General features: G+C 40.5%; 9 protein-coding genes across 13 annotated transcripts in view; 6 read left to right on the top strand and 3 right to left on the bottom strand.

Annotated features, from left to right (window-relative positions):
• LOC134187353 (uncharacterized) overlaps nt 1–810 on the top strand; it is a 2772-nt gene extending 1962 nt beyond the window's left edge. Inside the window, exon 3 of the mRNA XM_062655471.1 lies at nt 388–810. Coding sequence (XP_062511455.1) covers nt 388–731 — 344 coding nt within the window. The 3' untranslated portion in view covers nt 732–810. The remainder of the gene's footprint in view (nt 1–387) is intronic.
• A 3146-nt stretch (nt 811–3956) lies between these two features.
• Nucleotides 3957–4862, top strand: LOC134186508 (uncharacterized). The gene has a single exon (XM_062654494.1). It carries the CDS (start codon nt 3957–3959, stop codon nt 4860–4862), a length of 906 nt encoding a protein of 301 aa, XP_062510478.1.
• Nucleotides 4863–10588: 5726 nt separating this feature from the next.
• On the top strand, nt 10589–12997 carry LOC134187002 (uncharacterized). The gene is made up of 6 exons (XM_062655112.1): nt 10589–11197; nt 11257–11412; nt 11993–12088; nt 12161–12304; nt 12375–12440; nt 12502–12997. Exons 1-6 carry the CDS (start codon nt 10855–10857, stop codon nt 12753–12755), a joined length of 1059 nt encoding a protein of 352 aa, XP_062511096.1. The 5' UTR covers nt 10589–10854; the 3' UTR covers nt 12756–12997.
• Nucleotides 12998–13885: 888 nt separating this feature from the next.
• LOC134186662 (ubiquitin carboxyl-terminal hydrolase 47-like) lies at nt 13886–29693 on the top strand. Of its 3 annotated transcripts, none has more exons than XM_062654674.1 (18): nt 13886–14241; nt 14300–14426; nt 15174–15270; nt 15533–15611; nt 15787–16080; nt 16399–16452; nt 16537–16578; nt 16647–16744; nt 17251–17330; nt 17394–17467; nt 17591–17670; nt 17737–17788; nt 17949–18063; nt 18555–18679; nt 19997–20114; nt 20654–20745; nt 21164–21215; nt 29274–29693. In XM_062654674.1, exons 1-18 carry the CDS (start codon nt 13888–13890, stop codon nt 29609–29611), a joined length of 2271 nt encoding a protein of 756 aa, XP_062510658.1. In that variant the 5' UTR covers nt 13886–13887; the 3' UTR covers nt 29612–29693. The 3 variants fall into 3 exon arrangements, with proteins under 3 accessions (XP_062510658.1, XP_062510657.1, XP_062510659.1); XM_062654673.1 differs by having other exon boundaries at nt 17391–17467; XM_062654675.1 differs by lacking the exons at nt 13886–14241; nt 14300–14426; nt 15174–15270 and adding an exon at nt 15423–15481 and having other exon boundaries at nt 17391–17467.
• A 2488-nt stretch (nt 29694–32181) lies between these two features.
• On the top strand, nt 32182–36579 carry LOC134187337 (transaldolase-like). The gene is made up of 5 exons (XM_062655450.1): nt 32182–32282; nt 32392–32515; nt 32576–32615; nt 33080–33279; nt 35864–36579. Exons 1-5 carry the CDS (start codon nt 32186–32188, stop codon nt 36402–36404), a joined length of 1002 nt encoding a protein of 333 aa, XP_062511434.1. The 5' UTR covers nt 32182–32185; the 3' UTR covers nt 36405–36579.
• On the bottom strand, nt 36500–38162 carry LOC134187335 (interaptin-like). The gene is made up of 3 exons (XM_062655448.1): nt 37963–38162; nt 36813–37898; nt 36500–36748 (listed from the first exon to the last, which is right to left on the bottom strand). The coding sequence occupies exons 1-3, from the start codon at nt 38090–38092 to the stop codon at nt 36594–36596; spliced, it is 1371 nt and encodes a 456-aa protein (XP_062511432.1). The 5' UTR covers nt 38093–38162; the 3' UTR covers nt 36500–36593.
• Nucleotides 38145–45164, top strand: LOC134187336 (protein NEL-like). The gene is made up of 7 exons (XM_062655449.1): nt 38145–38266; nt 38419–38915; nt 39589–39694; nt 43268–43534; nt 43606–43682; nt 43744–43804; nt 44727–45164. Exons 1-7 carry the CDS (start codon nt 38209–38211, stop codon nt 44936–44938), a joined length of 1278 nt encoding a protein of 425 aa, XP_062511433.1. The 5' UTR covers nt 38145–38208; the 3' UTR covers nt 44939–45164.
• Nucleotides 45165–45847: 683 nt separating this feature from the next.
• On the bottom strand, nt 45848–55223 carry LOC134187338 (MOB-like protein phocein). Of its 2 annotated transcripts, none has more exons than XM_062655451.1 (7): nt 55149–55223; nt 50834–50896; nt 48297–48397; nt 48102–48231; nt 46776–46855; nt 46593–46704; nt 45848–46430 (listed from the first exon to the last, which is right to left on the bottom strand). In XM_062655451.1, exons 1-7 carry the CDS (start codon nt 55194–55196, stop codon nt 46311–46313), a joined length of 654 nt encoding a protein of 217 aa, XP_062511435.1. In that variant the 5' UTR covers nt 55197–55223; the 3' UTR covers nt 45848–46310. The 2 variants fall into 2 exon arrangements, with proteins under 2 accessions (XP_062511435.1, XP_062511437.1); XM_062655453.1 differs by lacking the exon at nt 55149–55223 and adding an exon at nt 52491–52557.
• Nucleotides 55224–56483: 1260 nt separating this feature from the next.
• LOC134186756 (adhesion G-protein coupled receptor D1-like) lies at nt 56484–60345 on the bottom strand. 2 transcript variants are annotated; one of them, XM_062654809.1, is made up of 20 exons: nt 60295–60345; nt 60025–60225; nt 59891–59959; nt 59712–59823; nt 59498–59644; nt 59320–59431; nt 59128–59251; nt 59021–59061; nt 58839–58968; nt 58676–58767; nt 58517–58622; nt 58297–58450; nt 58030–58096; nt 57825–57891; nt 57679–57767; nt 57349–57475; nt 57232–57273; nt 57101–57160; nt 56837–56917; nt 56484–56780 (listed from the first exon to the last, which is right to left on the bottom strand). In XM_062654809.1, exons 4-19 carry the CDS (start codon nt 59791–59793, stop codon nt 56876–56878), a joined length of 1482 nt encoding a protein of 493 aa, XP_062510793.1. In that variant the 5' UTR covers nt 59794–59823; nt 59891–59959; nt 60025–60225; nt 60295–60345; the 3' UTR covers nt 56484–56780; nt 56837–56875. The 2 variants fall into 2 exon arrangements, with proteins under 2 accessions (XP_062510793.1, XP_062510794.1); XM_062654810.1 differs by having other exon boundaries at nt 59134–59251.
• Between the last annotated feature and the right edge of the window lie 8976 nt (nt 60346–69321).

Genomic DNA, 69321 nt, shown 5'->3' with positions numbered 1-69321 from the left:
GCTTTTGGACTCAAGCAAGTCTTGAGACGTTGAGAGCGATTGCAGCCAAAACTACGACCTATAATGGCATCAATTTACAGCAAGTGTTCTCCAACCTTTTGCAACAGCTCTCTGTTCGATTGTGGCAGCACAATGCCAGAATGATAATTTGTAGATATTCACTAGAAACTGAATTTAACATGTGAGATTTGACTACATATGTAGAATAATTGGGTTTGGTTTGGTTGGGGGTGGTGCTTGTTGGTTGGTTGGATGTAAGATATATATATATATATATATATATATATATATATATATATATATATAGTATACTATATATATAGTATACTATATATATATATCATTATATATATAGTATACTGATATTTATATTTTCTGTTTAATCAGAAACCACAGTAGAAGTGTCACTATCTCATTCTGCAAATGAAACACCGACTGCAAGACAGTTAACTGACGTTGCTCGCTCAGCAGCCGTGACTAAAAGAAGAACTGAATTTGTTGCTCTCCTAGATTCGGAAATGTTTTCCGTATCGACCATCAAAGTGATACAAGAAGAACACAGTGAACCATTTCAGCATACTCGAGCCATGCTGGAGAAGTGGTGCAACGAGATGGACAGACAGGCAACTCGCCGTAAAATAATTGAAGCATTGTTACAAATGGGACTAACGAGACCTGCGCGTAAAGTATTTGGAAAAGAGTTAGTAGAGTTTGTTAGGAAAACTAAGTGATTATGTAGACTCTAGAGCTCACCTTAGTTAGACTAAGTTTATGCTTGACATTCAAAAACTAGCTAGAAATCGATGTATGCATGACTCAACACTCGATATACCATCTGTATCCCAACATGCAATACTATACGAGCAATGTACCTTGAACTAAACTCAGTAACTCGTAGTTTGTTGCAGTGTCTACTAAAAATGACGACAGAGTACGTGGTAAAATAGACAATATATTACTGACAGTAGTAGAAAGTGTACTAGCTTTCTTTCTATTAGACAGAAGTAGGATTTAGATGCTGACTAGATGCACTTGTAGCTAAAATTGTAAATTGCTAGAATCGTGTTACAATTATTGAATTTTGACAAAGGAGCAGATGGACAAACAGACAGACAGACAGGCAGCCAGCCAGCCAACAAGCCAGCCAGCCAGCCAGCCAGTCAACAAGCCAGCCAGCCAGCCAGCCAGCCAGCCAGCCAGCCAGCCAGCCAAACAGACAGAATCAAGTTTATTGTCAACAATCTTCACTACTACAAACAGTTATTGTTAAAATGAAATGTTCTACTTGTAGTCCGAGACTATTGCTAATGAGTAAAACACTGAATGTCTCTATCTACTCCCAAAACACTGTCATCTCCTAATGAGCGCACAGAAAGCCTTGACAGCTTCCGCAAAATCACTCTGCTGTTGCATTTTTGAAGAGTAATAGACAGTCTTTTCCAGACAGACAGACAGACAGACAGACAGACAGACAGATAGACAGACAGACAGACAGACAGATATAATTTATTCTCATACAGATTCTACTTGTACATATGCTAGGATTTTTAAAATACAAATCAGCTCTGCAAACAAAAAGTCATTAACTAATGGACTTGACTTTGAATGTCAAAATCAAATAATCTATCTAAGTCACCATGATTAGGTGACAGCTTTGAAAGTTTTCTAAGGATGACTTTGGCATTTCATCTTTGCAGAATTGTAGAAAATCTTTTTCTCCAATACAACATGAACATAGAAGCATTAAAATTGGCTTCTGGATTTGCTGACTGTTGTGACAAATTTGCTGACAGACAGACAAACAGACAGACAGACACTTTATTGTTATATAGACTCTACTTGTACAAAAGCAAACTAGTCCTTGCAAATAACAAAGTCATAGATTAACTAATGACATTGGCCTTGAACTTCAAAGTCAAATAATGTATTTAACCATGATTAGGTGACAGTTTTGACAGACAGACAGGCAGACAGACAGACAGACAGATCTTATCCGGTTATTCTCAGCTCTCAAGAAGATGTGCACCAGGGAGACCCACTTGGTTCTGCTTTGTTCTCAATTGCAATGCAATCCATTTTGAAAGATCTACAGTCTCACAACAAAGAAGTAACAATTCTGGCTTACCTGGATGACGTTTATCTCCTTGGCAGCCCTGATCGAGTGTTTCATGTCTTTGAAAGGCTGAGATCTGCTTTCAGCGGCATTAATTTCATGATTGAGGAGAAGAAGTGTGAGATATATTGTTCCTCATCACCGTTACTTAGCACCATCTCTCAGTCAACTTCCATACCAGCCACAAGTCAAGGATGTAGAATTCTGGGCACACCTATAGGAAGCTCATCGTGCATCATCGAATCTTGCTCTGATGTTGCACAATTAGGATCTAATTTGTGTGGTGAGCTGGTGCAGTTGCAAGATCCCCAGTGGGGCATGCTCTTGCTGAGACACTGTCATGTTATTCGAATGAACTTCGTATCACGAACTGTTCCACCTAGACTTTAGAGTCCGCTACAGCCATCCATGACACACTGACAAGATCACAGTTCACCAATCTCTTGGGTAGAGGTAATCTAACAGACACGCAGTGGCTTCAAGCAACTTTACCCATACGACATGGAGGATTTGGTCTCACAGCTTTAACATCTACAGCACCATTTGCATTTCTGTGTAGTTGGGTTTCAATCCTGCATACAATAGCAAAATGAATTCCTGATGCTGAGAGATTGCTTGATGAAGTTCAGAATTCACATCATTCAAATAGTTCCATCATCAGAGATTTGTTCAATGTTTTGCCTCAAAACAAACTCTCGTAGAAGTTATCAACAACAGGAAGCAACTACAACACAGGCTGACTGAGGAGTACATGAAATCTCTGTCAAATTGTGTTATTCAGAATTCATCTTCGACTAGAGACCAATCTCGAATGAAGTCCTTGCAAGGCAAAGGTGCAGGAGCGTGGCTCTTGACAGTACCATCATCATCATATGGCATGCATTATCTCCGTGCGATTTCCGCTTGGTATCCTTGATGAGACTGGGCTGCCAAATGCCTTTGGCTTCTTGTCAGTGCGACTGTGGGAAAGAATTAGACTCAGATGGATACCACCTAATAACATGTAAGACTGGGGCGGCCCGGTAATCAGCCAAAACAACATGGTTTCGGCATGGTCAGACTGTTTGAGTCAACTGCAATTACATCACGTAAAAGAACCAAGAGGAAGGTATGTCAATTCTGAAGACAGATCAGACATATAGTCGTATTCGATTAGGCATCGGGGGTGGATCTTGAAATGGATATTGCTCTAGCACATCCCTGGAGTAATGAAATAGAAGGTTTATCAGCTACAACTCAGAGAGCAGCGGCAACCAGAAGAGAAAATCTGAAGATCGAAAAGTACGACCAGGAGCTCTTGCCTGGACGTTTTTTCGACCAACATTTGTGCCTATAGTTTTGGAACATTTTGGCCTGTTGGGGAGAGAAAGCTGAAGACTATTTGAAGATCGAAACTGTCACAGCTATCAAGAGACGAAGACGGAAAGCCAAATGCATCAACCTTCAAGACATACTGGAGATCTGTGTTTTCTGTGCGTCTACAACGATCAAATGCTAGAGTGATTGACAGAAAAATAGAGAAGATTGTTTCAAGAGACAGCCACATAAACAAAATAGTTGTAGGTAGAACCAAGCCCTATTGGCTTGGGTAGTATCTATTTGCTTTGCTTAGATGGTGTATAATGGTTCAATGTTTGATAATATATGTATTGACAGACAGACAGACAGACAGACAGACAGACAGACAGACAGACAGACAGACAGACAGACAGACAGACAGACAGACAGACAGACAGTGTCCTCAGCACGGCTGATTGCTTTGCCCAAAGCCTCAGGATACGTTCGACCAATAGCTATTGGATAAGTTTTCAGAAGAGTTACTGCAAAATGTATTTGTGCACAGATGAAAAGTGAATTTTCGAATTTCTTTTCTCCTCTGCAGCATGGAGTGTCGACAGAGGTAGGAACAGATCTTCTCTTACACCATATCCAGATTCTACTAGAAGCCAACAGTGACTGGATTGCTTTGAAGACTGATGCTAAAAATGCCTTTACTTCAATCCACCGCTCCCATTTGCCGCAACAAGTGATGAAATCTTTTCATATCTTGACAAATCATGTCATGCAAATGTATTCTGGGTTTTGTTCTCTGGTCTTCCTACAGTACAACGTCCCAGTTATTTTGTCATCTAAAGAAGGCATCCATCAGGGAGATCCTCTAGGACCAGTTCTGTTTTCTTTAGGCATACAGCAAACCCTGGTTGATTTGCAAAGCAATTTCCAAGCAGTAAGAGTGCTAGCTTATCTTGATGATGTTTTCTTAGTTGGACCAGCAAAACATGTCCTTGATGCCTTTTCCACTCTTCAACCTGAATTTTTCAAAATAGGATTGGAAATACAGGAAGCAAAATGTGAAATATACTGTTCACACGACAAAGAAGACACCTCTTCTGAATATACCATACATGTTTCAAGTGAAGGCATTATGATACTAGGAACACCAATTGGGAAACGTGAATATGTTGCACGAGCATGTTCCACTATTGCAGAAAAAATGAATGATCTTTGTAGACAGCTTGTCGACTTGGATAATGTGCAAGCATCCATGTTGCTTCTTAGATACTGTCATACCACACGGCTAAATCACTTAGCAAGAGGAACAAGTCCAGAAACACTGGAACAGGCAGCTACTATCCACGACAAGCAAACAAAGTCTATGTTCTCTCGTTTGCTAGGAAATGTTAACATCAGTGGAAATATGTGGAACCAAGCAATATGTTGCCAGCAAGACCAGGAGGATTTGGTATGACTTTCCTAAACGAAGTGGCACCCTTTGCTTTTGTTGCCGGCTGGGCACATTCTCTTAAGCTGTTGCCTGATCGCTTTCCTGTTCTTCAAGATCAAGTCAACTCTCTAGTGACATCATCTAATCATGCGAGTGATATTGGGCTAACTTTTGAACACCATCTCAAAGATATTTCCAAGTTGTCGCATTTGTTGTCTAACACAAAAAAGTTGCAACATCGTCTAACAACAGAATATGTACAATCAAAAGCAGATAAGTTGATTGAAACTGATTCTAACTGAGATGCAGCATGATTGCGTTCAATTGGAGGCAAAGGAGCAGGAGCATGGTTAGATTCCATTCCATCTTCAGAGAAGTTTGCACTTTCATCTGGCAATTTTGTCTTGGCGGCTTCTCTCAGATTCGGTCTACCTTTGTCTATACCACCTTGGGCCACTACATGTAAATGTGGAAAGTCACTAGATGTTGAAGGGTACCATTTATTAACATGCAATATGGTGGAAGCCCAGTTTGGTTTCACAATTCTGCTGTTTTGTGCTGGTCTGAATGCCTGAGCAGTCTACAATGCCAACATTAAATCGAACAAAAAGATAGATATACCACATCCAACAATAGAGCAGACATTGTTGTGTTGGACTCAACATGTGGGGGAAATGTTGAGCTTGATGTGGCCCTTGCGCACCCCTGGAGCCAGGACATTCTGCGAAGTGCAGCAACTATGGATGGAGCTGCAGCAAGAAGGAGAGAAGACATCAAACATAGCAAATATTCTAAAGCGCAGTTGCCGGGAGAGTACACTCCTACCCTTATTCCACTAGTTTTCGAGAAATTTGGTGGGTGGGGAGAGGAAGCATCAACGTTCCTCAATAAACTTTCCAAACTATATAGAGATGAAGAAGGAAGAAAAAATCCCTCAGATTTTAGGACACATTGGAGAAGACGTTTGTCAGTACAACTTCAGCGTTGCAATGCCTTGGTGTTGGCTAGAAAGATGATCAGAGTAACATATGGACAGAAAGCTGGCCATAGTCAAGATGTTGTTCACTTTCAATTCATTAAACTAAATTTTGGTTTTTAGGCTCCGTAGGGGAGCTTTCTAATGCTACTTGTTATTTGTGTAATTGTAATTGCAGTCGTGACGCTTGTTGTTCATTAGCTGTTACTTTAGTTTCACCTGTATTAGCTTTGATGTATAAAATATATGAAAATTTGACAGACAGACAGACAGACAGACAGACAGACAGACAGATAGACAGGCAGACAAAATTCTTATCAAAATCGGCAGAAGAAGATGGATTCGCGGCTTCAGTAAGGGAGGAGCGCAAGAGGAAGAAATATGCTATGCTAGCCTGGGGTACTACTAGCCCAAAACTCACCCCGTTAGCCTTTGAACATTTGGGGAGATAAGGCAAGAAGCAGAAAGATACCTGAATACTCTTGAGTCCAGAGCAAGAGACTGTGAAGGGAAGAGAAACCATTCTGAGTTTGCCTGTTACTGGAGGAAACGTGTGCACATATAGCTGTAATTGTGCAGAAAGCTAATGCCGGAGTGATACTAAGAAAATTGAAGAGGATAACAGGATGTCGGGAAGATGGGGTTATGGGTGAAGAATTGGATGTACAATGTAGTGTTCACTAGTTCGTTAATTATACAGTTTAGTTGTAGTTTGTGGTAGTCAATTTGCGCTTGATGGAAATAGCATAGGCAGTTTTTAGTCCCTTTTAAAAGTTTGAAACAGAGACCATTGTCACAAGGATTAGTGTATATTTAGTGTTTGAAATTGTTCCTAAAATGTATTTGAAATAAATGAAGACAGACAGACAGACGGTCGGACAGACAGACAGACGGACGGACACACAGACAGACAGACAGACAGACAGACAGACAGACAGACACACAGACAGACAGACAGACAGACACACAGACAGACAGACACCAATAAATATAATAATTGTTAAACAAAGACGAAAAATGGGTGGCATGTTACACAAGGCCTAGCCCTGTACAATAAACTAGTGCTGTAGCCATAAAAATTTGTAATACATGTGTTCTCGATCGTTTCCGTTAATAAAAGAAATTCAATTGCATGATGCTTGTGCTTCTCCAACAGCCACAGCTACTATATATGTATAAGAGTTACAGTATAGAGTTAGAACTCAATTGTTTGCATACTTGACCGCTCACGAGACAATACGCAAATGCCACCAACACGACGCATACTCAGACGCCAGTTTACTTTCACGGTGACTCAAGTGAGATGGCCTTCACGAGAATGTTCTCCTTTCTGTCACTATGTCTGGTTACCCTAAATCAACCTGAAATCAACTCCAACGATGATGGACAACGTCATTCTTTAGGTAAGGATTTCACCACAATTTTTTGCCTTTCAAAACTATCGCAATTATGTAACAGGCTTGCTGTCGTGCAAGCAACAAGATTGTTGTTGTTGTTGTTAATTGTTTTTGTTCTATTGTGGTTGACTACTAGATTAATTACTGTCAAGATTGACCGTGCTCTTCTGCTATAGGTCAGTGTTCTCTGTCTAGCATAACCAAAACGTATGCAAGAAGTGGTCATCTCGTAGTTCATAAGGAAAGTTTGTTTGTCGCCTATTGTGTATGCGGAGAAACGTTAAGTGCTCCAATCACGTGGACAGGGAATACTGTAGACAATGGAAGTGGTAGTAATCACGAGACGAGGGACGTTTGAGCTGCGTACAAGGCGAGCACTCGGCGTGCCTCTACTTTCTAGCCGTCGATGCTCCCGTCGTCACCTTGTCCGATCCAACTCACGTGACGTGCAAGAATGAAACTTCAGGCAAAGATACGAACGCTGCCTCTATTCAGCAGAGGCGTAACTAGGCATGAGGCAACCGAGGCAGTTGCCTCGGTAAAAAAAAAGGGTGTGGCGTTGCAAAAATTTTGCTGCATGTAGGTTAGGAGCAGAAGATATGACATTCTGCACTAACAAAATCTGCTATCGTGTTCTTTTCAAATTTGAAACCGCGTGCGTAAACTCTTTGATACTCAACTTTAGCGCACGTTCTTGGCACGTGAAGCACTTGCCACGCACGTGACTGAGAAACCTCGAGGTTAATTAATTAATTAATTAATATTAACTTGCCTCGGTAAAATTTTAATGCTAGTTACGCCCCTGATTCAGTGCAGTGTTTCGAGCAGGATCTCGCTCAAGGTTTTATGCAAGTATACATCAATGATGTTGGGACGGTACGATCAAACGCCCTCAAACAGCACTCTCAAAGATCTATCGGGAAATAGTGTGTATACTAAGGCATTTGAGTTTCGAGAAGACATGCGTGATGGTGACACTTTGGATTGTCGGTGGATTCGCGAAGATGGTAAAATTGTGAAGTCGAAGGTTCAGCTAGTGGCAATAATTTCATACGTGTTCTTTGCCAACTGTCTCGTTCACGACAATTACTGCCTCGACCATTGGATCAAGGGCAACTACGAACAGCACGATAGCAGCTATGACTAGCCAAAGCAAGAGATTTTGAAAACAAAATGTTTTGATTCTATTTGTGAGTTTAGCATATGTACAATTGTAGATGATTCTCTCATCATTGACTTGACTGTATCATTGTCTGCCTCAGTTGTAATTGTGCTGCTTCTACTTGCATGCTGTTATCGAAAAAATCATAAATAATTTAGTCAAGATAAGAGAAAGATGGTCTCGCCCGATGAATAATTTACAAAGAACTAACTAAAACGGTGCGTACAGTAAGCCAATATTAATTGACTATACAGTCACAAATCATGTGTATGACAATAGACTTCTTTTGTAGAGAACCGTAGAGGAGAAGAGTCGACGGTAGATTTAGGTTTATCAGATTGTGCAGATGAAGGTCTTGAAGCGTCGACAAACCTTGCAACTACAAAGACATCAATTCACTTGCCACCTTCAAACAGTTCTCCACTAGGCAAGAAAGCTACTTGAACATGTATATCAATTGTCTCTAATTTGATTGGTCAACATTTCTATTGTATTTAGTAGGTAATTGCCTAAACCCAACTTTTGAAACAGAGACAGGTAGTCGACCTACTAGTGAAATACTCAACGAGACTGAGAATAATGTAAGTCCTAGAAGAAATACATCGATTGACAACCTTGCAAACAAGCATGGACCAGCAGCTAATTGTACAGATCCTCACAGAATGGAGTTTGAAAGTAAACATATCACAATTAATTAACAATACTTTTTAAACAACTGTTAACGTTCTTTTGGTGTTCTTAGAGAGTGTACTAAGTGAACTAAAGACGCTTAGGCAACAATGTGAAGAGCAACAAAGGATGACTGATGATTTGCTCCAACGTATTACACCAGCAGCTCCAGAGGAACGCATAGATTCGCCCCTTATTCGATGACCAATCACGACAGTTTGTCTAGAGAGATAGACAGAGGACATAGTAATACTTGCAAGACTATTCGTATGACTGCTGTATGACTTAGATATTACAGAAATTGACATTTTAGACTTAGTGTCTTTGCTCTACTAATTAGATCAAGAAATACATCAATCAGTTGAAGATATGATGTTGTTTGAAATTTACTTTACTTTACACTGTATATAACTCACACAAAGTCCCCGTGACTAATTAATTTTCAAACATCTGTGTGTACTTTATCATAAATTAAAATTATTATAAACGTTTAAATGTATTATTTAAATTAGGAAAAGTTGCGATACTGTAATAAATCGCTGTCTTTTCTTTAAAAGTAGGATTCGAATTTAGCAACTAGGAAAATTGTTGTTACGAAAGCAGTGTATGCTATGCGACTGGTATATATCAATAATTACGTATACTGCCTTGCTCATTGTACAATGTCTTGAGCACAGCTACTGGAAAGTGTGGCTTGACGCTTATTAAATGTTCTAAAACAATTAATATAACGCAATCACTAATCTTAAGTAAGTTTTAATAACAGCTAAACAATTATAATAAAAATATTAATTAATTAAAATTTTATAACTCGTGTTATTTATTGTTTTTATTACAACACATTGACATGGGGAAACCCTGCAAAATTAACTGTGCATCAGGCAAATTTAGAGTGTCCTCTGCCTAAGGCTTTCCATGTAATGGCTATGCATCACTGTTGCGTCTCAATACACTTTCTCTATTAGCTTTAGGCAATAACCGATATCCTATTATGTATACAGTTGCCTTAATCAAGCTTTCTAGAAAGATAATTTGTCTGAGAATACTTTACAGTTAACTTCGTCATCATGTAAAGCTAGCACGTGAGATAATATATATGCATGCCAAACTCGCGTCGATGACGCACATCGTGCGGGCCTTCTTGCCCACATGGGTTTGGCAAATTTGCTGATGACGCTGTCAGTAGTTGCCGCCAGGCCTCTTGGAATCGACGACCAAACCGTTCACAATCACTTAGATCGCCGTTCTGCAGGTAAGAATTTGACAGATTTTGACAGCTTTAGAGACCAGAATTTTCGCTCAGAGCGTTATGCTGTCCTTTTCAAACTGTTCAGTCTCTTACTAGATAATAGCCATGCTCATGTGTGTATCTACTACGATCATTAAAACGCAGTACTGTATAGATATGCCTAAATCATCTCTAAAGGTAACTGTGTTGTTTTGTTAGGTTACTGTTTCATGTCTAGCCGATTGAGCACTTACACAGGAGACGATCTTGTAGTTCATAAGCAAAGCGATTTCGTTGCAGATTGTGTATGTAATGGGACCGACCCAATTAAGTGGACAGGCAATGCTGCAACTACCGAGCGTACAGATTTCGTCAACTCGCTCACGATTGGCAGATCGAGACTAAAACTACGTAACGCATCGAAGCAAGACGAAGGTCAACTGTGTTGTGTTCAGAGTGGGCATTCGGACTGCCGTCATCTTCTTGTGGTAGACAAACCAGTTGTCACGTTGTCTGGCTTAGGAGAGATAGAATGCAGAAATAGTAGAGACAAAGGCAGCAAGAATGTCTCTATCCAATGTAATATGACTTCAGCCATCCACACAGATTTTCTTCAAGGCTTTATGCAAGTCTTCAAAAACAAGAAGGACACTGTGAGTTACGACAACAGTCCCTCAAATAGCACAAGACAAGATGCATCTGGAAATACTCTCTATACTATGGCTTATGAATTTTCAGAAGAAATGCTCTACGGTGACTCCCTGGATTGTCGATGGACTCGTGAAGACGGCAATGTATTAGAGTCTGAGACCAAATTTGTAATCGAATTTTGTAAGAGTTTGGAGCCACCTACTAGTTTCGATATAAAACTTACTAGTGAAGCCCCAGAAACAAACACAACGATGGACACCATAACAGAAAGGCAAGGTAACAGAGTAACTTTCAGTGTAAATTTTTAGTCACTAAAAGTATTGATATAATTTTAGGCAATAATTGGATTATTATTCTCTGTGTATCGATATCAGTACTAGCAATTGTGCTACTTGCATTTGGTCTAGTCTGTTGCTATCGTTATCAAAGAAGATCACGTAATTCATTCCCGTCTGAAGACATGGAACTTCAATCACCTGAGCCGCAAGCAGGTTTGCAGTTGTTGTTGTAATTTTTGTTGTTACTTCAACCTGTTGTTAGGGTAAAAAATAAACGCACATAAAATTAGATATTTATATTAAAACAAAAATTCGTGGAAAATTTATAAAAAAGGTGGTTACAATATTCTATGGCCTGTATTTGGTTCACACTTTGTAAGGCTAAACTTCTTAGCGTTGTACAAACAAGAGAACGAAGAATGTCTATCGCACTATATGGGATTGCAAACCGTCTCTTGTAAAAATGGACCATTGCAATTGACTGACAGCATGCAGATAAAAGCAACCAAAAGACGATACTAGCGTGACAGTCTGAGAACGAGGCTAGTTACTGCAGACATCTAGATATACATACACACATGTGTTATTTAACTGTATGTATAGCTCGAGTAGTGCGTGCTGCAGTTCCAAGTTATCAAGCCATACAGCTATATATACTCGTCGCTGACGGCTTAACTTTAGAGTGTTCTAGTCTCAGGACGCCTTGTAACTAGCTAGCTGCACAAAAATATGCATACAGTTATTCTTTCTGATACTTGTGTAATGACCAGTCTCTTGACAACGGTGACTTTAGGTTTATCAGATGATGATGAAGGTCTTGAAGGGTCGCCAAACCATGCAACTACAGAGACATCAAGTCACTTGTCACCTTCAGACAGTTCTCCACTAGGCAAGAAAGCTACTTGAACATACATTTCAATTGTCTCTAATTTGATTGGTCAACATTTCTATTGTATTTTAGTAGGAAATTGCCTAAACCCAATTTCTGAGACAGAGACAGGTAGTCGACCTACTAGTGAAATACTCGACGAGACTGAGAATAATGTAAGTCCTAGAAGAAATACATCAATTGACAAAGAATTTCAATCACCTGAGCAACATGAAGGTTTGCAGTATGTTGCAATTTTTGTTGTTATATACACATGGCTTTTCATATGATTTATATATTTGTTTAGTGCAATGCAGACGACAGCGGTCATTTCCAGCAAAGAAAACTGAAATTCGTCGAATTATTGATGACTGTACGTAAACAAATAAACGCGTTTCGTCGCTAATAAATAGATTATTTATGTCACCATGTAGGGCCAACTGACCTCGAGCAAATTAACGAGTTTGTTTGTGGTCAAAATATGTTGGATCTGTCAAGGAGTTTGGGCGATAGCTGGTGGATGCTAGGTCTCCGTCTAGGCCTCACTTATGCATGCCTCGAAAACATAGAATACGATCACCATAAAGATCAAGAGGCTCAAGGATTCCAGATGCTGCTAGAGTGGACAAAACGTCAGGAAGCGACGAAATCTAAGCTGTGCCAAGCTGTGGAGCAGTTAGACACGTAGGAGATGTGCCACGCTTTCTGGACACAAGAGTGAGAATTTGAAGACTCGTAGACAATACACTTTTTCTTTACGGTTGTGATTGTTGCTGTCATCAGTACTAGAATTGGCGATGAAAGTCTGCTGCATGCATCATTGTACTGCATCACTGTATGATTGTATTATGCATTTTTGTACCGTACCTTACCTTACATGTGTAGTCTATTGACCGATCAGACTCAACAACAAGTGTTCTGCAGGCTCACTAGCGCAATTCACGTGAAATATGTGTTCGACTAATGCAATCCCACTTCTGTCACCAGTTTATTCTATTGACCGATCAGACTCCAACAACACGTGTTCTGCAGGCACAATAGCGCAACTTGCACTAAATATGTGTTCGAATAATACAATTTCACTCCTGTCACCATTTTAGTATATTAACCGATCAGACTCCAACAAATCGTGTTCTGCAGGCTTCATAAAGCAACTCACGCTAAATATGTGTTCCAATAATTCAACTTTTGCAATCCTACTCCTGTCACCAGTGTAGTCTATTAACCTATCGGACTCCAACAACACGTGTTTTGTAGGCTCAATAGCGCAACTTACGCTAAATATGTGTTCAACTAATTCAACTCTTACAGTCTTACTCCTGTCACCAGAGTAGTCTATTGACCGACCAGACTTCAACAACTCGTGTTCTGCAGGCTTAATAGGGCAACTCACGTTAAATATGTGTTCATTCCACTCTTACAATCCCACTCCTGTCACTAGAGTAGGCAATTAACCTATCAGACTCCAACAACACGTGTTCTGCAGGCTAGGCTCAATAAGACAACTTACGCTAAATATGTGTTCCACTAATTCAATCACTAACAACTAATTATCATAATTAATATGAACGTTCAGACGTCTTTATTACACATGTATCAGAGTGCGATGCAAATAAATACAATAATATTTAAAATGTCGGTCTATTCTTTATTTACTAACATGTCTTATTGTTACAAAATGTTTGATGTTTTGCTGTTTGTTATAATTAGTTAATTCCAACCGCACGGGAAAAGCGCAGCCTCGAGGTGCCAGACAATACGCTGCAGCACCACGCCTTTCCCACGCGATAGTGATGGCAGACCAGGAAAGAAGCGAAACGATGTGGACTTTTATCATCGAATTGGAAATGACGAGCGACAAAAATTTGCAGTCAACAGAGTTGCAGCTGCCGCCTAATTGGTCAGTCAGCCAGCTGTACCAGGAAGTTGCTAAAATCTTCGGATTGGTGGAAGAGAGCTTTGACTTACTGTGGAATAAAGGGAAAAACGAAGATAAAATAGTAGATAAGTCTGACCCCGAGCTAACGTTGCAAGTGCTTCTCGGACTGAACGAGAACGTTAGGACTGTAAAATTGTTGGCACGACTACTAAGTGACCATGAGGAAACATTGGATAAGCAGCCAGGCGAGGAGTGCCCAGTTGACAAGCACAAGGAACCATTGGAGGACGATAAGGTTGATCCTTGCTTCTTGTAGTAAACCGGGCTTACAACTAGTAGACTTGAATGCGTAGGCGGTACAGGAAGTCGGAGAATGTGAAGAAGATTTGCCTGCGTCCACTAGCACGGCAGCTGCAACTGCAGCTCGTGACCCTCTGGCTGGAGCGACGTCTAGCAGTACAGTATCAAGGGCTAAACCCAGTAAGGTTACTTGAAGTAGCTACAGTCTACAGCAAAATTAATATTAATTAATTATGTTGCAACAGGAAACTAGGAAATTGCAAATTAAATAATAAATGACCAAATTAGTGTTTTGTTAAGTTAGCTGATTATAGTGGAGGATACGATATTTTAGTGGGTGTGGAGAATGTGTGTGTAAATGCTGGATACAGGAGCGACAAAAGGCGAGGAGGCCGTTCTTGTGGGTTAGCTGGATGTGGAAACGACTTCATGTAGGATTTCTTCCCATCAGCCTGTGTCAATACAGTTTCAGGAAATACACTAAAGGCTGGAAGAGTGGATAGAAAATGAATCAGACTAGCAACAAAATCAAGATCACAACTAAGGAGCTTAATTTAATTTAAGAGCAACAAGAGAAGCCGCAAGTCATTACACAATTACAGTATAGCAAAGCCAGTGTGACAAAGAGCCTGCAATTGTTAAGAAAGGGATCTAGACGTATAGGATTGAACTTGTTTAAGTTTTGGTGGAGTTAATATGTGTATACTGGGATATCTACACGTTCTATTCTCTTGGTAAATGCATGGAATATATTGACCAATATTGCTGTCAGCAGTGATTCTGTGAAACAGTACAGAACACAGCATATTCACAATTATTTTTTTAGTCTTGTGTTAGCTACTTTTAATTTTTCTAATGGAATTATTAAATTAGTTGAGTTGTGAGTAAATTCAAAATGATAGTGAGTTTATGGTTTTGATTGTGTAGAATTTGTGGGTTTGGTAAATCAAGGTGCGACGTGTTATCTTAACAGTCTTTTGCAAACTCTGTACATGACACCTGAATTTCGAAATGCACTCTGCAGGTATACTGTACTATTTATATACATGCATGTTGACTTACTACAGTCAGATCTTGCTATTCCAACACCTGATAATTCGACAACACTCACTTAATTTCTGACAAAAGTACACTTGAAACCAATTTACATGAGTCACTGCGTATTTGTTCCAATAATCTGACAGTCGCATTTGTCCGACAGAAACCCATAGGACAGACATGGTTGGAATAACAAGGTCTGACTGTACGTACTACTACTGTATTATGTAATGTGTGGGTGTGTGCAGATTTGAGTTTGTTATTGCACCAGAGAGTGAAGAAATGAGCATTCCCTTCCAGTTGAAACAACTATTCTATCAATTGCAGGTAATTCCCACTCAGTTAAGCTGCTAACCTGATATCTGCAATACAAGCTATACTGACTGTTGTCTTATAATTGATTTACATGTAATAAAATTTTTACATTGGTAGTTAAGTGATAAAATTTTTTATTGTGGTTATTGAGTTTGCTGCAATTAAGGCATGTGGATGTTGGTTCTAGAATTCCGGAAGGTCTGTTAGCACTGTTGGAGTGACAAAGAGCTTTGGATGGGACAGTTCTAAGGCATTTGAACAAGACGACGTGCATCAGTTGTATCAAGTCATGTTTGATGCTTTGGAACAAGAGTTGGTGAAAACAAACAAGGAGGATCTTATCAGCCGGCTTTATGAAGGGAAGAGGAAAGACTATGTGACATGTTGGCAATGCGGATTGGAGAGTGCAAACGAGGAAAGTTTTCATGATATTCTATTAGGGATCAAACCATTTGGATCAATTACAGCATTTAGAAGTGTGGTTAGTAAGATTACTCTTGTTCATCAAAAATTGTATTATTTTTTAATTTTAATAATATGGCAAACTTTTGCTAAAGGGTTTTCATTAATCATCATCTCTCTTTGAGAACACACACATTCTTTGAAAGTTTGGGTTGGAGTATTCTATATCGCTGCTGGTTTGTCGACTTGCTAGTCGACATGTCTATATGACTGCTTGTAGCTACATTTTATTGATTCTAACTTGTCACTTATTTGTTGAGTTTTATGTTTTTTACTGTACTGACTCATATAATGCAGTGAGACCAATTTACCAACTAGTCTTTTTCTTGCTGTATAGGAAGAGTCCATGGATTCATTTGTGCGTTCTCAGACTTTAGATGGCGACAATCAGGTACGGAATAATGTATTTATTTAGATATGTAGTACAGTATTGTCGTTATTTATTGATTGAATGACTTTGGTGATTGTTTGGCAGTACTACTGTGACAACTGCCAAAGGAAATGTCGTGCGGAAAAGGTGATGCTGAAATACAACTGAAGAATTGTTGTCATTGACTCAACTTTTGTGCTTGTTGTTTGCTTCAGGGACTTAAGTTTACGTCGTTTCCTTATCTTCTAACTTTGTTGTTGAAGCGTTTTGACTTTGACTATTGGACAATGAAGCGAGTCAAAGTTACTGACAGGTACCGATCAAATAAAGTCATTGCAATATTAGATGTAGATTATTTTATGAAATTCAGTGAGCTAATGCAGATATGTTATTAAAGGCAATCGATAGACACTATATTTAAAACCAAAATATATTAGCTTTGACTGCATGGTGCACAGATAGTAGAGAATTAGGAGACGATTAATTAAGTAAACGCTCTGTCTGTGTAGACTTGTTGTCACGTTGCCATTTGGCACATGTGGCTGCAGACTATTGAACGTTAGAAAAGAAACAAAGCCTTTGAAGCAATTGCAGACGTTGTTAACTGTATGACATTTATCTTAAAATTTGTACTAATCAGAGTCTGAGAGACCTGTTGTTTGTTGGATGCTGTTTTTGTTATATGACGTATCATGTGTTACGGTGTATGTATGACTAGTTTGGATATGGAATTCACTACACTGTATACCTACTCTTATTTGTTATGTGCAACTAATTGTACATAGCAGATTCTATGTACTAGCATAGTTTTGTCTTTAGGATGACTTTTCCAGTTCAACTGAATCTAAACAAATATATTGACTCAGAATGTTCTGGACAACAGTTGAATGGAGGTGCAGGTGCAGTTTTAATTTGATCTAAATATCTTAACTGGTGTGCTACATGTCTTTTTCTAATAGAAGATGAAGGTGATGATACAACAGATACATCTAGTCATATGCCGGAAGCTTCTGCTAGCTCTTCAAACAATTCTCAAGTATGTTTCTTTCAGCTTGACACTTAGTACTAATTACTAAATGCTCAGTGACATGAGATGCTGCAACCATCTATATGCGTTCAAGTAACTAAATATGTTTTATGTATATTGTTTGTGTGTTAGGGTCCATATGTGTATGAACTATTTTCAATTTTGGTTCATACAGGTTCAGCTTATTCTGGTCACTATTATGCATATATCAGGTACTAATTAAGTGACTCTCATTGGATACTCGTCTGATTTCTGTATGGTTGTTTTATTTCTTGTAGGTCATTTTCTGATAATCAGTGGTACTGTTTCAATGATCAGACGGTTTCCAAGGTTTGTATTTATAATTTCTATTTTTCATAGTCATTAGGAATTGGTGTTTAGGTAAGAGTTTGCTTTTACTCAAGATTTACTTTCTAATAAATGATTACTACCTAACAACACAGTCAGAATTTGATGTACTGTGTTGTGGTATGTTCTTTCAACTTTGTAGGTGAGAGAGGAAGATATTAGATCAACATTTGGCGAACAGTCTGCATGGTACACCAGCTCCAAGCCAACTGCATACATGCTTATGTATAGACAGACATGTCAAGAGCGAAATGAAGGTCAGTACTAGAATATGAGTTTATGTCCTATGAAAGGATGTTATTTAGTTGTGCCTGAGGATTTGGACTTTAATTGAGTGTGGGGGATTAAGTTGTGATGCCAAACGATTTTGTACTGTTTATAAAATTTATGCGTAGGTTGCCAAGTCATATTGTGCGATGTCCTTTTGATGTGTTTTGTGTGGCACATTGTTGTACTGTGTGTATGAGGGGCTACTCACACTCTTGTATAGCATATTCTATGTTTTATCTGGCTTAAGCTTGAGACTGTTCAACATGTACAACGTTCTGTTCTTATTTCATTGTTGATGTCTTTGGATGATGCTTTGCAATTTAGATATATAAATAGGATTCGTGAGTAGGTGTAGACACTGTTTGTATTGTTTTTGTCATGTCAACCTAACACACTTAAAAATGATTATGTGGTACATCGTAAAATATTTGTTTTAAATTCAGGAGTTTAAGGTAGTAATGGTTATTTATTTATTCAGACTTTTTACCATCAAGGAAGTATTCAGAAGGTGATATGAAAGAAGAGAAAGAAGCTAAAAATGAGCAAGAACAGGACCATAAAGAACCCAAAAATGAGCAAGAACAGGACCACGTGAAGTGCAAGGTCTTGGACTTCTTACGCTGTCTGTGCTTTGGTTAGCAAGACAGTTTCTTTTTGTGGTCGTTACTAATTAAGTTGGTATGCTACCAGTCAGTTCACACAAAAACAAAAACAAACACAGCTGCCTGATATAGAGTCACCTACATGCAGTTCCAGTAACAAGAATCGTTATAGGAATCAATGTTACTCGATGCTTTTGTGCTGAAATTGGGAAAAATGCTAGACATGCAACAAATTTGGTTTCTTGTTTGGAGAAGGCAACTGTTTATTGTCTCACTTGCTGTATTAGTTAGTGATTTCAAGGTTTGCGGCATGCCCATCTCATGAAGTAATGCTAATTTGTGTACATTTTATTAGCAAAAGATAAGACTGTTGTACACAATACCGGTAGTGTATCCTTTTTATCAACCATGGTTGGAAACTGAGACCCGTGTCCTGCCGAGGATTTTCAGAGTGGTGGTCGGGTATCTGCTGCATTAAGGGGCGTGGTTTATTTCTGACAAGAAAGAGCCAAACAGAATATCGATATCACCACTGTTGATGGTCTATAATCTGAAAGAGCAGACTAAGAAAGCTGCAACTTCTGTCAACAGTCGGACAACTATGTTGCCCAGTCTCACATTTATACTATGGCAAGGCTAGATGTCTGCCATCCATTGGAGCAAGTAAACCACTAGCTAACGTATATAGTGGTGGTTGGAACATGTGGAGTGATGGTTGGTGTTTGATGAATGATGGTTTGGCCCGACCACCTCCGACCATCGTTGGCAGAACCCTGTGAGACCATTACTAAATTTGCTTTGTATTGTCACAGTGGCAGCTGAGATACTTTCATGTGATTATGCAAACTGTAGTATATTGTTGCATGATAACGCTGACAAGTTGCAACTGTACACTACAAACTCAAAATTGTTGTTGTATGTTTGCATCATGACACTCAGTGTAGTAAATCTGATATATAGTTTATTGTTAGCAAGCAAGAATAAGTCACAATTTCTTGTATTTCTCTAATATGCTTTGAAGTTATATAAATAAGTTTTTGGAGACTGTAACAGGTGAATAAGACTTGAATAAGATTATTGTCAAGTATCGAAGACTCTTAGAAATGGAAAGTAGTATGGTGCTTTTTATGCTGTAAGCATGTGAGTGATGCATATACTTAATTGAAATAGACTCATTAATGTGTCTAAAATTGTGCAGTTAATTAAGCAACAGTTAGCTAGCTTTCTGTCATGATTCCCTTTCTAATAAATGATCTACCTAACGACACAGTCAGAATTTGATGTATTGTGGTATGTCATTTGTCATTTTAATTTGTAGGTGACAGAAGAAGATATTGAATCAACATTTGGAGAACAGACACGGTATGGGTATACCAGCCTCAACCCTACTGCATACATGCTTATGTACAGACAGAAGTGTAAAGAACGAAATGAAGGTCAGTACTAGAATATGACTTTATGTTGTACGAAATGACACTAATTGGGTGTGCATTGGAGTGTTGGACTAGTTTAGTGTAGGAAATTAGGTTGTGATGCCATAGTGTTTTGTGCTGTTTATAGATTTTTGTGTGCAGGTTGTCAAGTCGCTGTCTGTGCTATTGTACAGTATCTTCTTTATGTGATTTGTGGGGATAATGTTGTAGTATGAGGAGATGCTTTATGCAGTTTGTATAGCGTATATTCTCTTGTTGCTTGCTTGACTTTTCAAACTTGTGCAATGTTCTAGTCTTATTTCATTACTGCATGATGCCTTTGGATGATACTTTAACAATTGCAATTTAGATGTAGGATCTCCGACATATAGGTGTATACTTTTGTCACATCAAACTAAACAATGATGCAGTGCAGCTCAAGCTAGGCATTTGTAACTTTAGGGGTTTGAAGTAGTTACTATTGTAATCTTCAGCATTTGCCTTTAGGGATATTTTGGTTTCCCTGACAGTTTGAGATATTCTGTGTTCTCTCTTTTATTCAGACTTTTTGCAACCAACAAGCCATTCAGAAGATGGTACGACAGAAGACAAAGAACATGAAAATGAGCAAGAACATGGCCATTGGAAGCACAAGGTTTTGGACTTCTTATGCTGTCTGTACCGTGGTTAGAAAGACAGTTTCTTTGTGTGCTAAGTTGATCAGTTAGCACTCAGTTCAGTGGTGTTGCATGCACACACGCACACACACACACACACACACACACACACACACACACACACACACACACACACACACACACACACATACACACACACACACACACACCAAGACACAAACTATTGTTCAATTGTTTCTGTAGAATCATTATTCCTAACGACCTCAAGTTGGTAGTGCATGGGTGCAGATACTCTTTGTAAAGTGACCACACAACCTCTGTAAACAATTTAGCTAACAGTGGATACCGTCAGTGTACACAGTTTAGATCAAATAGAGTCACACAATAAGCTACAGAGTTAGTATTTTATGTTAAGTTTGTGATGATACGTTGTAGGATGTTGCGGTTGTGCCCAGTTCTGCAGTGAAAGCTGAAGCTGCCGAAAAAGGTGAGATTTAATTAACTGTATGTTGGGTGACTGAGTGAATACAATTTAGGTCATGAAAATTTATACCTGTTTGCATGTTGTAATGTTTACCAGATAATATTGTAATCTGTTTTTTGTGTGATGGAAACTTATCACATTTTGTTGTAGAGTGAATTTGAGCTTGGTCGTGTTCGGCCATAGTTTAGTCAGTGTGTGAGTTTGTAGAGCATTTAATCAACGAGTAGTGCAAGGAATTATCAATAGATTGGCTATATGAGATACATTATGCTGTGGCCCCAAGTTGTTGAAGATACGGGTTACAGTTCCAAGTGTACATATGGTATCCTTTTGGTGTTATTCACACAATAATTGTGTGAGTTTATTATACCAGATTTATACCATGGTCACGTGACGTGCAACCAGTCACGAGCTCGTGTTGAGGTGGTGTATGACGTATTGCATGGAAAGTGTGCAATAAGTTACTTTCAGTTATTATTTACTCTCACTTGTACCTTACATCACGTGACCATGATATAAATAACTTATCATATGATTAGCGTGCTATATGGCTTTATCAGCACGTGGAGTCGTTTAGTGCCTTGGATGATAACGTCGCCCTTGTGCTGATAGCCATATAACACGCTAGTCATCTAGTAACCTATATCTAGACATTGTAACAAGTATATGTGTGTACTAGCTGTTACAACATACTGCATAGTAAGACATGAAGATTATACACAAGTTGCTGATTCACATATTTCTGAGACTTTGTTGTTTGCTTACAGTCTGGAACTGGAAGGGAATGCTTGCTGCATTAATTTGTAGTTCTGCCACTGATTTACTGTAGAACGAGAAATTTTGGCGACGGTGTTATTTTGGCAATTGGCGATTTAAGAGTGAATCGCCAAAATAGAAAGCGTCAATATTATTTTAGTTTAGTTTCATTGCGCATGCGCACAGCTAAATGACAAAAATGGTGCTGTGCATACTTTCAGCGCAAAGACTTTGAACGGCCTGCTCTTCTTACAGTCTCCACATGTGCTTCATGCTCGCTGTTGCAAGCAGAAGTGGAGCGAGCCAACGACTTCGTAAGTCGTGCTATGTCTGAAAGGTGTACTGTGAGAAAGCTCGTACAAACTACGAGTACACAGCAGAAGTAAAAGCTCAGATTGGCAAGTACGCTGCGGAAAACAGGCCCACTGAAAGACACAAGGTACCTACCTCTAACCTTCCTTGAGGAATCAAAGAAGTGCCTGTTTCCAGAGACTATGAATTGAATAGTAAGTACCTTTTCGTTTCAAGAATAGTGCACAAGTTGCGGATATTACTCTTGGGACGTGCCCCACAACTGTGCTTCCGTGCATCACTGCTGCAGTGTATCGATCCTTGTCATTGGTCGTCTCTCTCTTACGCATTAGCTCTTCACCAACAGTTGGGCTCCAAATGTCACGGTAAACGTGATGGCCTCGAATGCAGCTTGGAACTTCCTATGTCTGCAATGACGCCATGTTCCCAGTTGTACAGTATTCGTTTTGTAATATAATGTAATGTCCGTTAGACAGAGAGGAATACGCGTACATGTGGACTCAAGTACACCCAAAACACAACTGTTATTGCTAACTGAAATAGACACTACAAGTACAGTGTATACCACACTCTAATTGACTCCACCCATTACCACAATACACTACATCACCCCCTCCTTAGCTAAGACCGTGTCTCTACATCTATACGTGCACTACAAGTCCAAACTGTCTGGAGGTTTCCTAACACGTGGCGGATTCCTACGTGGCATCGACAAACTTGTAAGTGCTGGAACACTAGCTTCAGCCTCCTGAGGAAACCCTTGGGGTTGCTCTAACTCCCTGTCCTGATTAGTAGTGGATGGATGTGCAGCTTCTGTGCCTGAACTGACAACTGGCTCCTGGACTGGAGGTAGACTCTGAGTTGAAGGCTCTGGAATGGAAATCAATACCTCCATTACCATATCAGTAGGTATCCTAGCCTTCAACTGATCAATGTGTTGTTTCCAGAGATAGTTCTCTACTTGAACTTGGTAGGTTACTGGACCTAATACAGAGTCGATAATGCCCTCTGTCCATTTGCTTGATCGAGACCTGTAGTCTTGAGCCCAGACAAGATCTCCTGGTTGAAACTGTCTGACTGCGCGTGCAATTGCAGGTTCTTCCAACTGCTTGCCCTGCTTCTCTTGCACTGACTCCTCGACGTCTGGTTTCAATAAGAACAGCCTTGTCCTTAGCTGTCGACCCAGGAACAACTCGCTGGGAGAGAGCCCAGTAGTCGCATGAGGTGAGGATCTGTAGTGTAACAGGAACGTACAGAGTTTCTGTGACAGAGTTCCTGATTCCTTTTCCATCGATCTGAGTTTGCTCTTGAAAGTCTGCACAGCTCTCTCAACCTGGCCATTACTAGCCGGATGGTAGGTAGCAGACTTGATGTGCTTAATACCATTGATTTTTACAAACTGGCTAAATTCTTCTGACACAAACTATGGCCCATTGTCCGAGACCAATTGAGTCGGTAGACCATATGAAGCAAACAATCCTCTAAGTACCTCAATAGTATTTGTCGTTGTTGTTGACTTCATTTCAATAATTTCTACCCATTTGGAATGTGCATCGACCATCAAAAAGAACATACGACCCATGAACGGACCTGCAAAATCTACATGAACACGCTGCATTGGCTTGACTGGCCAAACCCATGGATGAACAATGCACTGTGGTGGAGATTTACCTTCCCGCTGACAAGAATGACACGACTTCGCTAATGTCTCGATATCTGAGTCAATCTTTGGCCAACATACATTTAACCGAGTAATCGACTTCATCTTCACAATTCCAAGGTGACCTGAATGTAATTCACTCAAAATCTGCTGACGGAGTGCTTGGGGCACTACGACTCTCCACCCCCACATCAGACAACCACACTCCACAGACAGTTCCTTTTTCTTGCAGAAATAAGGATAAAAAGGGTCTGAGCGATCCATACTGCTAGTCCACCCCTCATTTGCATAGTAGATAACTTTGGCTAACGTTGGGTCCTTATGAACATGAGCAGCCAACTCCTTTGCTGTAATTGGCAATGTCTCTATCTGACAGAAGTTAAACAAGCTGGCTTCCGTATTGCTTGTAACTTCTGGGCCACTAACACCAGAAACTAAAGGTAAACGAGAAAGAGCATCTGCATTGCCATGGTCTTGAGTCCTCTGAAACTCAATATTATACCGGTATCCTGACAAAATGATAGCCCAACGCTGAAGACGTGTTGCAGCAATGGGTGGAATACCCTGCTTTGCTCCAAAAATAGCGACCAGAGGCTTGTGGTCAGTGACCAAGGTGAAGTACCGGCCATATAAAATCTGATGAAATTTCTTCACCCCGTAGACTATGGCTAACCCTTCCTTCTCAATCTGTGAATAATTGTTCTCAGATTTAGAAAGTGATCATGATGCATACGCAACAGGCCTCTCTGACCCATCCGGACAAACATGAGCAATTACAGCACCAATTCCCATGGAAGAGGCATCGCAAGACAAGCGGAGTGGCATGGAAGGATCATAATGAGTAAGTACTTCTGCTGAAACTAACCGCTGCTTCAAACATCGGAATGCGGACTCACATGCTGATGACCACCTCCAAACAGCTGACTTCTGCAACAGACAATTTAGAGGATTGCAAATCGATGCGAGATTGGAAATGAATCTTCCGTAATAATTCACTAAACCCAAAAATGAGCGTAACTCTCCTGTGTTGGTAGGTGTGGGAGCCTTTAGCACCGCTTCTACCTTTTCCTTGGCTGTTCCAATCCCCGCTGCAGAAATCTGATATCCTAAATATTGCACAGAATCCTGCATAAACTTGCATTTGGTTTCCTTTAGTCGGAAACCCGACTGTTGCAGTCTCTGTAAAACTGCCTGTAGATTCTACAAGTGATCCTGATCAGACTCTTCTGTGACTAAAATATCATCGAGATAACAGCACACACCAGGGATACCATCCAGAATTCGCTCCATGACATGTAGAAAAATGGCTGATGCACTGGCTACACCAAAAGGTAACCTGGCGTATTGATAGAGACCCTTGTGAGTGCTAATAGTCAAGTATTTCCTGGAACTGGGATCCACTTTCAGCTGCTGGTATGCATTTGCCAAATCCAACTTACTGAATTTTTGGCCTCCTGCTAGTGTACTGAACAAATCTTCAGGTGTGGGCAAGGGAAACTGCTCAACTTTGAGGACTGTGTTTATAGTGACCTTGTAATCACTACAAATACGTATTGACCAATCTGCCTTAGGAACGGGGACAATGGCTTAGGAGATGCCCATTCACTAGTCAACACTTGTTCCAAAATTCCCATACTCACCAATTTGTCCAGCTCCTGTCCAGTTGTAGGTCTCAATGAGTAGGGCACAGCTCTAGGCTTGAAAAACTTTGGCGCAGCATCTGGATCCACATCCAATTTGGCTTCATAATTACATAAGGTTCCAATTCCTGGCTGGAACAAATCATTATACTGAGACAACAGCTGGCTGATCCGTTGTGGTTGCGCCATATGACAGACACGCGGCCAATCTAATTTGATCCTTGATAACCAATTTCTGCCCATCAACGTGGGACCATTACCATCATGACAAGTAACGGTAAGACAAGATCCTGGCCATTGTGTTGAACTGATACGTTTCACTCTTCCAATACTGGTACTTTTTCACCAGTGACAGTCTTCAACACCGCTGACATAGCCTTCAATGGCCTGCTTTTCAATAAGGACATCCAAACTTTCTTGGATGTAATAGAGACTGTTGATCCAGTATCTATTTCCATCCCCATGTGGGTGCCATCTATCAATGGAGTTACCATCCATCTGGCCCCGCCCAATGGCTTGAGGGTATAAATCTCATACTCTTCTGAATCAGACACTTCCACATGATGCGCTTTGGCCTTCCCTATTGCAGATGAAGCCCTAGATGGTGCTTTCCGAAAACCCCCATCTCCCTTGGCATTTGCGCTCAACCTGCACACAGTTGCAATGTGACCACGCTTATGACACGTGTTACATACCTACTCACGATGATAGCATCTATCTGGCGTGTGTCCTGCTCTTCCACATCTGTAACATGGTTTCTGGGGCTTTGTAAACTTCCTCTTCTCGGCAACAGCTTGTACCGGTGCAACACTCGCGCTTGAGAACAATCCGGTAGCTTGACGTAACGTCTCTGACTGTTTCTCCGCGGCGTCCATGCCTTGAGCAATCTTGATTGCGTCCTTGAGTGTCAACTCAACTTGTGACAACAGCTTACGCTGAATGGACGAACTGCGTATGCCTGCCACGAACCTGTCTGTCTCACAGAACGTCCTCCAACTGCGGCCCTTCAAATTGACAGTGCTTCGTCAGTTTACGGAGCTGAGCAATGTAATCAGAGATGGATTCCGATGGTTGCTGATTCCGCTGCTGAAATTTGAGTTGTTTGGCAATAAGCACTGGCTTCGGTGAGAAATGGTCCGCAAGCAACTTTGTGAGTTGTGCGTATGACTTCTCGGCTGGCTTCGCCGGGGCGGCTAGATCTCATAAAATTCCATACGTTTTGGGACCACTAATGGTCAAGAAGATCGCCTCCTTCCGGATGTCAGAGCCACCTTCCACTTCGACGCCTGTAACGCCATTTGCTACAAAATACTGCGTAAGACGTTCCTCATACACTGGCCAATGCTGCTGGTGAGGCTCAAATTCCTCCACTTTACCCACTCCCCATGGTAGAGGGGCTGCTCCAGCATTTACCGCCATCCTCGTCTCCAATGTAATATAATGTAGTGTCCTTTAGACAGAGAGGAATACGTATGGCACGCGGAACATGACTTTATTAGGTTAGTCACATATATAGGGTGTGAAACACATATATAGGGTATAAAACACATATATAGGGTGTAAAACACATTTAGTTACCGGCACATGGCCCTTACCCAATGAGCGCTCTCGTAGACGGTGCAATAATATCTGTATTCGGCCAAGTGCCTGCATTGTTTAGTTATTGCACACATACCGGAGTTATTGCACACATACTGTAGTTATTGCACACATACTGTAGTTATTGCCCGCTCTCACAATTATATAATTATAGCATGCTTGCCATGGTACTGTCCCTGATACTGAAACCTTACACTAGATCTTACACTAACCACAACATCACAACAACTTACTTATGAACTACATGGTCAGCTACTCGAACGCTCATTGGGTAGGGCCACGTGCCAGTAACTAAGTCGGTTATCACCCTTGTTCCAGAGCAATATCATATTTATTGTCCTCACCGTTTATCGCACTTGCCTACGGCTCGTGCAATAAACGGTGCTTAGGCAATAAATATGATATTGCTCTGGAACGCGGGCAATAACCTATACATATAGGGTGTAAAACGCATATATATGGTGTAAAACGCATATATAGGGTGTAAAACACACACACACACACACACACACACACACACACACACACACACACACACACACACACACACACACACACACACACACACACACACACACACACACACACACCTAAAAATCCTAAATGTCAGGAGCTGCCTCTCAGAGGTCACACCCCCAGCTGTTAAGCTGGGGCCTGTGCACTACTCAGGGAACTCTGGGCCTGCGCTAGCAAACTCCTGGAGCCGGGCCAGGCACTCGCAGGAGCACCGACTTGTGAAGCCAACTGTGGTGTGAGCAACTGAAGTCTCACCAGGACCCCAGTGGCTGATGTCACGTCACAGCCGATGGCCGCTTAGGACCCCAGTCAATGACCAGGTACTCATTTATACTCCTGAGTCGAGAGAAGCAGATGTGTGTTAGTTTCTTGCTTAAGGAAATTATGCCATAGCTCGCCATCACTGTGACTTAAACTTGCGACCCTTTAAGGTCCCGGATGTAAACACTCCATAAGATGACTCTCTAACCAACTGAGCTATCACACCACACCACACACACACACACACACACACACACACACACACACACACACACACACACACACACACACACCCACACACACACACACACACACATAGGGTGTAAAACACACACACATATATATAGGGTGTAAAACAAATATATATAGGGTGTAAAACGCATATATATATATATATATATATATATATATATATATATATAGGGTGTAAAACGCATATATATATATATATATATATATATATATATATATATATATATGGTGTAAAACACACACACACACACACACACACACACACACACACACACACACACACACACACACACACACACATAGGGTGTAACACACACACACACACACACACACACACACACACACACACACACACACACACACACACACACACACACACACACACACACACACACACACACACACACACACACACACATATATGGTGTAAAACGCATCTAGAGGGTGTAAAACACGCATATATATATAGGCTGTAAAACACACACATATAGAGTGTAAAACACACACATTTATAGGGTGTAAACTATGGCACACGGAAAGTGGACTCAAGTACACCCAAAACACAACTGTTATTGCTAACTGAAATACACACTACAAGTACAGTGTATACCACACTCTAATTGACTCCACCCATTACCACAATACACTACAGTTTTCACGTGTACTAGCCCCACAACGCCAGACACACATCACATGTAGAAGATGAAGTGATGTCATGCATTCACCGACTTGGCGAATCGACAAAATATAACTCGTCAAAATTTAAATATAGTCAGTTTGGAAGATTTTGCCAAATTTTTTCGTTGCCAAAATTTCTCGTTTTACGGTTCGTCTGGTGCTTGTGGTTGAGATATTAGTGACTTGAGATGCTTTTGCTCTGCTCATTTGAAAACAGCCAGTATACACTTAGAAGCACAACGATAACTACTCAATTAAGTTATATCTAGTTGCTAATAAGTATGATCAAAAGTTATCCTGTATAGTTGTGATAGGAAAAACTCTCATTTTTCTATTATGTTTCTGCCTTCTGTATATCTCTGTATATGCGTCTCTGTCTTCATGTAGTTCACGAAGGAAGTGATTTAACAAGAGATGCTTGTCTGTACGATCAAACTCATCCTCTAGAGGCACCAGTTAGGATTGAATTCTTTGCCTTTCTTTGCAAACACACTGTGGGAAGGCAGAATTGGAGGTTATTTGCAGAACATCTCCATCTCTCTCAGAAGGACATTGAAAACATTGCTAGTGAGAGTATGGAACCCACTGATGGTGTCGTAGAAGAGAGGTTACGTGTGTGGTTGCAGAATTTGCATGCCAAAACGTCCATCTCTGATTTACTTGTAGCCACGTGTTGTGCTGGTTGGGGAGACTGGATTGAACTTATTGCACAGTACGTGAGCTGATGTCATGTATACGGGTGTCGACTTGACTGCTTAGTAGATGCTGTGTGTCAACTTGATGGATTTTCTAAATAAAGTCATTTGTATACTCTTACTACAATTAATTGCTTAGTTGTGGGTGCAGCTCTCACACTTAATTAATTAATTAATTAATTGGTTTAGCAGTTGTACGTGCTGATAGGATTGAACTAAATGCATATTACGGCTGATGTTTGTGTGTGTGTGTGTGTGTGTGTGTGTGTGTGTTTGGGTGTTTGTTTGTTGTAACCACCAATTACAAACATTAAGCTTGAGTCAGTAAGAGCAAAGAATCAACACTGGCAATAGCCAGAAGTGAGAAAATGTTATGACATGTCAAGAGATTTCAATTAATTTGTGACATGCACGGTTTCAAATCTTTCTACATCTCAAATCTGTGTGTGTGTGTGTGTGTGTCTGTCTGTCTGTCTGTCTGTCTGTCTGTCTGTCTGTCAAATACATATATTTTTCAAATCCAAAGAAATTTCCATCAAGAGCTTAAAAATGTCAATACATATATTTTCAAAGAACAACACTATTACATTTTAGTCTGGCCCAAACGGCCAACGCCATAATTTAACTACGTGCGAATGAACTGTCAACTGTAAAGATCTTAGAATGTCGTAGCCTTGCTAACTTTCTGCTAATGACGCTAGCATTACATCTTTGCAAAGCTACCGACATGCATCTACGCCAGAATGTCTTAAAATCACGACTGTTCTTTCTTCCGTCTTCAGTCTGTCTGTCTGTCCAATAATGACTTTGTTGTTTGCAAGGACTGATTTGTATTTAAAAATCCTAGCATATGTACAAGTACAATCTGTATGAGAATAAAGTATCTTTCTGTCTGCCTGCCTGCCTGCCTGCCTGCCTGCCTGCCTGCCTGCCTGCCTGCCTGCCTGTCAATTTCATTTATCGAAACTCAAACTCTACATTACATTTCTAACACTAAATACAAGCAATCTACTGAGTTCAGCTTTAGTTTAATGCAAACTACTTTGATAGTCTCTATTGTGTATGTTCTCATCTACTTCTCCAGGGAAGACACGAGTCATCTTGTGGAGGATGACTTTAGCATTATATCGTTGTAATATTATTGAGAATTTTTCCTCCAAAAACCTCTAAAGTCAGCTTCATTTGTATAGCCTTCAATGTCTCTTGATCTTCTGGCTAGTTTGTTTAAATATTTGGTAGCTTCTGATCCCCAAGTTCCAAAATGTTCAAATACCAGAGGAGTGAAATTGAGGCCTGCCTGTCTGTCTGTCTGTCTGTCTGTCCGTTTGTCTGTCTGTCTGTCAGCAAATCCAGAAGCCAATTTTAAATGCTTCCATGTTCATGTCGTATTGGACAAAAAGATTTTCTACAATTCTGTAAAGATGCAATGCCAAAGTTATCCTTAGAAAACTTTCAAAACTGTCACCTAATCATGGTGATTTAGATAGATTATTTGATTTTGACATTCAAAGTCAAGTCCATTAGTTAATGACTTTGTTGTTTGCAAGGACTGATTTGTATTTTAAAAAATCCTAGCGTATGTACAAGTAGAATCTGTACGAGAATAAATTATCTGTCTGTCGTCTGTCTGTCTGTCTGTCTGGCTGGCTGGCTGGCTGGCTGGCTGGCTGGCTGGCTGGCTGTCAATCTGTCAGTCTGTCTGTCTGTCTGTGTTTGTTGTGACCACCAATTCCAAATACCAAATTAATATGCTTTGTACGGGCATCAAGCTTTAGTCAGTAAGAGCAAAGAATCGACACTGACAATGAATGCAGCCAAAGGTGAGAAGATGTTGTGACATGTCAAGAGATTCCAATTAATTTGACACGGTTTCAAATCTTCCTACACATCTGTAATGCCATCTCAAATATTGAACTTACTGTTTACAATCTAGTGCTATCTAAACAATCGGGGTAGTAAAATATTGGCCTTTGATGCCTGCCATTTCTCTAATTAGTTAATTAATTAACAATTTAATTAATTAACTTAATTAATTAATGTATATTTGCAGGCCAAGATCTGAAAGCTTTCTAGCACATGCATTGACAAAGAGACGACGTCGACGTCTTTTACAAAATAAACATGCAGGGCTGGTGTATACTGTCAACTCTTGTTTACGAACTACTTTTATCTGAACCAATCCAAAAGTTGCTCTAGATTTTCTTGTAAAAGGTTAGCCCAACTTGCTACACATGTACAGTTTAAAATAGAGACTAAACTACATTTATTAATTAACGAAATTTTATTTTTAAAAGTTAGTAACAAAGTTCTTTATCTACTTCATAATAATCATTAATTAATTTTTTACATATTCTATATTTATACTACTCTCATAAATTGCAAAAAAATTGTTTTAATTAATTAGAACGTCTAGACTCTAGTGCCATTCGTTTGAGAGATTGAAATTACGCTATTTAAATATAAGTGCCTATCATTTTTTAAACTAATTAAGTGTTTAGTTTATAAATTGCAAAAAACGTGAACTTCTTTGGTTTGAGTCATCCCTCTTTGCTTAGCTAATCGACTCGCTTCGCTCGTTCAACGCTGTTCGCGGTGTATGTGCGCATGCTCGTTTGCCTCTGCAGTCCAGGAAACATGAGCTCGACTTTGGAGCAACTGAAGCAGTACACCGTCGTCGTCGCCGATACGGGAGACTTCGACCGTAAGGTCTACCCTACCCATGCACAGAGCGAGCGGTCGCACACACACCGTCTAGCCACGTACCGTCCACCGGCACATCTCTAACTCTGTTTCCCACCTCCCTCCTCTAGTCATCGCACAATACAAACCGACCGACGCGACCACCAACCCGTCGCTTGTTCTGGCGGCCAGCGAGAAGGCTCAGTATCAACACTTGGTGAAGGACGCTGTCAAATACGGCAAATCCGTTTCAGAGTACGAGCATCCGAGCACATTGTCGGGTCGATAGTCTGCACTCTGTCTTTCTCTGTTTAGTGACTTGAACGAGCAAGTGACTGCGGCGTCGGACAAATTGGTAAGCCAACCGGCCTTTACTGTCCGGAAGTGGATTCCAGAGTTGGACGCCCTTGATGTGCTGTGGTTTCCTCTTGATAAAATATTTTTTATTTATAGATATAAACTATACATACAAAATATAAATAAAAACCATGTATTTTTATTTGGATTTTAGATTTTAATTTTATTCTTATGTTTTATTTTTAATTTTTATATTTTAGTAATTAATTTTATATTTTTATTAATTTATATTTATATTTATACTTATATTTTGTTTTATTTATACTGTACATTTATATATCTATTTATATTAATTAATTTTTATTAATTTATATTTATATTTATATTTTGTTTTATTTATACTGTACATTTATATATCTATTTATTTTAATTAATTTCTTTATTTTTATTTAGATTATATATATATATATATTTTTCCAGTTTTATTTATATCTTTATTTATATTTGTTATTTATGTTTTAGTTCGTCAATTTTGGTATTGAGATTTTGAAGCTCGTTCCGGGTCGGGTGTCGACCGAGGTGGATGCTCGCTTGTCGTTCGATTTCGACGGAAGTATTGCGAAGGCAAAGAAGTTTATTGAGTTGTACGAGAGCGAGGGCATTGGGCGCGACCGAATTCTCATCAAACTGGGCTCTACGTGGGAAGGGATACAGGCAGCAAGGTATGTGTATGGGTTTGTGTGTGTGTGTGTGTGTGTGTGTGTGTGTGTGTGTGTGTGTGCGCGCGCGCGCGTGCGTGTGTGTGTGTGTGCATGTAGATGCATGTGTGTTTGTCATACTGACCTTTGAATGCCCAGTTGATTGCCTACCGAAGCATAGGCATCCCTGCTGTTTTCATTAGTTAAGTAATCTTTTGCTATCCTAATTGTGTAGTTGCTCAGTGAATATGGAACAACTTGGTTATGTTGTTTGCACATTTTTGGATCTTTGTTTTGTGCTTGCTACTTGAGTCGTAGTACACCCCTCCTGTACAGTACTTGCATGATTGTTGTTTCAGACACCGAGAAAGCTTTGTATATTAGTGGTACAGGTTTGTCTCTAGTCACTATAATAAAAAATTATGCAGAAATTGATAGACATTGTAGACTCGGAAATGGTCATTAATGGTTGTGTTGTTGGCCGGCCATAAAGGTCAATAGGCTACACTCATGAGGTTTCTCATTTATCTAGCTTGAACAATACCAACTACAACAAGTACTTTGGTATTCTGAGTATTGTATTAGGCATGTTGGTAAGGTTGTTGAGATTTGGTCTGTTTTGTCACTTTTGAGCAAAACTGACTTAACGTTTCTCTGTCTACTAGAAACTTAGTAGTTTACTAAGGAATGAGCTTGTCTCTGTGAGACTCGGAAGTATGCCATGGGTGCATGGACCTATAAAGTTGTTTATGTTTATAAGATGTCTATATGTATATATGGTCACCATGATTATAAACAACATTGTGTACATATAATGGAGGAAATGTGTTACTATAGTTGTTCTAATCGCAGCGCAGTCTGTAAGTAGTAAGGGTGTGGCCAGGCACCTTTAAGGAGTCCCTAAAGATAGTAAGTGTGGAGGTAACCGGGACAAAGATTACCATTTTGTAATGTCTGACCATTAACTAAGGTTGTCTTCACTACTAAAATTGTCAGTGGATGCCAAGTATTCGTCGTTGTCAGAGAAACAGTCGGATGAAGTGCAGAAAGTGTTTTGATAGTTGGTAGATAGTCGTCTGAACATGCCACACTTTGAAATGCTTTACTTTCATTGTCCTTCAAAATCCCAGTAACAACGACCTAGCCAGTCATCTCTGGCATATTTTTGCTGTTGCATAATGTTCTATCGATTTTAGAGATTTGTTACTCACATTTTTTATGTATGCATGCCAGTAGGCTGGACAGTCTAACAACTTAGTTTTAGCTCTAATTACTAACCCTTTTGAAACATAGTTATCATCATCCTGGAGGGAGACCCTAGACATAACAGGTGGGCAAAAAGATGGCCATGCCCCAGAATGCCCCACAACTGTGGCAATCCCTACATACAGGGTAGGGTAGGACATACCCTGTGATTAGAAGACTTGGCAATGTTCGATTAAGGGGTGTGTACGTCATAATGGGATGTAGATTAGTCAAGAAACGGTACAAGTTGCATTGCATCTCACATTGTGTGTGTACGTAATGGAAGGCACAATATCGAATATGACGATCGGTGATGGCAACATTCGTTTCTAGTATGACCTAGACAGCCCGGCCATATGTCAATGGCACACAAACCTCTCCCTATATGATGGAATTTGAGCCTGTTGGATATTAATTAATGAGTTAAACTGATAACCAGAGCAGTTGTCAAGAACATGATACTAGATGTAGATGTGTTGACTGGTGCTGTAGTCGACGACATACCTAATGGAAACAGTAGCTTTCAATGTGGCACAGATCGAGGCCAAACCAGCAGTAACGGGACCCACAGTTTGAGACAGATTGTTAGTTGACAGTCGGTGTGTCGTCGATGACAGCATACAGAGAGATCAACTTCGCAGCAATTGCTTATTGTGCCTGCATGATATCGAAACACGAGCAAGTAGGGATAACAGTAAAGCAACTCGAGAAATCGGATTTTATCATGGACACTTGTAATTTGTCCTCTTTTTATCACGTTATACGTCTGTCTAACTTTCCATTTTCGTAATACCCTACAGGTCCCCTACTGCTCCTAATGTTTTTTGAGTAATACTCTTTTCAAAAATTTTGCCTTCAAAAACAGGATAACAGAAAAATATATTTTGGTCTTGAAAATTGTCGGTTGTCCAGGCCTTTGGTTTTTGCGCATGTGCATGCACATGAAACATCCGAAAAAATGGCAGCTAGACGGAAGTGTGCAGCTTGCTTATGATGTGTGCAGCTCAAGATGCCAACTAGATGTTTAGAGAATTGAATCAGTTTGAAGGAATAAACAAACAAATGATTACATCAAAAATTTAAATAAATTTAATTTTAAAATAATAAGTTTTAAAATTAAAATTTATTTAAAAATAAATCAAAAATTAAAATAAAATAAATTAAAAATAACATTAATAAAAAAGACTAATTGCATGCACATCAAGAGCTCAAAAAATTAGGATTCGTAAAAATTCTAAATTATTTTGGAGTCGTGAAAAACATTAGGAGCAGTGGGGTAGTGTATAGTTTGGTGACACTTGTTATGTGAAAGTGCACTAATACATGCTATCTATTCGTCTGTACTTGATTGTCTTTGGTTTAGAGACCTGGAAATGAAGGATGGAATTCATTGCAACCTCACGCTTCTGTTTTCGTTTGCTCAAGCGGTCGCGTGCGCCGAAGCCGGTGTTACTCTCATCTCCCCGTTTGTCGGTCGTATCTACGACTGGTACAAGAAGAACACCGGGGTCGAATCGTATCCGCCTCTCGAAGACCCGGGCGTTCAGTCTGTGACCAAAATCTATAACTACTACAAGAAATTTGGCTACAAGACGGTCGTTATGGGTGCATCGTTTCGTAATACTGGTCAGATCACTAGCCTTGCGGGAAGTGATCTTCTCACGATCAGTCCTAGTCTGTTGGGAGACCTTCAGGAATCGACGGAGCCGGTTGTCAGGAGGCTGTCTCCGGAGGCTGCACAACAGCTTGATATTGAGAAGATCTCGCTAGATGAGAAATCGTTTCGTTGGTTGCACAATGAGGATCCGATGGCCAACGACAAGCTCTCTGAAGGCATCAGAAAGTTTGCGGCCGATCAAGTCAAGCTGGAAAACAAGATCAGGGAGCTGCTGCTGGAAGCCTAACACTCAATTGCATTGAATGATGAGCGTGTGTGGATTGAATAGATTTTAGCCGTCGTGCCAATTTGGCTCAATCGTGTTTTTAGAATGAGTTTCACTTGGGATCATGACCTTGTATGTCAGTCGTGGGGTTGGGACTGACTTTGATCTGATTGAAATACATGGCTAGCTAATTCTACGGCGTGGGCATCATTAATTGTCTTTGTTCGATTTCTTGTTTCTCTTGCTCGACTTGTTTGCTGATTTTGATTTTTCTGATGTCGTAGTTTGTTCTGTTGCCTTTGATTTCTCTGCTGTCTTGGCCTTGTCTGTTGGTTTCGTCTTGTCTACTTTAGCTTTCTTGCCACCTGCCACAAGATAAACTAGAGTTCAACAATCGTAACTGCTCCATATTTATACAAATTCTATTACCTGTTCTGCAGAAAAGGAAGACTTCGTGGACTAGGAGTATTACTATTACACCAACTGCTAAATTAAATTTCAGAGAGGCGTCGTCCTGTCTGGCTGCCAGCGTGTCCCTCTCTTCCTCCAATCGAGCAGCATCTTCGCTACTGTTTGTGAGTTTACTCTTCAGTTCATCGATTTCTGACGCTTGAACTTCTGCACGAGACTTAAGGAGTTCGGCTTCGTCTTCAAGACTGTCTCTGTCTTCCTGAATAGTAGTCAATTGTTCCTTTAACGATTCGACTTCTACCTCAAAATCTTTATCCTTCTCTTTCAGTTTGTTTAATTCAGTCGTCGTAGAATGTAATTTGCCATTCAAACTTGATACTTTCTTTTGTTCTACGGTGAGCTCCTGTTGTAGGGACGTAACCTGCTTCTTGCTTTCTTCAGAATTCTTTCCACTGGCCGCCACCTGTTGCTCGAGAGTTCGAGTTCGTTCCTCCGATTGTTTTAGCTGAGATTCGGCTCGGTCACCTCTTTCCTTCTCTGACGCAATTTGTTGTCTTATCTGTTCTACATCATCCTGCGCAGTTGTCAACCTTTGATTTTCGTCTTGACTGGATTGTAGTTGATTTTTTAGATTGTCTATTACAGTCATTAGTTCTGATATCTGACCATCCTTTGTCTCTCTGTCTTTGTCTCCTTCCGTATGAGTCTCTCTCACACGTTCCAGTTCTACATTCAGCTTGCGCATCTCTTCTCTGTAAAAGTTATCTTTGTCCGCCAACGAGTTCTGACAGTTTTCATTCTCTACTTTCACTTTCTCTTGCCAGTCATTCAACTGCCGGTCACAGGAGTCACTCGCTTCCTTCTTTGTCTCCTCCAACTGACGCTCCGCGTCGCCTCGTTTCTTTTCCTCTTCTTCATGCTTTCGTTTCAGTTCTCTGTTCTCGTCCACAAGTTTCTGCCGCACTTCACTGAAATTTTGATTCAGCTTTGTCGTGATTTCTTCCTCATCCGCTGCCCGCGCCTTTCCTTGAATTTCCAGCTGCTTCTCTATTTCCGAAAGTCGTCGTTGGCAATCGTTATCACTCCGCTCTTCCGGGTCACCGCCTGTCGCACATACAACCGTCACTGCAAACCACACCAAGGTCACGTGACACGTGTGGGCCCTCACCATACGTTCCAGTCGTGATGAGTACGCTAAAAATGAGAACCGCGACACTCTGATATGACATCATACCTCGGGGACAAGCACAAACGTCCTGAACCGACAACCTAGTTGCTGACCCCGTCGGCGTTGACATCAACGATTCTACACGTGGGCGTAAGCACTTAATTACTTAATTAGTGGTTACAATAGCGCAATCGTTGTGAGTCAACCAGTAAAGCGTTCGCGTTCGACGAAGCCACAACGGTGACGATGAGTCTTCAACTCGCGGTCTTTTCACTTTGTATATGCGGCATCGTGACAGTAAATGGTAATACACCAGTCATTTGCAACAACTGTGTGTGTGTGTGTGTGTGTGTGTGTGTGTGTGTGTGTGTGTGTGTGTGTGTGTGTGTGTGTGTGTGTGTGTGTGCGTGCGTGTGTACATCAATGTGGCAACTCTAATTCTAATTATCTCCTCAGGCTCGACCGTCAGCCTTATGCCTCTCTTGAAGCAACTCGCCACGCCGTCGAACGCCAGCGTATCGTCAGGAACATCGAACTTCCGCCAACGTTTGAGCCACCACCTCGACAATAGCGACAACTTCACTCTTCGCGTTCGCTTCGTTCACACCAGCTGCTTCAAGACAATCACGCGCTTCCAGCTCTTCCCCACTCTGCCGGACGGCAGCAGGCGACCCATCGTAGGCGTAGAGATCCTACCCTACAAGCACCAGGTCGTTATCCGGTTTCAGCAGCGTAAGCGTGTGAAGGCGGAGAGGTTCTACTATGACATACCAAGTGGGAGGACTTCCGAGTTGTCGGTTATGTTTGCCGACGAGCAACTACTTCTCAACGTCAATTGCACCCGGATATATAGTCGTCATGTAGGTGCAATCGATATGGCTAGCGCTAGTGGCGACTACGAAGCGCTGTTTCGCAGTAAGGGCGCAAATTGTGCGACTCATTCGCGTCTAGAGGTAAGTATAAGTCTGCTGTTGCTTGCACACCATCAGTACTACGTGTGTTCACACTAGGGTTTGCGAAGCTGGTTTGAGCTTGCTAGCATAATTGATTTGAGCTTGTTATTGAGTTAGTGCTAAACGTTGCACTTGCCCCAGGGAATGCTGGTTTGCGCTGGGTTTGCAAACCGTACTTGCGAAGGTTTTCGGTTACTTGAGTCTGGTTTGGAGCTAGCAAAACATTTCTAGCTGTTTAGCGCCTAGTAACCCGAGTAGCAGTCTGCCTAGCGCATAGCTACGAGAGTAGCAGTGGAAATCATCGTCTTACTGTGGTGGAGGCAGCTAGAAACAGGGCAGGGCGTCAACAGCAAGAATCTAGCGCGTGCAAGATGACAGATGACGTCGTTTTCGTCGCTGTCGCAGTGCTGGCACGGAGTACCAAGCTGTTGTGTCGTTTGTCATGCTGAGTATTCTAACTCTGTTGTCAGACGCCATGTCTAGAGAATCCTGCTCCAACCACAATGGATCACGATAGCGTGCTAGGTTGACAAACCAGTTAATCAAACCCAGTCCAGTCTGAACACAGGTTTGTACTCTAAGCTAATTTATTTCCTCGTATCACGGAAATCGAAACATAACACACTATGGTTGCAATTGTAATAGATGTTTGAGTTTTGATGTGTTTGTGTAGGCTGCTTATCTGCTGTTTAATTCCGAGTTTGTCGAGGCGCTGCCCCAGTGTCTCGAGTCTTCCTGTGGGATACCGAGTGGCGTTGATGTGAAGCAAGTGATGCAAGGTTGGTTTGTTTTGATGAGAATAGGAAATGATTGTGGTGTACTGCTTGTACAGTACCCTCCCACTGGTTCCTAAACTCCCACGCAATGTGGCATGCAGAAATCATTCAAATTTGTTCCTTCTTGTGCTATGCCACATGGTCTGGCTAAAGTTGCACCTTGCAGGATTTGGTTTTAACCAAAGTATTGAACATCCGCATCCGATTGGGCAATCAATTTTTATTGTTAAATTTTGATGATCCAGGACACTAAAAGTGTACTGTAAATCAACAAAATTTCGTAAGCGGAAAACTTTTGTAAGTGTCCAAATTCTCAATTTGGTAAGCAGCCAACTTGCGTTAGCGTTGATGAACATAGCCACTTTTCTGTGCACACAGGTCAACACAAAATCAACAGAAAATCAAACCACAGCACCATGTGTAATTAATTAAATGCCTAGGCATGCACATCCTAGCAGTATCTCACAGGTGTCTATGTGCGGACATGTCAAAACAGTAAATATCTGCTATTGCCCAGGCATGTGTCCTGCCTCACATGTACACAAGCTAGATCTGTCTGGCACGCGTGACAGGTGATGATTATTTGTAGATTACATGAAGTGTCATAAAAACCCGAGAAGGACAAAATTGTTAAGCATTTAACTTTAGTAAATCTGAGATTGCTTACGAAATTTATGAAAGTTAGATGCTTACGAAATTTTGTTGATTACAGTATCCAGTGGTGTAGTCAACAGATGGATTAGTTTTGGGAAAGCCTTTCTTTAGTGTGTAATTTGTTTGTGCTTTTGGTCGGGACATGTAAGGTCAAATATATTATTAATTTATTAATTTATTATATGTTTATTTGTTTGGAGTCGGCTGTTCCAGCATACAAAAGGCACTGCGCTTCCCCCTTCCCTTGGCTTGGCTCCCACTTGGCACAGGCCCACCATACTTTACTGCACGAGCAGACAGTGATTAGCTATGAAGATAATGGACTTGTATTTGTTGTTTGAGACTAACAAGTAGTTCCTGGGATGCTTGGTTTGAAGATAAGACTAATTAGGACAAAGACTGCCATATGGCATGAACTTTATTGTAATCTAGATACTCAAACATCAACAGTGGTTGTCAGCACTGCCCCCTATGTAGGTCAGTATCTGACGGTAACAAACGATTCTGTAGATATCTGGCCCTTAATTTCCTATACTACTATACTACTAGTAGGTTCTCAGCTTCTTGAGGTCTGGAAATTTTCCAGTGGCTATAAGGCTTGTTATAGCTACCATGTGGTCAAGCACAGTGAAGTAAGACAGAGAGAAACTTTCTTTATTCCATGACAACAGTTTGTGGCATCTCAGGGGTAAGCAAACCCGCACCAAAGCTTTCGTGGAGCCCACCACCACAAAATTGGAATGGGCGTAGTTATAGCAATTTCTTCCCTGCCTTACCAAAATCTGGGGACACCCCTGGGAGTATACATGTAATTGTCATTGACTATGGGGTGAGAAAGTGTTACCAATAACTGTAACATTTACTGAAGCAGTGAGTAGACTGTCATTCAGTGTAGTATGCGCGTGTAGTTAGACTTGATCGTTTTGAGTGCATGCTCTGCCCTTTGACGAAATCAACTGTCTTGCTTTAAATAATGATTGCTGGTTTGTGATTTGCAAATATTTTGTGGTTTTCTGCAACCATGTCATTAGATGTTCTTGTTGGTTATGCAATGGGTCGACCTTTCTGTTTCACCTCCTTCTCCTCCCCTGGAAATTCAAATTTGGTTTTTGGATGTTATGCAGTTGCATGGTCGACAGGATGGTTTGAGTGGTTTGTCTTGCTGTGGTGTGTGTGTGTGTGTGTGTGTGTGTGTGTGTGTGTGTGTGTGTGTGTGTGTGTGTGTTTGTGCAGAGTGGAATATAACAGTCGGTCATCGGTCATTGACCGACCAACTGGTGTTCATGATCGACCACAATTTTGCTTTGATCGGACATACGTACATGATTGGGCAAGGCATAATTACTTATTGCATGGATGGTAGGGAATCAATGAGCGACTCAAAAGTCCAGACAACTGACGGAAGCAGCAGGGAAGATCTGACAGAGTTGATGATCTCCAGAATCGTGAGCGCAAAATGACGTTCTAGAGCAATTTCACATTTATTGTCCCAAGCACCATTTATTGCATGAGCTGCAGTCGAATAGGACAAACGGTGGGAGAGCCACGTGCCGGTAACTAAGTAGTTTGTTGAACAACAACATGTTCTTGATTAGCTTGCTCATCTGTTGATCAGTTCGTGTCATTACAGTAATACGTTACGACCTTGCTGCTTAATTAAATAATATAATAAAAGTTTAGTTACAATGAGTCATGGCCTCCACAACAACCATCCGTCATCATCATGATCAATAACAATGCAACAGAACAACAGCAAACAAGCCAAATTTATGTGTATATTTTGATCACAAATAAGTACAGTAGTGAATGTGACAAATATGAAATTGAACTAAATGTTTATGTCGATAGTTACAATGATTGTGAAATCAAATAGAATTGAATGCGTAGAATATAAATGTTGGATCAAGCACGATGTCCAACCAAAATTTTTACTTTATATCCACTCTGTGTGTGTGTGTGTGTGTGTGTGTGTGTGTGTGCACGCGCGTGCAACTGCTTATTGTACATCACCGAGATGTGTGACTACAGCGTGACTTAGCTACCCCAGTAATGTCCATAAAATTGTACAACAAGACTACAGTAACATCGAATATTGCAATAAGGACGACTGCATTTTGAAACATGCTCTTGCTATACTGTGTACCAAGCCAACCAAATGTAAATGTAGATAATATGTATTTATTTGTTTATATTTTGTTTTATTTTATTTATTATTAAATGTATTATTTATATTTTTATTTATTTTAAATATATTTTATATTTTTATTTTAAATATATTATTTTTATTTATTTTAAATATATTTTATATTTTTATTTTAAATATATTATTTTATTTTATTTATTATTAAATATATTATTTTATTTTATTTATTATTAAATATATTATTTTATTTTATTTATTATTAAATATATTATTTTATTTTATTTATTATTAAATATATTATTTTATATTATTGTGCCGTGCTTAACCAGATCAGTCTGGTTTGTGAAGTCTATTACAAGGACCGGAAGCAAACCCTGCTTCAGAAGTACTTAGACCATCATGGCTGTCTAGACAGAAGACATGACTTTACGAAGGATCCGAGTAGATCCCAGAAGCACTGTTATTTATTATTGAACATATTATTTTATTTTATTTATTATTTATTAAATATTTTATTTTATATTTTTATTTATTATTAAATATATTATTTTTATTTTATTTTTATTTTTATTTTAAATATTTATTTCATTTATTATTAATTTTTAATACATTATTTTATATTTTTATTTTTACTATATTTATTTTTTATTTCATTTATTTTTATATAATATGTCTATTTTTAAATTTATATTTATTTTTTATATATAATATATAATATTAATTAATTATTACAACTTTAACTCTACCATTGTCACTCACATCTACGAATGTTTATTTAGACTTGAAGGATGCACAGACCGATCTGCGTGTGCTTAGAGACGAAGTCTCCTACCTGAACAGAACTCTACAAAAATGGGACGGCTGCGAGTGTGCAAAGTACTGTACAGACGGAAACCTTCGAATAAGCAACGGAACGAAATGGGACCAAGGACAGGAAGATTGCCAATGCGTCAATGGGGAGACGGTCTGCTCGTGTAGGAAGGTGACGTGCTCAGCCAGCGAGAGTTTGTACCACAATCCTAATGATCTTTGTCCCTCATGTGGAGGTCAGATGCTTTACCATTGGTGTGTGTGTGTATGTATGTATGTTAGGACATTGTGCTCTTGACTGTTGTAGCTAACTGTGTTGGAGTATACACAAACGTGAACCACGGACAAGCAGTTGACGAAGATCAAAACAAGTGTCGTTGTCTGGTGGGTTGTAAGACGTTTGTGTCAACGAGTGTTATGCTGACTTTGATCTTATGTATTGTAGAATGGACAGATTACAGATTGTGTATCGCAAAGGAATAACACACAGTCGGAACCAAAGCCAGGTTGTCAGCGACTGCGATTCTATGTCACACACACACACACACACACACAGTCTCATGTAGCCAAACCCCTCCCCGTCTTGATATCTACCGGCGGGGAAGGGTTTGGTGAAATTGTACGCAAGTAGTGGTGCCAGCTGCCACTGACTTCCGGGTGGCAGATAATCACATTAACATAAACGTGTAATCAACCCCACGCAAGTTGATTGTTAGTTACACAATGGATCCGAACTGTTGTGCTTTGTGCTTGGAGTCTCTTTTCATCAAACGCAAAACAAAGAAAAAGAAACGGCTCTCGCAATACTCAAGCAATGTAGACATCTTGGCAAGTGTAAACTAGTCGGACATTCTTTTGTGGACCAGCTGATTAGATAGAAGCAGCTGGATCGAGCCTGTTTGTGATACATTGCCGAACGTAGCTTGCTTCGTTTCCTAGGCTAGATCAGCAAATTCAAGGATTGCGGGAAGAGATCGAGGAGATGGCACGGCAGGTCGAAATAATTAATTATGCAGAGGTTAGTGCGCAGTTTGCGTAAATTCGTAGCTAACTAAATGCCCTATACCAAAAACAATACCATACTATCGTAAAGTCTGTCCATTGATTGTTGTAAGCCTTCCAACAAGTGATTTCTCGTCGACAACAGAGAGAGAAGAATGTTTCCAGTAATTATCACCTGTCAGCTTAACCTTCATCTAATTACTAGTTGGAAAGACGTGGGCGTATGCCTGGCACCACTGCTTGTGTGCAATTTCACCAAACCCTTCCCTGCCGGTAGATATCAAAAAGGGGAGGGGTTTGACTACGCGAGACTAACACACACACACACACACACACACACACACACACACACACACACACACACACACACACACACACGGCAAACACACACAACACACTTTAATTAATAATTATTGATTATTGTAGGTTGTCATTGCTGTGAGGAGCATCAGTGCCAGGACAATCAAGGATACTGCATATGCACCTGCACAGGCAAAAAGTGCAAACATTGTCCCTCAAATATGGCTGTTCATCCACATACGGGACAGTGCAATAGATTCACGACAGTGATGTATCCTAAGCTTGCGGATTACAATATTGCGTTAAGTGAATATTTCCGCCGCTCGAATTCAGGCTAACTGTAGTGTACCGGACATTACTTGTCAGGTGGGTGACAAATTTCTGTGCACGGTCATTGTGTACTTTGTAGGCAGTCGGAAGTAATTGATATATGAATATGATATGAGACAGTGTGTAGTTAAATTGAAGCAGTTGATGATGTATTTGCAATGGAATTCGGTTTCTGTTGAGTGTTATGAATGATTGAAGATTCAAGTTTCCTACTGACAATAAAAATAAGTTTTGTTATATTTGGTCACGTGCTACGCAGAAGGCGGAGCAAGTGTCTTATGTCACGTGACCAGCAAGTGTTAACATACTCTAGCATTTCACAGCTTGGGTTCTCGACTGTAACAAACTAATTCTATCAATCTGAGCATGCAACTCCATCTACAAGAGCGTTGGAAACAAACGTACAACGTTTGAGTAATTTGATCTAGCGCGTGCTAAGGAGGCATAGTGATAAAGTACAATTAGTGCACGCTAACCTGACCTCATTACAACAACAATTAAAACACTGATAATTTACCAAATAATATTAGTCGCTCCTCACTAACACCTATGACTTTAAATATGAAAACCTCTGAGTATCAAGCACTTGATGACCTTCAATACTTGGTATGCAGCACAATGTGTTAAAACATATATTAGTTATTTAATCACCCTACTCTATACGGGAAGTATGTGCTAATGGCAACTGGCAAGAGTCCGTTTTTGGAAAAGTGGTAGGGTCATGGCTGCACGATGCCCTTGAGGCTTCCAATGCCCATGATGTAATGCCCAATTAAATTGAAGCTCGAATATGTCAATATCAATGATATATATAAAACCAAGCTTTAGGATGTCCTGACATACTGTCAATACCAATGCTTTCTGTGTGTGCACTTACATGCATATACCGAATTTTTGCTGGGACATAATTAATAGAACCACCAATACAATAATAACAATACGTCATTATCATTACACCTGATCATTATATACTGCAAATTTGCGTGGGCGTGTCTTTTTCTCAATACGCCCCAATTTCAGATTGTAAATAACCAAGAATCTACTTGCACAGTTAGTACATTACGATGATTTGGGTGCTTGGAGTGTAACATAACTTGCAGCTTTATGGCCATAGACCAATAGACTACGTGCATGTGTTATTTTTCAAGCATTTCGAAGCTGCCAGTTACACTTGTTTGCACTTGTGAAAAATTTTAGACAGAAAATGATGAGAGTAATTCAATAGTAAGTAGTGATCTGTTCAAATGAGCCCGGGTGCATGTACATAGTGAGTTACCTTGAGCTATAGCTGTTGCTTGTTAATCGATTATTAGAAAGATTATTAGAAAGTTTTAACAATGCAATAGAATACCATAGAGTGCGTTATCTGTATTCAAACCGTTACTCGCTGCTCTTCTTTGACACAAGAGGATGATCGACAGGAACAATCAGGTTATCTATTGGCATCAGATTATACTTCATCACAAACACAGAGAATCGTTTGCAGAGACAGGTGGACTCCTAACACACAGAGACGGTCAAACTAACGTGCATGATTGTTTAGCATCGACTACATCAAACACACTAAACGTCAGGGGTCTGTGATTTCCTCCAGTTCAACAGCATATTGTCGTCATGCATTCCTGTCTGTCTGTTGCAACTATGACAAACAAAGCTACACACCTCAAACTCATCATAGAGTTCACGATGATGGTAATAGGCATGAGACAGAATTCTGTAGACTCTGCGACACACCGAGCTCAGTTTCTGCAACGAAGTCTCGCGTATGCTCACTCTATGAAACGACAAGCCAAATCTGGTTAGTGATGTAATCAAATAAAAGTTAATTAAATGTAGAGATCAGACCTGCTTGGAAAGTATTTGTTGCTGTTGAGCAGAGATGCAGCCCCGTCCAGAGTATGACGAGTGTAATCAATTGCTGGGCACTAAACGAGACAGAGTAGGAAACATTAACAATCAGAGAAACCAAATATTTCTCACACAATGCAAATCTATACACAGTGTCAGCATTCTAGTTGGTTAACAGTACAGAAAACAAAACAGCTAATTCAGTGTTTCACAAAGTTTAGAATATAAAGCAATCAAGATACAATTTTCATGACCAAACTACTCATACTAAGAACTCCCACTATAACAACTGCAGGGTTGCCACACTCTCCCGCCAAAACTTTGCAAGCAAATATCACTCATTGTGACATGCCCATCTGGTCTTGTAGGAACGACGCCCACTACTGTTCAGAATTTCCATAGACAAATCAGCATTTGCAAGCTATGTTCTTTATTGCTGTTTTAGGAGCATTCAGTACTGTACTGTTTGTCTAATCTTTATAACACAAATCACTTGCATCATGCTTGCTACTGTAAAATTTACAAATGTACTTGCTACAAGGTTGTAATCTTTCATTCCTGAGTCAAAGTGCTGGATTTCTGCATTGCTCAACACTTTATAATCTAGAAGATAAGCTACTAAAGTGTTAGCTATTATTCATTTTGCACACATCTGGTTAGTTAAAGCATCCGTGTTTGTGAACGTATCCAGGTTTTGTTTTAGCCTCGTGAGGTCTGGAAGCACACAAACAACCACCAGAATGTTATGAACGAGATGCTTAATCACAAAACTATGGTCTCAGAGATTTTGAAACGGTTCTGCATGAAGTAAACTGGGCATAAGGAAGAAGAATAACACCTTCTCAAAGATCGGAAATACTGAACTCATGAGATAGCCATGACATCTACTTGACAATCTATTTATTCGTAGGCCCATCTGTATTTTTCGCAAGCAGCTTTTCGCAGCAAAAATTTCGTAAACTAAGAATTTATTCATAGGTGTGGCAGCCCTGCAACTGCCAAGACTTTGTATGGTAAACAAAAACAGACTAACAAAAGCAGACAAACATAGACAGAAAAACAGACAAACAAACAAACAAAAATATGCAGACAAAAACAAACAAACAAAAATAGACAGACAAAAACAGACATACAAACAGACAGACAATCAGACATATGGACAAGCAGCAGACATATGGACAAACAGACATACAGTACGGACAAACAGACAGACATGGAAGCAGCAAACAAATAAAACAGCAAACAGACTCACAGGCAGATGAGCACGCAAAGAGACAAACAACCAAACAGATACACACAAGTTCGTTTCCCACGTTATCTGACCTCCTTCGGAGCTTTGTGGGCAGCGCACAAAAATATCCACTGCTCCGTGGACGTCATCTGCGTACAAACAGTCGGACTACAGTCTTCCTGCAGTATCACGGCCAACTCATTCAGCTGCATACAAAATTGTCTAAACACAGCAAACATGATTAATTAATCACAATGAAACGACTACAAATCGTCAATCTAATTCACCTGATGTGTTCGTATTTCCAAACGCCCTCGTCTTGACCATCTGGGGGTTCCAACAGGCCGTCGATGTCCTTGTAATCCTTCCTGATCAATTGCTGAATGTACTAAAACAAAACGTGTGATTCGAAAAGAGTGTCTGGATTAGCTGGACTGGACTACTGGACTGGACTACTGGACTGGACTACTGGAATGGTACTGGACTGGACTACTGGCCTGGGCTACTGGACTGGACTACTGGACTCCAATCCTCACCCCAATAATACCTCTGCATTTTCTGCAAGTCATTCTTGCCATGTCCACTGCAAGAAAATCTACACATGAGTGTACATAATGTACTTTAATACATAAAAATAAAATACGTACACGGAATGCGGATTTGCCTGAGTAAACGCGCAAGCACAGTAGCATGCAAGCGCCGACCTTGCCTACCTGGCACAACAAAGCACGCCATGCACGTAGAAGAGTACCTCTACTTCTGCCCATGTCTAGAGAAACTTTCAGTGGAGATTCTTCGACTGCGACAGCACGATCTTCATCATCTGACTCAACCAAGATCGCATTCGGTTTCGTCTTATCAAACTTTACAGCGCAAGAGAATGGTTACGTATGTCAGTTGTTAGGCACGTGCGAGATATTACTTCTGTAGCCATCTTCCGACTTTCTGTGCATTCATACTTGGGCTCTATGCTCTAGCAAGTCGGTCACTACGCCTGAACGCACCAGGTCTGCACGGATCTGTCTAAGATTAGGTAGTGCTTGCATTGATATTTCACTATTTAACAAAACGACAGCAAAGGTATTGGAGTTCATTCCAGACCAGTAGTCCTGTCCAGTATTCAGACACCCATTCAAAAATGACACTTCCAGCAATCACACTAATCACACTACATTATGTTTATATGATAAACAGTGTTTCCGCCAAAAATGTTCGATTAGTAGCCGTTTGGCTAAAGGCGTTTGTTCGTTTGTAGCCAAGTACTTTATCCCAGACCCAAGAACTAATCATACAAACATCAAACAGTTAACAATCTAAAAGACAACAGTTAGTCTATTGATTCAAGTTTAACCTTGTCTGACAGAGAGACAGGATTTAGAAATGTACCAATCTGAGATATGTCATGCTCAAAGGAACGTGATTTTGTAGAGTGACTTTGTAAGACTAATATCCCATTCACACTAGCATGTTTGCAAACTGTGCTGAGATGTGTGAAGCTAGACTGCACCAGGAAACAGTGCCAGCTGCCGTTCACACAACGTAAGCCTCTAGTGAGCCAGTGGGTGTAGCCACTCATAACGTACGCTAACTCTGAGAATTACAGATTGTCAGTATGCTTTCACTGCCATATTGACAGCAATCCAGATCGACAAATCGTGTCAGTTCAAAAAGGAGATTACGCCGGAGAAGGCAATCACAACATCTACATCACTCGTTGCGTCCTAGACTTTCCTAGTTACTATGGCGGCATCGCTCAAGATGTGCTTGTACACGGTATCTTCGATCCACAATTCAATCAGAAACAATGTTTCTCCTTCTGACCACACCATTTTTCAACAAACTAAGCATGCATTAACATGCTTGCAGATCGGTAACCGTTCACACAACGCAAAACATCCGAGCCAAACCATGCCAGCAAGGCCAATTGCAGCAATCTGGGCCAGCACGCTTCTGGCCCTCTCTGTACAGCACAGTAAGCGGTCACACTACATGACAAAATCAAACTGAGCTGGACCAAACCATGCTGGCATGGTAAAATCCACTAGTGTGAACGGGCTTAGCCGCTATAAGTCTTGACTTCAAAGTTCATTGCCGTATCCTTTCTGGTTTTTTTGTACCAAAATTTATAAACCCTGTCAAATCAAAGTCTCGAAGTTTTGTCACTTCTATGTTCAGAATCATAAAGTTCAGCATCACTGAGGTCGATCATCATTCTCATCATCCTTCTTGTGGTTTCTACAGCTACCATTAGTCTGTTTCTGTTTTACTTTCACACGGTCGTCTTTAGAACTTCATTTCTAGTTTGACGCTTGCGAAAGACGTATGCGGGCGGGGTAGCTAACTGTAGTAAAAGTAACGTTTAGACGTTCGATGTAAAGCCTTGGCACATGCACAGAAACGGAAAGCAAGGCCAACAGTAGACTGGTATTTAATGGGTGTGGTCATTTACAAAAGACAGTCTCACAATTTGGTGCAAAGAAAAAGTTGAAACGTGTGAAAGAGAATGCCCAGCTACGAGCAAATATACAGCATGCACAATTGATCAGCCTTCTCATCCTTGGAGCTCCAATACGTTGCGCTAATTGCCATTCTTAGCACGCTGTAGTGACTGTGCTTACAGAGAAAGGCGTACACGATACTCTGTAACAGTTAGCCAAATTGGCAAGGAGGAGCATTACCATTTTATAGAGAGTGACATCTGTTTGTAGCATTTGGATATTTGAGGATCGGACAGCGAAAACACTGGATAATAGTAAACAGTAAATTATAAAATTTCTATATAAATTATTTGTTGCCTGTTGGTATTTTAACTTTGACTTCTTACTTGCTGTACAGACAGCGTGCTCTCCATTTCATCAAACGGCTCATCAGGCCAACTGTAAAGATCCTACAACAACAGTCAATCGTTACTAAAATTTCTTAGAGCAACTTGCTTTGGCTCTTTGCATACGAAAGCAAGTTGTGATACAGTCTGCTATAAATCAAAACAAATGTGTTCATCTACTACAGTCGGATCTCGTTGTTCTGACCACATTTGTCCCACTGGTGTGTGTGTGTGTGTGTGTGTGTGTGTGTGTGTGTGTGTGTGTGTGTGTGTGTGTGTGTCTGTGTGTGTGTCTGTGTGTCTGTGTATGTGTGTGTGTGTGTGTGTGTGTGTGTGTGTGTGTGTGTGTGTGTGTGTGTGTGTGTGTGTGTGTGTGTGTTTGGTACATTTGTCTGCCACTTTCTCGTGGTGAACCCCAGTAACGTGTTCATTAACACGGCTAGGAGCTGACTTGGTCGTTACATTCCATGTGGTTCAAGTAATCAGGGTGTGACTGCTATTTCTCCCCTTGGTCTTGCAAGCTAAGGCGGTGGTATTTAAGCACAAGAGAGAATAACAGAAAAAGTTCAGTTACAAACCAAGAGTATGTCATCAAAACATCGAAAAACACTTCCACGTCGATATGTTCGTCTTAGTCATCGTGATAAGAGCAACGGTTTTTTCTGTAGCTACTTGGAACATGCGTTCACTTGTTGAGAATTCAGGAGAGATTCGTGTATGCAGAAAAGCTTGCAGAAAGACACAAATGGTGTTACATTGAAGAGCAGTAACTCAGTAGACAGAAAGCTTAATCTGATGATGAAGGAGTTGAAACGTTTTGGAATTTCAATTGCTGGAATTGTCTAGTGTTTGGCTGGATGTACTCTCTTGCACTCTGAAAGAGATGTGCCTTCAGCTGATATCAGTGTTTTCGTAATGAAGGAGTGAGTGTGTTCTTGGATAAGAAAGCAACGGCAGCTTGGAAATCAAGAGGAGAAGTGAGGAAGGCTGTAAACTCATGCATTATAACAGATCGTTTGAAATTAGATGCTTCTTGTGTGGGAATGCAGGATATGAGATCTACATATGGAGGCTTCATGTCCATCATATCTGTCTATGCCCCTACTTACCGAGATTCGGTGTCAACTAAAAAGACCTTTTACGACTCACTGCAGGATACATTAGACAGGGTTCCTGTTTCAGATTTTCTATTGATTCTGGGAGATTTCAATGCTAGGGTTGGCAAACAAGATCTTGATTCTAACCTTTGGAAAAGAATAATTGGTTACCATGGATTGGTCGAACGAAATCAAGCTGGGGAAAATCTGTTACAGTTTTGTGAGCTAAATCACCTTAGAGTTCTGAATACATGGTTTCAAAAGAAAACGAGGAATATGGGAACCTGGATGCATCCTGCAACCAAAAATTGGTATACTATTGACTATGTCCTGACACGTTTGGATCAGAGAAGATTTTGCAATGATGCTGGAGTTGTGAAAGGTGCTAATTGATGAACTGATCATTCGTTGGTCAGAGCAACTATTAGACCAGACAAGACAGTTTTTTTTCAATCACAGGACAGGTGGTAGGCCCATTCCACTTGCTGGTCATAGATTGCAAGACCTATCAATTAGGAAAAAATACAGTGAGAAACTGACAAATGATTTGAATAAAAGACCTTTTCTTCAGTGGGTCAGCAGACCAGAACTGGAACACCCTCAAGTCATGTATTATTGCATCTGCAAAATCTTCAATTGATCGAGGCAAAAGAAGCAAACCAGATTGGTTTATAGAGAACTCGGACATTCTTACACCCCTCATCAATATGAAGAATATTGCCTATGAACAGCTCTTGCAAGAGGAAACAACTGCCAATCAACTTTTTCGTCAGCACCAGCAACAGGTCAAACAAGCTGTGAACAAAGCGAAGGATACGTGGATCATGAAACAGATAATCTTGCGGAAAAGACACACATGGATGGTAGAACAAGGTGGGACTGTATAAGGAAATTACAGGCTGTAGATTCAATGTTATCTATAACGAAAATGATAATTTGATAAAAGATCCCGGGGAAGAGAAGATGGTTCTAACATTTCCAGAGAGTCCTAAATATACAAAGTAAATTCAGACAGGTGGTTATAGATCACATGCCAACCTGTCAAGTTCAGCTGGAGCTAGATAAGGTGCCCACCAATGAAGAACTTGAGTCTGCCTTACAATGTATGAAGTTAGGCATAGCCGAGGGGAAGATGGAATCTTACTGGAGCTGATAGATTTTGGTGGTGACGGATTACAAGAAAGGTTATTGAAGGTCATAACAATGGTGTAAAAACACCAAGCTGTATTTTCAGATTGGAAAGATGCAGAGGTCATTCCTATTCCCAAAAAAGGAAATCTTCATCACTGCGACAACTGGAGAGGTATCAGCTTGTTGAACACCGTTGATAAAGTTTGTGCAAGAATTATTCAAGACCGTCTTCAGAAAGTAGTTAAAGAAAAGGTGCTAGATTCACAGTGCAGTTTACGAAAGGGATGTGGTTGTGTGGACATAATTTTTGTTGCAAGACAACTCATTGAGAAAGCAAGAGAGCACAACTCGTCTTTGTACATTCTGCTTTTATAGACTTGAAAAAGCCTACGATTCTGTGTCTCGTCTTGCTGTTTGGAAGGTACTTGAAAATATCGCATTCCATCGATTATGCTCAATGTTATCAAATCATTTCACGATGAAATGAAAGCAGAAGTCAAGGTTGGAGATGTAACCTCTAGTATGATTAACGTTTGCAATGGTCTTCAACAAGGATGTGTGCTTGTACCTAACTTGTTCAATCTCTACTTCAATGCTGTAGTCAGAGACTACCAGCAACGGTGTCCTCAAGCAGGAGTGTGCCTGAATTATAAATGTGGCAGAAAGCTAGTTGGGGACAGAACTGCCAAAAGTTGTCTCTCTGCTGCAGTGGTGACAGAATCTCAGTTTGCAGACGATTTGGCGATTTATGCCACATCTAGAGAAGAATTTGAGTTCATCACGAATTCATTTTTATTGTAACAGCACAAGACTGGAGTCTGACTGTCAGTTTAGAAAAAAACTAAGGGTATGGTTATTGGCAATGATTTGTCCCTGGCTGAAGGTGAAGTAGAACCGGTACAAGTCAATGGAGGTGGCATTGAAATAGTCAACAATTTTACATATCTTGGGAGCTGCATCTCTACAGAATGTGAAATTGGGAAGGAAGTTTCCGTTAGCATTGGTAAAGCACCGAAAATTTTTGGATGTTTGCGTCAGTCAATTTTTCGTAATAGAACTCTATCTGTAGATACAAAATGATCCGTATACAAAGCAGTGGTTACGCCCATACTATTGTATGGATCAGAGACTTGGACAGTGAAGCCACACAATTTGAGGCGTTTGTAAACATTTCATAATCGTTGTGTCAGATTTATTGTGGGAGTCACAAGACACGTACCAGCAGGGGCAGAAGAAAATTTCGTCACGTCAGTTAGCAGAAGATTTGGGCATGGAAGAAAAATGTCAGACATGCTAAGCAAAACATCATCTTTGTTGGCTTGGTCATGTAGCACATATCAATGACAGTCGGAGCCAAAACAGGTACATGTAGATGTACTCTTTGGTGAGTTACATTCAAAGAGACCCTGTCACGGTGTCAAGAGAAGATGACGAGATGTAGTTCTATCAGATCTCAGGTACTGAAAAATTTTGGAGAAAGACTGGTATAAGTTATCACATGGATTAAGTGTATTGATAAGGGAGCAGCAAGAGTGTTGGCAACTGAAAACGTACATTTATCAACTGTGAGAGACTGCTTGTTTCTACGTCTAAGTGGAAGACGTTTTCGGAGAAAAGGAGATTAAACAAGACATTCTCAATTCTGTGGTGTTAGTTATTCCTAACCAACAAAGTACAAACTACCTTTCTTATTTCTGTTCTTTGTCAGTAAAGGACACTGTTATCATCGAAAGATGGACAGCTCAAGGTTCAAGGTGTGTGTGTGTGTGTGTGTGTGTGTGTGTGTGTGTGTGCGTGCGTGCGTGCGTGCGTGCGCTTCTAAGCTGTACCTTGGCGCATGCGCACAAGCATACAACAAACACCAAATAAACGCACATTTTGTCAACAAATGTTACGCATACATGCATGCAATACACAAATATTCAACTTGTTAGAAAGCCAAATACGAACAGTTGACTTACCTCCTAGCTACCCTGTACTGGGCTGCCGGGCAGCATTTTTTCCACCAGCCCGACATTAGGTAAAAACGAATGCTTATAACATACACTGTGATTACACGTTTCTAAAGCCTGACGCGCACCACTCACTTCGTTTTTTGTTCCCGGTAGATTTCGGCGGACAACACCTTCAGCCATCGTCACAAGTTGTCACGTGACTAACTTCCCGGATACTTTTGTCATCAACTCTGCTGTTACACATGCACTGTAGTCTACGAACACAGGACATGACTACCAGTTTAGTCTTTCTTCTAAGAAACTCTAATTGAGCAGAACTAGAAAACTATTGTTTGATCCAGATAGCGCTGTCTAGAATACATTGAAATTTAAATTTTGTAGACTGACTTACAGATAGTTGTCGAAGTATCTTAGGTCTATACATTTAGTTAAGTTTAGAATACATTGAAATTTTGTAGACGTAGTTGTTGAAGTATCTTAGGTCTCTAGATTTAGAGGAGAGCTGTCTGTCTTGTGTGCGTGTGTGTGTGTGTGTGTGTGTGTGTGCGTGCGTGCGTGCGTGCGTGCGTGCGTGTGTGTGTGTGTGTGTGTGTGTGTGTGTGTGTGTGTGTGTGTGTGTGTGTGTGTGTGTGTGTGTGTGTGTGTGTGTGTGTGTGTGTGGCTGCGCGTACACGTATCTCCACCGCCCAGGGTCTGAACTGCGACAAATTTGTCTAGATGGCTATATATAGTTTGTTCAGCTGCAGTGTACAAGGTGACCTGTATCTATTTTCAAATGGACACTTTGTGATATCTTAATTCACAACGCAAACTTGTACAGATACAACGAGTATATCTCTGACAAAAGTCCACTGTGCCATGGAAAGCAGACATTGTATTGCCCTGTAGCTTTGGCTCATGCAGGATCGCTATACTAGCTTGGCGCCATAATTAGTGCTGCTGAGGATTAATTATTGCAGATTCTTTACAAATTATATATATAAAGCTATGTGCGGATTCTTCCTTGAATGTGACCTGGCAGGCATAATAGATGTCTTCGTCCATGATCAGTTGGGTTCAAGTCTTAGACCTGACATCTGTATCTACAGCATTAGCAAACAGAGTGTTTATCTTCTTGACTAACAATAGCAATGGAAAAAATTTCAAACAGCCAAAAAATTATAAAGTCTCGAAGCGTGTAATGACCTCTTGTTGCAGATAAAAGATTTGAAAACAATCGAAAGAGGAACGAATGATTTCTGATTCATGGCTTTCCACGATTGACAGTTGTATGCTGGTAATAACATCATTCACCATATGGCAGAGAAGAAACACTAACTGCAGGATCTAGTATATCTTATGCTATGCTAGAATCAAGGGTCCATTTTGAGAGGTCAACACTTAGAATGGAGAAGACTGAGGTGACTCTCGATTTCGTTCTCGTATGCGACTAAATGCATTAACAACAGTGCAAATGAGAAGAAGAAACTCTTATTTACGTGTGACTACAGCAGAATGGTACAATATTGTGTCAGACTATGTATATAGTACAGCTAGATTAACCATCAGTAAAAAACAGTTTCCTGTTCACACTTTCCCTAACTTCCTGTTTCTCTACGTCTTTCGATGCTAACGTACAACAATCTATAACCTATAGCATCGACTCAAGAGCACAACAATGTTGCAAGTTATATCTATATACAGTGCCTTTAGGTAGCTAGGTTACCCAATACGTTGAACAATGTGTTGAAAAAGCCACTAAAATGTGTAGATAATGTTTAGAAACTGCGCAAAAACAAACGTAGAATTGACATTACACAGGTTAGAAATATGTGAGATACCTGTTGTAGAAGCTATAGCGCTTGCAATTGTAGGCATGACTACCGCTTGTACCACTGCCATGAATAATTGCTCATGGTGAACTAAACATAGGTCCATGAAAATGCATTACACACACACACACACACACACACACACACACACACACACACACACACACACACACACACACACACACACACACACACACACACACACACACACACACACACACACACACACACGCACACACACGCACAATAACTAGACTTTACACAAAGACTTACTGTTTCCGCTTCCTTTCTCCGTTTACGACTTTCCTTCAGTTTCTGAAACGCTTTACGCACCTTCAAGAAAACATAATATTACCAACATAAAAACTCGCTCTTAAAATTGAACTTTGATGACAACCACAAACCCCATTATTTAGAACGCAATGAAAAATAAAGAAAAAAAGACCCTGTTAAATAAAAAGACATGTAGGTCAGAAACAACACTCATATCAATGACAGCAATACATTCAGTTAGAACATACCTGCAAACTGTTGAAGATAGTGAAAATATATGCCAGAGGCACAGACAAGCTGTCAACTGCAAACACTCCAATGATCCAAGTAAGTCCCAGAATTGGTAATAACACAGCAATAGCTTTCAAGCTGGCCCTTCAAACACCACAAATAATTAAATTCATTCATAAATGTTGGCATGAGTGAGTGTGTGTGTGTGTGTGTGTGTGTGTGTGTGTGTGTGTGTGTGTGTGTGTGTGTGTGTGTGTGTGTGTGTGTGTGTGTGTGTGTGTTACAAGAATCTGATTGATTGTAATGTTGTAAACATTATCTAAACAACCGCACAAACGCTGTATCACTTTATAACTTGTTTCCTTCCCCGCATGTCAGATTTCCCTTTGGACTCTATGACAATCTTCAGAACAATGACGAAAATCACAAAGTTTGCCTAATACCAATCACAGTCACAACTTTACCATAAACACTAACACAAAGTTAAATATACCAAAATTATTGCAATCATAGGCGCAATGAAAGCATAAATAAGTCCATCATGATGAGTGAGAAAACAACTAAATACAAAGAAAACCAATAAAACAAAGGAGTTATAATCATAATGGTTTTTACAAAAGCCATATTTCTAACTTTGCTGAATGTAAACATAGTTAGATAGTCTTATTCTATAAAACCAATCATTAAAGGTAACTTACTAGTTATAAGAGCCATAGTCGTCGTGCTTAATTCCAACACTAATAGCTACAACAACAGCTGGAATCCCTGAACAATAAAACAGATTTACAAACTTTATATATACCTACTCTTTTCACTCCAAAATGTAAGTACATACACAAAACAACAGCAACAACAACAACAACAACTACAATAACAACAACAACAACAACAACTACAATAACAACAACAAACATTCTTAGCTAATTGGCAAAGCCAAATGTCAAAGAAGATCGAGTGTCACTCACCCCATCCCAAGGCAAGAAAATGCCAGTAATAAGTCTTCCCACCGTCAAATATAACAACTATCATCAAGTACAGTAGGATTCCTTCACACAACATCCAGCAAAATGCTGCCAGAAACAGATAGTGCATTATGATGGCCATTGCCTTGCATGCAGCCTGAATTCAACAGATTGAATGTATACATGCAATCTACATAATATTTAAAATCACTCTCAATCATACCGGATTGCTAGATTGATCTATTCCTGCTAGAAAGAACGTAACAGCTAGCGTCAGAGCAATAAGGAAATTGATGTTAACAAAGTTCTTCTGAGGATATAAATCCGACCTTAGAAAACAGCATTAAAACACATCAGTAAATGATAAAAATACATAAGAGACCTGAAGTAGATGAGACAGATGAGAGCTAAAACCATACAAACAAGAGATATTCCGCAACCAACGTAAGTAATGTACCTCAAACTGTGTGTGATCTATGTATACACACCAATGACAGATTTCAAGAATTATGTGACATACTCTTTTGTAATGCAGTTATAATTACCACAGCTCCCTGAACTGACGTAAGAACAACTGACGTAAGAACACAGAAACTGGTAAGGTGAGTGCTGCTGCATGAAATGTTTCCTCCTCCAAGTATTTCTGTTGTAACACCATTGGACGACCAAGTGTTGCTAAATACAAGTGCATAACAGACATATAAAATAATACTTATATACACTATACTTTTCAAATTGGTAGTAAGCACAACGAAAGTCAGAGTTATTCTGAAAATATAACAAGCACATTGTGCTACCATTCACACACTAAGGCACGTACTTACAGCAATCTACCTCTACATTTGTGTAGCTGATGTTGATAGAGTTTGACAAGCTGTAGTTTAGACTATCCAGTTTTCCAACCTCTAATATCGACAGTGAGACAACATCAGTGTGTGGCAAATCATTTGCCATCTTTCTATACATGAATGTATACCATCATAACATATCTCAATTGTAAAATCCGACTTTGTTAGAACACAACACCTCAAGTCACCAATTGATTGATGAGACAAGTCTTTAGATGTCATCAAAGATGGAGGCAAGAACTCCTGCACGCCTTTTAACACAACATTAGAAACAGCAAGTTTATCAGCACCTGGAACACAGATACAGTTACAAGAATCTATAATCAATACAATGTTCTGATTGTCCCAATTATTACCAGTCTCTTTAAGGAGATATGACAAAACACTTGATGAAATAAACGATGAAGAGTCCTTCGTATTATCAATGCCATTTTCAGCTGAAAATTCAGCATCAAAAGAAATCGGTTGGACCATTGACTTGGTAACAGTCGTAAACGTTAAAACTGAGAAAACAGATGTCACAAATCGATGTTGTTCCCCATTTCAGCTTATAGAACAATTGTTTATTACCTATATTATCAGTTGCAAATGTTATAAGTTTGTTGTCAACAATTGGCATAGAAGAGGAAATCAATCGACCAAATCTCTCCATGGATTCCACAAAAGCAGGAGCCCCATTATTCTAAACAAAAAAGACATTTGATGCAAATAATTGAACACAGTCCAAATGCAGCAAAAATTGAACAAACAGAGTTCAGGCTAAGCCATGCAGTTTTATTGCTGGTGTCCAAAAGTTTTCCTGAAGCGTTGATGTGTCCCTAACAAATACCAGAATAATAGTACAACATGCAACCAATAGCACCATTATAGCATAACAATTCACAGCAATGTAATTGTCAGTTGGGATAAAATTCTTCTTTGTCTTCAATATCTCCTCTTGAATAGAAACTAGAAAAGTCAACACCTTGATACTATCATCCACATCAGAAGAAGTCAGATTCTGATCAGAAACAAGATTAGATAGCTTAGAAACAATACTATCGCCAATTGCAGAAGAAAATGTGTCTGAGGAAATATTAGTTGCCTTTAGAACAAAGTAAACAAGACATTACTTGTTGTTCCACAATATTCTAATAATACAAAGTCAACTTACTACAGTAAGCAACTCGGAAATTGTAGTAGTATTAGAAATGGCAACCAACGTCGGATCTTGATTGTAAATGCAACAAACAAAACAATTCATGTGTTGACATACTAAATAACTGCAACATCAAACTGACCAGCAACACCATTATCGGCGTCTGTTACATTGATGGTGTAGAAAGCAGTTGTGGGAGCCAACTCCTAATCAACATAGATGTCAGGACAAACATCACTAACAACGGGACTGTTGTCATTCACTTCAATAACACTAATCTTCACAACAGCTGTCGCATTCAGTTTAGGAGAGCCAAAATCCTCAGCAAAACCAGCAACAAGAATCACCAAAGAGTATAACTGAGTGATTTCCCGATTCAGTGTGTTGTTGATTACAACCTCTCCTGATGCCAAATCTGGTATATCAAAGTCTCCGTTTGTGTTTCCTGCAACAATCTTGTAAGTCTCCCGACCAGGAGGAAATGATGGATTTTCAATGAATTTTGACAAGTCTGTTACAACATTACCAATTGGTGTGTCCTCTGAGACATAAATGGAGTAAACAGAACGATTGTAACGCACATTTGCAAACTCACAAAAATCAGATCTAAGAGTGTTATCAAAAGTCAACAGTGGATTGTATCCCGTTGCTCCAACAGGAACATTCACTGCTGCAACACCTTGCAGTCGAGTTGAAGTTAGAGTGACTCCTTGCACTGCACTATAGTCAAATGGAGTCCTACTCACATCCGCCACCATAAACTTTAATCTTGACACATCCGTTTCCTTCAATTGATCGACAGTATATTGAACTAAGTTCAGACCAATACCTTTTGAAGAAATAGGCGTTTTCACTTCAGCACGAAACCTTCCAGTTCCACCTTCCGGTTGTAATTCCCAGAATCCACCATACGGAATGCTGGGTACCTGAAGAGTTGAAGCAGGAATTTGCACAGACTTGTAACCCACTTGAAGTTGAGATTGCGACCATTCTGCCGACATCTTTTGATCGTGGTGTGATACAAGGATAAAAGGCAATGTTTGAGCATCACTAGCAGGAACACATCCTCTTCCTTCCATCGTCACAATTATAGTTAACGTACAGTTGTCATTGGTTACACTTACAGGTACCACAGTTATATTTGTAAGAAACCTAATAAGACCAAAGTACGCCTGAGTCAAAAAGTATGCATCGTTCGAGTCTATAAATCCATCCAAGTTGGCATCAAGCTCACGCTCTTGATCATCAGTGTAACCACTTACCAGATTAGGATCACTGTTTCGTTTTGAAACATACATGAGAGCTTCATCAATATCAAATGTGTTAAACACTCCATCTGCATTAGTATCTCCTCTACTACAGACTGCTCGTTCTTGCCGATGATGAGAAGTGGAAATAATATCTGACCAAACACTGTCACGCCGCCTCCTTGTTGCTCCACCTACAGCCACTTTGACATCACCAGCAACAGACAAGTCCACGCTGGCTACATTGTTAGTTGTACCTTGCTCTCCAATAGTTACTACTTTACCTCGAAGATACGTTACTGCAGCTTTGAGCACCCTAAACTCAACTGTGGCTACTTGGATTACATTCACTGAATTTCCACCAGTTGCAGTAGCACTTCCACCAAATGAAACTTCTGATGGTGGATCATTTATTCGAGCAACAAACGCACCATCCCGGAAATTGTCAACTTTGGTGGCCTGAAGTACTGAGTCATCAATATAAATAGCAAGATCAAGAGCACCAAGTTTTATCCCTCCAGTATTCACCCAAACATCAACACTAAACGAAGAGCCCACAGAACTAACAGCTGGCACGGGAATTCCCCATTGGTTCCCGACATCCATATCTCCCTTTGCAGGATTCAAGTTAGCTGCAACACTGCGTGTAATGGGTATAGCACTTGAGTTGCCATATACTGCAGATGCTGTCAATATAACGTGCTTGTAATGGTTGCCTTGCAGAGTGGCTAAACCGTTCCTCGACACATTTATAGCCGCTGGATAATCACTCTCAATAGTCACGAGCCCTGCGTACGTGCCTGCATGAAATACTGACAATAATCGAGTTTGATCAGACAAAGTGACATCAACATCTAGTTGAGTAGATGTTCCTAGATCACCAAAAAGTGTGCCACTGTTGTAGACGCTCTTCTCAAACTGTAGAGTATCAACCCGATCTACTGTGACAGTCTTATTGCTGACAGTCACCACAACTGTCTTACTTGAATTGTGTGAGTAAAATGCTACATTCACGTTAACATCTCTTGCATCTTGAAGCTTGAACGAAGGAGTCAAAACACGATTGTTCTGGTTAAGTGTGACGACTGTAGTTATTACTCCTGTGCTGCTATCACTGATACTATAAGTTGCAGACTGAGAAATATCAATAAAGGTTTCTCTGTCCGTTAGAGCTGCATGAGTAAACAGTTGAGCTTTCTGTCGAATGCCAGTGCCTGCAATATAGTCTAGACTAACTTCATCAATAATAGACGAACTGGGAGATCCTGAAAATCCAGGAAATGTAGGATATGGACGAACACGAATTATCAAATCATCAATATCCACCACTGTCAGTCGAACTTTCTTTGTGATACCCACATGTTTGAACTGAACTACCAAAAATCCGTTTCCGGTTTTACCGTTAGAATTAGCAGTCAATCGACGGCGGCCATTACTAGAATCAAGAAAGAACAAATCATTCGAGAGAGACAAGTTATAGATTGTTCTTGAATCAGTTGTCAAGTTCTGAGAATATGTCTTAAATTTTAGCTGTACCGTCACATCAGTGTATGACGAAAGCCCTGATATGGTAAAAGGCAAATTACCAAGATCACTATTTGCCTCAAACACCCGACCAGAACCAACAGTAACAATGACGTCGGTACGTGGAGGAATATCGACTTTAACATACCCCACAGTGCTGCTTAGAACTTGCTGATGTTGACCAACATTTCTACATTCTGCCGGCCACCAGTAAGTTGGTACCAGATAACCCTCACCATTGCTATAGGATCTCAATTGATCCTGGCCTATTGGCTGTACCACATCAACGTTTGTAGAGTTTACATACAGGCCATCAGCTGCCTTGATTTCCAGTTGAGCTCCATCAGAAAACACAGCATGGGCTGCCACATGTACAGCCTGGTTTTCTTGGTAAAATTGCTGATCAATAGTGACTAAAGCAGATGGCTGAGCTGAAGATGAAATGGTAGTTGAGGGTTGAATGCTCAGACTCAAACTAGCAAAGACAAATGCATTCAAGCTTGACACTTGAACAAGAGTAGCATCAACAGTTAGGGAAACTGTGCCTAAAACGGAGTTTCCGCGTTGAACAGAAATACTCACATCACCTGGACTGACACCTTCCACAAAACCCTTGTTCATAACAGCAACAGCTGGGTTGCTGCTGACAAACTGACTGTCTCCGATTTTGTCTTTGACATGAACTGAAATAGACTGACCTAAACCATCTGTAAAGGCTGCCTCAACGTTAATACGAGCTTGTTGGAATCGAGTAGACTTACATAATGGAGGTTTTAGCCACAATGTGACAGGAGAAAGTGTTGCATCAGACACTGACAAAGTTAGAGGTAGACGAGGGGCCCACACTCGATAACTGAGAGACTGAGTAAGGTTCAATGGAGTGTACGACACTCTCACTTGAGTTTCGCCTGCATTTGCCTGATTGCCATCGAGATATGCTGACGAACAATCTGACTCAACGTTGACAATATTGTTATTGATGACACTGCATATCAGACTAGACTTCAAGTCTTTAATGCCTTGAATTCCTGTCACACGGTCTGTCAACAAGTAGTCTCTATAAACTCCACTCACAGTAATGGGACTTTCTACTTTGATTGAGTTGATAGCTGGAGTATTGACCAACTCTGATCTTTCTGTATAAGGTAGAATACCCACAAGTGGTGCTGGATTGGGTCCAATTTTGACTCTAGCAAATGCTGGAGATCCCTTATGATGTCCATAACGATCAACGTGTTCAAACGCTTTGTTGACATCCGTAAAGATGGTATCCTTAGTTGTATCGGACAGACTCAAACCAGTTCCAGTGACAGTCACTGTTTCATCATTTCCACCATTTACTGTCACTCTAACAGAGAGGAGATATTCTGGTGTAGTCCGCTGTGTAGTAGGAGGAGTCACTGCAGCAGGTAAGCTGCAAGAGACGCTGATCTCATTGGTCTCAGCAGTTTGCGTGCAGCTGAGATCAACAGCTAAAATATTGCTAATTTTCAAATTCCCAGAGTCAACCTGTATCTTGAAATCTGTGGTCTTAACTTTGTATGGTGTGAAGCCATACACCTTAACTTCAAAAGTCTCACCTATAAACAATGGTCGAGAAGGTACTTCAAGAGCTAGATTGTCTGCACTCATATTATCTTGCCAGTTGAGACGACGATTGAGTCGTACTTGTGCAATGGTCGAATTGGTTGAAAATGCTGGAAGAATCTGAATACTGGCATTGTCATATAGATCAAACCAACTGTCAGGAATTCGAACTCGTAGAGGACCATGACCAAGAGTGTCTTGACACAGTCCATTAGAGGAAGCAGTTGCAATGCATAATCTTCCATCTACAAAATCGCCACTCACCGGTGAGATGGCTCGAAGACGAAGAGATGTTTTATCTATCTTGGTACTATATGAAGAGTCAAAGAGACGAACAGTTACAGCAAACGTTGCACCAACGTCATCACCCGGCCACAGTTCATCGGTCAATATCACCTTCTGTAAATGAGAGGGCAAGTTGAGTAATGTTGTAAACGTTGCAGTTTCTTCTTGTGAACCTAAGGTTGCAACAATCGAGCCCCTACTTGCAGGAACTTGATCTGATAATAAACCAAAGTCCTGAACAAATGTCGTAACTCCTTGAACACCAACAGAGCCAGTAAGAAATCCCACATTCTTGATAGAAAAGTCGAAGGTCGATGGCTCTAAAACGTTAAGTGTGACAGAAACATTGCATGCCAGACCTCCACTGTCAATTGCTTGAATCAAAAGATTATATGAAAGACCAATATCTCTACTAAATTGCCCATTTTTGACAAACACGTCTGCCGTTGTGTTACTTGTTTGTGTCAAATCAAATTTTCCTTGCCCATCATAGCCAGGTACAATAGTGAATCGAATATTGTCATGATCAAGACCGATGTCATCATCTGTTGCGGTCACAGTAGCAACCACAAATCCATTAGCTTCTTCCTCCGCAATTTGCTGAACTATTACTGATGGAAGGCATATTGGGGTGTGATCATTGAATGGAAAAACAGTTATTAACACAACAGCAAAGTCATTCCGAGATAAGACACCACCATCAGTGGCAATCACATAAACAACAAAACAGTTAGTATTGTCATAATCGAGGCTTCGAGCGATAGAAATTTCTCCAGTAGAGGAGTTAATGGCGAAGAATTCCGTTGGCCTCTCCAAACTGTACGTGATCTCTGCATTTCTTCCACTGTCCTCATCTGTTGCTGATACCACTCCAACCACATCACCTATTGGTTGGCTCTCCACAACAGCTTGGGGTCTGTACACTGACTGAGAAAACACGGGGTCATTGTCATTGATATCAGTGACTGTAACTGTAATGTCAGCATGTCCAGCCAAGCTATAGAAAACTCCTCCGTCTATAGCAGATGCTTTCAAGATGTACAACTCAGTCGCCTCTCTGTCCAAAGGTGCCGTCAGTGTTATTACTCCCGTGCTGCTGTTAATGGCAAAAGGCCCAGAATGTGGAGCAATAGCTTCTAAAGAGTAAATGAGAGTGGCATTAATTCCTGTGTCACTGTCGTTCGCATAAAGTTGCGCAATTACACTTCCAGGCGCCTCAGCCTCCGACACTTCAAGAGTCAAAGTGTCTGGATAGAATAAGGGAGGATGATCATTTGTACACTCAACAGTGGTCAGATTTTGAGCAAACGAAAGCAATGGGTTGAAACCGCTACTGGCGACTATTCTCACAGACAGGCCTGTAGAGCTATCCACCGTTACATCCACAGGGTCCGAGTACTCTGCATTGTCTGAAGCCCTTCCAAGCAAGACATAAGTTCGATCATGTCCGCCTTCTCCGTTAGCGTCCCTTGTAGCCAAAACCACAAACACACCAATGCTGTCTTGCTTTACCTCAGAGACAGACTGAATTGCAAACAACCCTGGTCTCAACAACTGTGTCTCATCTATACCACCATGATGCAGTGATGGCTTAAGCTCACGACCAAGATCTAATTGAGAACGCTGCCATTGATTCACAATATCCTTACCGTGAGACACTATACCCACAAATACTGATGTGTGAGCGTCGTCAACAGGGATATCACCAGCAGCAAACACAGTCACATTGATCTCCAGACGACACACTGGTGAGTTGTCCTGCACTGAAATGAGATTCACGTCTCGGATAAAATAAAGATCTCCATTCAAAACTGCGGTCAGATAATTAACGTCATCCCAGTCAATAACTCCGTCCTCATTTGCATCCATTTCTCGTTCGAGGTATGGATAATAGTTTAATAAACGAGCTCCGGATGTTCCCGGAAATCCACTAAGCCCAGAAGACACGTGCTGGGCAGTACGCAGGACGTCTAGAATGTCAAACACACAATCGCCGTTAGAATCACCAGTTTCTGAGCCAGACGAGCAAAAACATGGCAATGTATGGGTACATCGAGAAATAGGACGGTTGCCCGACTGCAAAGGAGACGGTGAGAGGTTACCTGACGGAATTTGACGCGGGTGTTGTGTGATCTTGATGGGAACATTACCAGCTACGAATACCCCACCGTTCCCTATGCTTGGTTGGTTATATTCTCTTCCCACCAGAGTGTTTACATTTCCACCAAGACGTGTTACACCAGCTGCCAACGCAATAAACGTGATGTCAAAAACGTCCAATCCAGGCGAAGACGGCGCATCTGTGCCTGACACACCATAGAAACGAATAGTGTTTAGAGATTGATCATGTCGCCATCTGATAACACCACTAGGCCAGCCTTTAGTTAGTTCAACTTTTATCGGTTTGAGGTATGTGCTGTTGTAGAATATAGATATGTCAAAGGCTCCCAGCGAACTGTTTCCTGTATTAATTCGGACAGGGACAGTAAACTCTTCTCCGGTTGTGACAGGAGGTATGGCCACACCGTCACTCTTGCCCAAGTCTACATCTCCAGTATCAGGAAGTAGATTAACCGAAAAAGTCTCGAAGTCACCTGAAATAGCCGTTTGGTGCAATGACACAGAAATATCGAACTCTTCCTCAGCGTTACTCAGTGGTGTAAGACCGCCGTCATTATCAATCCTAACACTTGATCCACGATTGTTACCGAAGAAGACAAAACCAGGTACTAACGCCTTACCGCTGTTGTCAAACAGTTGCACTTTCGTGTTATCGTTGAATGTAACCCACACCTTGATTTGATCAGATTTGGTCCCGGCAACTCCTGCCACGACGTTTCCACCCGAAGACAAGTCTATGGCATCAATAGATACCGAGTACAATGGTTCATCAGATACACTCATGTTCCAGGGTTGGCTACTTTGGACGCCACCAAACTCAGCATCGACGTACACTACTAACTCTTCTTTATAGCTCGGTACTGCATGCTGAACGTGATTGTGATCCTTGCCATTGCCACCAATCAAGATTACATCTGTTACGCGTTTGAAAGAAGTCTGAGGATCAGAGACAATGAATGTCGTCTTGATGTTCCTTGAAATATCAAACTCTTTCACAATAGCCCCATTACCATCACTTAGCTGTAGGTTAACAGCCAATTCTGCTTCCCTGTGATATACAGTTTTGCCATATTTATTGAGAACGCTGATGTTCACAGAGTTTGATCCTTCATAAGGCGGATAAGGATGAGCAACGACAGTGATGTCAGACGACCTCACAACAGTTACAGTCCTGGTTGCTGTCGACTTCAAATGCGAAAAGCTGACCACAATGTCTGCTCGCCCGGCACTGACATTGGGAGTGATCTGATAGACACTACCGACTTTCCTAACAGAAAAGAGAGATTTAACTTGAGACAAATCATAGTTCGTACGAGGATCGACTGTCACATCAGATCGGCGCAACTCTTTTCCGTATCCATCTTTGTAAGACAATATGACTTTCAAGATTGCAGAAGTCGGAAAAGAGAGACCGTTGGCAACTGATGCATCAGACAAAGGTGTAATAACGTCATTGTCGAGCTCTATGATAACATCAGGGCGCAAGTCCAGTGTAACATTGATAAAGCCCGAGCCTGTTGCTATCACAGTAGGCGAACATGAAGTTTTCCACGTCACTTTCAGTAAATTGCCTGTGGAGTCAGCTCCTGCTGTTTCAAATTCCAGACCTGACTTGACGCTAATCACACTTGTGTTTGTTGCCTCCAAGATTGCTCCCACAGCTGACGAGAGTTCCAGTCGTCGCCCATCATTTGTGACGGCAGCTGCAACCACCTCCGCCACCTCATCATAGTAACTCAATGTTTGACTAACAGAAGCCGTTGCTCTTGCCATAACATCAACAGCAAACTTGTTATTAAGAGGGAGACCTGTTTCAGCCACAACTGACTTAATTTCAACACTCTTGACTGCATATACATTCATGGCGACCACATCTACAGAATCTTCAACAACTAATACATCAGATGACTTAATTGTGGCTCCATTCCGTAAGACCAGGTCCACAGTCGTATTACCAACCTGAACTGGTTTCACTATCCCGTTGGAAACGACCGCCACATTGCTTTGTGAAGACGAAAGGAAGCTAGCAACTATATCAGTAATCTGTACTTCAGTACTTGTAACGACTTGATCGGTAAACGTCGCAAAGACATCAACCGTCGCCTCCTGCCAAGGATGATCACAATTTGGTGGAACCAGCCAGTTATTTACAATGCTCAATTCCGTATCAGAGACACTAATCCTCACATTCTTTGGATACTTTACGTTAAATGACAGCACACCAGTCAACACACCAGATACCACAGTAACATCAGCTGAACCGCCATCCGTCTCTGAT

The sequence above is a fragment of the Corticium candelabrum genome, chromosome 11, assembly GCF_963422355.1.
Source record: "Corticium candelabrum chromosome 11, ooCorCand1.1, whole genome shotgun sequence".
Taxonomy (NCBI): domain Eukaryota; kingdom Metazoa; phylum Porifera; class Homoscleromorpha; order Homosclerophorida; family Plakinidae; genus Corticium; species Corticium candelabrum.
This window is presented reverse-complemented; position numbering and strand designations above follow the sequence as displayed.

What these genes read in the sequence shown, in the direction of transcription:
- LOC134187335 (XM_062655448.1), bottom strand. Translation starts at nt 38,092, where the DNA reads ATGTCAACGCCGACGGGGTCAGCAACTAGGTTGTCGGTTCAGGACGTT. An exon ending in CATCACGACTGGAACGTATG is followed by an intron (nt 37,899 to 37,962) that starts GTGAGGGCCCAC and finishes TATGTGCGACAG; the next exon opens with GCGGTGACCCGGAAGAGCGG. An exon ending in CTTCCTTTTCTGCAGAACAG is followed by an intron (nt 36,749 to 36,812) that starts GTAATAGAATTT and finishes ATCTTGTGGCAG; the next exon opens with GTGGCAAGAAAGCTAAAGTA.
- LOC134186662 (XM_062654673.1), top strand. Translation starts at nt 13,888, where the DNA reads ATGTGGACTTTTATCATCGAATTGGAAATGACGAGCGACAAAAATTTG. An exon ending in CGAGTCAAAGTTACTGACAG is followed by an intron (nt 16,745 to 17,250) that starts GTACCGATCAAA and finishes TTTTGTCTTTAG; the next exon opens with GATGACTTTTCCAGTTCAAC. An exon ending in ACAGTTGAATGGAGGTGCAG is followed by an intron (nt 17,331 to 17,390) that starts GTGCAGTTTTAA and finishes TTTTTCTAATAG; the next exon opens with AAGATGAAGGTGATGATACA.
- LOC134186508 (XM_062654494.1), top strand. Translation starts at nt 3,957, where the DNA reads ATGAAAAGTGAATTTTCGAATTTCTTTTCTCCTCTGCAGCATGGAGTG.
- LOC134187338 (XM_062655451.1), bottom strand. Translation starts at nt 55,196, where the DNA reads ATGGCTGAAGGTGTTGTCCGCCGAAATCTACCGGGAACAAAAAACGAA. An exon ending in TACCGGGAACAAAAAACGAA is followed by an intron (nt 50,897 to 55,148) that starts GTGAGTGGTGCG and finishes CTGTTGTTGTAG; the next exon opens with GATCTTTACAGTTGGCCTGA. An exon ending in AACTCTATGATGAGTTTGAG is followed by an intron (nt 46,431 to 46,592) that starts GTGTGTAGCTTT and finishes TCTGTGTGTTAG; the next exon opens with GAGTCCACCTGTCTCTGCAA.
- LOC134186756 (XM_062654809.1), bottom strand. Translation starts at nt 59,793, where the DNA reads ATGGAGAGATTTGGTCGATTGATTTCCTCTTCTATGCCAATTGTTGAC. An exon ending in ATCTGTCTCATCTACTTCAG is followed by an intron (nt 58,623 to 58,675) that starts GTCTCTTATGTA and finishes CTGTTTTCTAAG; the next exon opens with GTCGGATTTATATCCTCAGA. An exon ending in TAGATCAATCTAGCAATCCG is followed by an intron (nt 58,451 to 58,516) that starts GTATGATTGAGA and finishes TGTTGAATTCAG; the next exon opens with GCTGCATGCAAGGCAATGGC.
- LOC134187337 (XM_062655450.1), top strand. Translation starts at nt 32,186, where the DNA reads ATGCTCGTTTGCCTCTGCAGTCCAGGAAACATGAGCTCGACTTTGGAG. An exon ending in CGATACGGGAGACTTCGACC is followed by an intron (nt 32,283 to 32,391) that starts GTAAGGTCTACC and finishes TCCCTCCTCTAG; the next exon opens with TCATCGCACAATACAAACCG. An exon ending in TACGGCAAATCCGTTTCAGA is followed by an intron (nt 32,516 to 32,575) that starts GTACGAGCATCC and finishes TTCTCTGTTTAG; the next exon opens with TGACTTGAACGAGCAAGTGA.
- LOC134187002 (XM_062655112.1), top strand. Translation starts at nt 10,855, where the DNA reads ATGACTTCAGCCATCCACACAGATTTTCTTCAAGGCTTTATGCAAGTC. An exon ending in CACCATAACAGAAAGGCAAG is followed by an intron (nt 11,198 to 11,256) that starts GTAACAGAGTAA and finishes ATATAATTTTAG; the next exon opens with GCAATAATTGGATTATTATT. An exon ending in TTCAGACAGTTCTCCACTAG is followed by an intron (nt 12,089 to 12,160) that starts GCAAGAAAGCTA and finishes ATTGTATTTTAG; the next exon opens with TAGGAAATTGCCTAAACCCA.
- LOC134187336 (XM_062655449.1), top strand. Translation starts at nt 38,209, where the DNA reads ATGAGTCTTCAACTCGCGGTCTTTTCACTTTGTATATGCGGCATCGTG. An exon ending in TGTGAAGCAAGTGATGCAAG is followed by an intron (nt 39,695 to 43,267) that starts GTTGGTTTGTTT and finishes ATGTTTATTTAG; the next exon opens with ACTTGAAGGATGCACAGACC. An exon ending in TCTTTGTCCCTCATGTGGAG is followed by an intron (nt 43,535 to 43,605) that starts GTCAGATGCTTT and finishes TGACTGTTGTAG; the next exon opens with CTAACTGTGTTGGAGTATAC.